At 33.9% G+C, this 72,089-nt stretch overlaps 1 protein-coding gene, 2 long non-coding RNA genes and 1 pseudogene across 7 annotated transcripts; 3 read left to right on the top strand and 1 right to left on the bottom strand.

Moving 5' to 3' along the window:
• Positions 1 to 15,870: 15,870 nt before the first annotated feature.
• Positions 15,871 to 19,132, bottom strand: LOC112421877 (uncharacterized; annotated as a pseudogene).
• A 3,167-nt stretch (positions 19,133 to 22,299) lies between these two features.
• LOC120580608 (uncharacterized) lies at positions 22,300 to 23,202 on the top strand. Its single transcript, XR_005646403.1, has 2 exons — positions 22,300 to 22,434; positions 22,548 to 23,202. It is a non-coding gene; the product is annotated as an uncharacterized lncRNA (long non-coding RNA).
• Positions 23,203 to 30,707: 7,505 nt separating this feature from the next.
• On the top strand, positions 30,708 to 35,577 carry LOC112421753 (uncharacterized). 5 transcript variants are annotated; one of them, XR_003011975.2, is made up of 9 exons: positions 30,708 to 31,055; positions 31,252 to 31,324; positions 31,526 to 31,599; positions 32,037 to 32,131; positions 32,227 to 33,133; positions 33,646 to 33,916; positions 34,130 to 34,212; positions 35,041 to 35,111; positions 35,315 to 35,577. It is a non-coding gene; the product is annotated as an uncharacterized lncRNA (long non-coding RNA). The 5 variants fall into 5 exon arrangements; XR_005646219.1 differs by having other exon boundaries at positions 33,006 to 33,133; positions 35,315 to 35,576; XR_005646216.1 differs by having other exon boundaries at positions 32,037 to 33,133.
• An 18,547-nt stretch (positions 35,578 to 54,124) lies between these two features.
• On the top strand, positions 54,125 to 56,689 carry LOC11431664 (transcription factor HHO3). The gene is made up of 5 exons (XM_003614427.4): positions 54,125 to 54,470; positions 54,602 to 54,846; positions 55,184 to 55,463; positions 55,556 to 55,632; positions 55,973 to 56,689. Exons 1-5 carry the CDS (start codon positions 54,329 to 54,331, stop codon positions 56,312 to 56,314), a joined length of 1,086 nt encoding a protein of 361 aa, XP_003614475.2. The 5' UTR covers positions 54,125 to 54,328; the 3' UTR covers positions 56,315 to 56,689.
• The last annotated feature ends 15,400 nt before the right edge of the window (positions 56,690 to 72,089 follow it).

A 72,089-nucleotide genomic window follows, 5' to 3' on the forward strand; every position in this document is an offset into this window, starting at 1 on the left:
TCATCATAACTCTTAAACCAAAAATCATTTTAGAGTCAAACCAAAGCCATTGGAAAGCTAACAAAATTATCTAAAACTTCCATGTTTACACCCAAGTCCAATTCAAAACAGAAACGTGTGAAAAAGACACAAGAACGCGAAATAAGGAATGCTTTCAAAAGGCATTTCGCTTAAGCGAACGGTGCTTCGCTTAAGCGAACTACTTACAGTAGCTGTTCGCTTACATCTCGCTTCCGGCTCGCTTAAGCGAACAGTCATCTTTTCTGCATAATTTTTCACGGGTTTAACCCATTTTTCACCCCAAAACTCCCAATTTTGATCTCCCAATGCCCAAACATGTTTCCAAAGATTGTTTATAAGTTCATTATACAATTAGGCATCTAAAGGAACATAAAACATGCATCAACAACAACAATTCATCTCATTCTCACAATCTTGCAATTTCCCCCAATTTTCCTCCAACAATCCTAACCTCTCCAAATTCGGATTACAGCAACATTATAATTCCTAAAATCAATCTGAATATGAATTCTAAGCATAATTAACATGAATTCTTACTCTTTTCTTCCAAAATCAGTATAGAACCCTAATTCCCAAATTCTTATTTTTCAAGAACAATTCTAATCAAAACAATTTTCAGAAACCATATATTATAATCATTGAAGGTTAGCCTCACCCTTACCTTAATTTAGAAGAAAACGCACGAACAATCTACAGCAAAAACGATCATCTCTTGCTCTAGCTCTCCCTTTGGCTTGGTTTTCTCTCCCAAAACTTGTTTCACGTAAAACTGCTTCTGACCTTTTCCTTTCCTAACTCCCAAAACTATAACTTCCCCTTTTTCATTAAACTCCCTTAATTTTTATTAGATCCTAATTAACTCCCACACTCCAAAATAATTCTATTTCTCCACTTATTCTATTAAATAATGAAAATAACCATTTAATAAAATACACCACACCACAAAATCAACATAAATCATTTAAAATCATATAAAAGACTTTAAATCAACTAAAAATAATTAAATAACAATTAGGGCGTTACAAACCCCTAACTAGTAATAAGACCTAATGATGACGTTTAATGCAGTATGTAGAGTTGTTTAAGTTATGTTGATACAATTGGACATGAACTAATGTATTGTATATTCATGCAAGATATGAAAGCTTGATAATGATGCAATTTATGTGCTATTGATATAATGATATCATCTCGTTTATGTGACCTGTTTATGCTGCTTCCGTTATTTAACTAAGTGCATAAGTATATGATGAAGTTAGCTCCAAATTATTTGATGCATGTTGATATGTTGATTACGATGTTTTGTTCATAAGTGCCCATGCATAGCATCTCATTGAGCATAGTCCTCACCACGAATATTAGGAGCTTTGTCCTCCGCACGTTTTATAGGAGCTTTGTCCTCCGCACGATTAAAGTATATTAATACTTATGATGACGATTGGTACCACATGCATATAAGGAGTCTAAGAGCATTGTCGCATTGTCATGATTAAGATGCCTTCTTGATAATGATTGATTATGTGATAAGTGTTTATCGAATACGTTATGTTGTTCATGATAATTGGATATATGATTATGTTATAGCTGTTTAGCAATTATGCAATGTTATTTAAGGAATGATTATGATGTTAATTTATGATTCGCAATTACATTGATTAATGTTATTTGATTATGAAATCTCACCCCTTCTGCTTGAAAATGTTGCCCTTCGTATGGGTAACTTGCAGGTGATCGTGCTTAGTGTGCAGTTGTCGTCGTGAGTGGCCTTGCCTTCTCTGTGTCGTCTAGGTCGCTCTGATACGTAACGGGATGGGGTTATATGTTATAACATGCTTCATTCTTTTACGTGAACTGCTATGATAATTTCTGTTTTGATTAACTCTTTTGAGATACTTTATTGGGGCCTGCGTGCCAAACTGATTTATGGTTTATGAACTAATATTCCGCTGCTATGTTAAGATATTATGTGGAAGTTAAATTATTATTTAACTGTTTTCGGATTACGTTCCTATGTGATATCCCGTTTATGGTTTTTACTCTGATAAATGTTTAAGAAATTTGTATATTGGGAAAACGGGGTGTTACAGGAGGTGTCATGAACTGCCCCATAACCTCCGGAGGATACCCTGCTTGCTGCTGCATCAGATACTGGGACTACTGGAAGTATGTATTTGCTCGGTTAGTGGCGGCCAGTGTAACACCCCGTTTTCTCAATATACAAATTTCTTAAATCATTTATCAGAGTAAGCATCATAATCAACGGGATATCACATATAACATAATCCAAAACAGTTAAATAATAATTTAACCATATATCTTAATCATTGCAGCGGAAACTATATCATAGTCATAAAACGTTTTGGCACGCAAGCCCCATCAAAGTAATCTCAAAAGAGTTAGTTCAATAACACAATAGCATATTATTCACGTAATAGAACGAAGCATGCATAACATATAGCCCCATCCCGTTACGTATCAGAGCGACCTAGACGACACAGTGAAGGCAAGGCCACTCACGACGGAAACTGCACACTAAACACGATCACCTGCAAGTTACTCATACGAAGGGCAACATTTTCAAGCAGAAGGGGTGAGATTTCATAACAAAATAATGTTAAGCAAAGTAATTCGAATCATAATTAACATTAACATCATAATCAATCTTAAGTAACTTTGCATATTTGATAAACAATTATCACGTAATCACATCATTAATCATAGACAACTTTGCATATTCAATAAACAAGTATCACGAATTCACATATTCAATCGTCATCAACAACATAGCATTATAGACATGACAATGTGACAATGCTCTTAGACTCCTTATATGCATGTGGTACCAATCATCATCATAAGTATTAATATACTTTAAAACGTGCGGAGGACAAAGCTCCTAATAAATCGTGCGGAGGACAAAGCTCCTAATAAATCGTGGTGAGGACTAAGCTCAATGAAATGCTATGCATGGACTCTTATGAACAAATCACCGTAATCAACATATCAACATGCATCTAATAATTTGGAGCTAAACGTCATCATTTCATCGTATGAATACAATATGCACTTAGTTAAATAACAGCAATAGCACAGTCAAGTCACACAACAACAGGGAGATATCAATATATCAATTGCAATTCAATAGCATCATAACATTTCATTATATCTTTCATAATGTTTAATACATTAACTCATGCTCAATTAATATCAACATATCTTAAACAGCTTTACAGACTGCATTAAACGTCATCATTGGTCTCAATTACCATAAGGGGGTTCTCTCTTGATCCAAACGTGCGACACAGATCGCACAAACACTCAAGACACTCCAACCTGGAAGTGCTCGCGATGCGAGAATTCTTACTCGCCATGGCGAGTTCAAGACAAGTTCCAAACTAATGTTGTTTTGGGTTTAATCTTGTCCTATATTCATCCCTATTCATTACTAGGTATGTTCAGGCACTCAAAGGCACTCAAGGTCCAACTAAAAAGTCGAAATTACAAAATCCAACATGCTCTCTGCCTTAGCTCGCTATGGCGAGTAAGGTTGCTCGTTATGGCGAGCAATACCAAAAGAACTCGCGAGGCGAAGGGAAAGGCTCGCGTGGCGAGCGATGAAGATCATCACTCGCGAGGCGAGGTTCATAGCTCGCCGTGGCGAGCGATGAATGTCGCTACGGCCAGGCTTCCTATTTTCACAAAAATCCGACGATTCATATGGTTCTACACCAATTTAATCAATTCCTACCGTTAAATCATCAATTTTAGGGATTTGACCTAGTTTTCGTTTTCTCCAATTCAATCCTAATTCTTGCCAACTAATCATCAGAATTACATTCAATTAACAATACAGAGTTATTAGTCTCACCCTTACCTTAATTTGCAGAAAATCGTAGCTCTCCCTCTTGGTTTCTCTCCTCTTGGCTTTTTCTCCCTTTTTCTCCAAAAACGTACGTACAACAATGTTTTCCTAAAACTAGGTCTAACTCTTTTATATCTCCTCTTAATTACTTATCTTATCTCACTTTCTCCCCCAAAACTATCTAAAATATCAAAACAGCCCTCAACTAAATATTTTATATTATTTTCAAATCTTTATTTTATTTAACAATAAAATAAATCCCTTAATCTTATCAAATCTTCCAAAACTCATAACTTATCACAATATCAACCAAACCATCAATATAGTCGTAAATCATTCAAATCATACCAAAATCATGCATATATTATATAAATATAATATAATCGCCTAAACTCGATTAAATAAACAATTAACAAAAGTGGGCGTTACAACTCTCCCCCACTTAAAAGATTTTCGTCCTCGAAAATTTACCTCAAGCAAACAACTCTGGATAAGACTCCAGCATTTTACTCTCAAGCTCCCACGTCAAGCTTTCACCAGCCGCTCCCGTCCAAACGACTCTCATGAGAGGTATCTCCTTGCCTCTCAACGTCTTCACTTTACGATCGTCAATCCTCACCGGTAAAGTCTCTACCGTAAGGTTGTCTCTAACTTGCACATCGTCACTTTGGATTACATGATATGTGTTATACCCTGATTTTGGACCTAAAAATACTCGTTCAAATTTCTTTTAACACTGATATTTGTCAATTCTCTGTTCTTTTACTCTGAATCTTTACTCTCTTTTTAAACGTATTTTACTGCCTCTGTCTTTTCTGGCATTACAAGTCATTTAAGAACTCTCTGAAACGTCGCATTACTTTTCTTGCATTTTATTTCAAAAATCATACAAAAGGGTATTTTGGTCATTTCCTGCAGTGGAACCCATTTTAGTCCCTGTGTTTGCCTCTGGGTCTTTTCAATTTGTCTGTACAAATAATTGTTGAGTCTTTGTTTAAAAATCATTTCAAAAATTGCATCTGAGTCAATTTGAGTCAGTTTAGTCCCTAGGGGCATTTTGGTCTTTTCCTGTCAAAATTTCGGCAGAGAGGTATTTTAAAATACCTCATTTTTGTAGCTGGTTCATTTTAGTCCTTTTGTTGATTTTATTTTTGGTTTCACTTTACGTTTTTTTCAAATTACCAATTTTAGTCCAATTTTATTTTTTAATTGCATTTCAGTCCCAAACAGTTTATAAATTGCATTTTAGTCCAAAAAATCTTAAAATTACTTTTTAGTCCTTTTTTTCATATTGCAGTTTAGTCCTCAATTTCACTTTTTTGCAGAAAGGTCCAAGTCCAGATGGCAGCGCCTCATTGGTCCAAAATTACACATGGCAGCCTATAAAAGGCGCATTCAATGCACAAGTCAGAGACCCATTCATTCCACGCCACTTCACCAAAAACAGAATCAATTTTTCTCTCTCCATTCAGTTAGATCAAAACAGAAAATCACAGAGAAATCACCAAGAACATTCATAGAACCCTAACTTTCCAAAACCGAAAATCAACACAGATTCAACCAAATTCATCACGGTTCTCAGTGATTCATCAAAGAATCATCATCATCGAACCAGATCCTCTGCAATTCAAGGTGCGAATTCGCCATTGGCAAACTCAAACACCGATCACAGAGAATCAGCGAAGAGGAAAAGGGAAAGAAAAATTCGAACCAGTGAAGAAGCAGAAAGAATCAAACCGGCCAGAACCGATTTATTTTCGGATTCACGCAGCAAAATCAACAAAGCAGAGCCAAGAATCAAGCTTTTTTTCTGAAGAATCTCGTATAATCTCCAAACAAAACTCAGGTAAAACTCAAATTTATTCTTTCTTTCTCAAGAACATCAACAAAGACGAATCAAGTGTAGATCTATGAAATTCTAAAAGATTCCATTCGAAAAAGTAAAAAAAAACTTGAAAAAATTTCTTTCAAAACCGCGAGCAAGAAGCGTAGATCTACGTTGATTCAGGCTTTGCATGCAAAAACCAGTGCCATATTCATGCTTAGAACGAAAAAGGATATCCAAAAATGTAAAAAATTTCGAAAACGGAGAAGTTTGTTCAACTCCGGCGGCGGCGCCGCCACCCTTGGGCGGCCGGCCACCACGTCGGAGGGACAAACCTCACCGGAGAAGATGAAGATCTTCCTCCATTTGCGGTTTCCGGCGAGAGAGAGGGAGGAGAGAAGTGAGAGCTTCTCTCACTAGAATGAGAGAAGAGAGAGAAAGGAAAGGAGGAAATGAAATAAACCGGTCCTAAAGCCTTTATATAAACCACTGAACCGATCCGGTTTATTCCTGGTTCTCTCCTTTCGTTCTCAACCCTTAGATCTAGGTCTTGGATTCCTGGATCAATCCAACGGTTCCTGTGCATTCAGATCCATGGGTTTTGGGCTTGGGTTTCTGTTTGTGGTTTCCTGTACGTTTTTGATTTTTTCTGCTATCTGCACCCTGCTTTTTTGCTAATTGAACCTCTGCATGCTCAATCTTTTCTCTAAAAAATTCCTAAAAAAATTGTTATATGTTTCTTAATACATTTTAACACTTTTGTGATATTTTCCAGTGGTTTAAAAAATGATAAAAATGTGTGTTATTTTTTTCTTGATTAATTTTGTGTTTGATCTAAGTTTGTGTATTTTTGTGGTATATTTTCTCATAAAATGTTGGCATGTAATGTGGATGATTGGAGTGTAATTTCATGGTGAATGTGTTGCTGATCATGTGTATATCTTGCTGATTGTGGATGTAGATTTTCATGTCTTTCTTGTTTTGCAAGCAATATGTGTTTTTATCAAGAAATAAAATGCAAAATATCTTTGAAAATGTGTCATGATTCTTGGCTTGAATATGTCCTATTTGTTCCCACATTATAGCTCAAAATCAAACCCCTTTAACATTGCTATAATGAGGGGATTATAGGTCATGTGCATGTCTAAGTGTCATAACCAATTTTAGGTATATTTTGCCATTTTATTTCATTACTTTTTTTCCTTTTTTTTTTTCTTTCTCTTGCTATTCTATTCAATTTTGCTTACCTTTCTACTATTTTTATGACTTATCATACTAACCATTTCATCTCACATTTCATTCATCCCATAGTTTTGGCATCATTTCTCTATTCATTTCTATATCAATTGGGTTTGTAATAATTTTAGATAGATTAGTTCTTTTTTTTAAAAATTCTTTGCAAGACCATAGCATGTATCTAGGACTCAATGTAAAGGACTATGGACATTATAAGGGATGTACACCGACACAAGCACCGACACGCACACACGTTGCATGATTACCGTTTAGATGTATGCTTAGGAAACGCGATCTTTAGACAAATGCCAATTTTCCAAAAAAATAATAAACCAATCCCATCACTCAAATTTTTTTCAAACAAACCTTGGAGTCAAAACTCCATTGAATTTTTTCTTTTATTTTCTTAAACAAATCCAAATGACTCCTAATTCCTACTTAGACTTTTTTAATAACAATTGAACCAACCATTCACCACTTTTCTCTCTTATGCCTTTAAGGCCTCTTTCTCTTCTTCAAAACCATTTTTCCAACAAAAACTAAAATCAACCAAACACACAAAAAACATTTTTTGAGAGAGAACTACATGGAGTTTGATCCCTTAAATGGGTATGTAGGCATGAGGTCAAAACCTCTCCAAGTCCACTAAAATAAAACCTCAAACACTTTCTCCCCCCCATTCTTCACTCAAATAAAACTTTTTTTAATAAGTAGGCAATAAAAATAAAGCGTAGAAATAAACTTAGGAGAACGGTTCTTATGGAATACCATAATCGTTCCGGGTGTCTAACACCTTCCCGTAGCGAAAGCGACCCCCGAACTTCGAATCTAAGGGTTTTTTCTCAATTTTGCCCTTCCCAAGAAAAAATAGAGAATATCAAAGATTGAAAGGTTCAAGCCTAATTTATGACTTGACACCCGAAAATCGCGATAACAATATGGATCCGGAACATACTTTCGAAGTTGCGACACATGGAAAACGTTGTGCAAATTCGAAAGATGCGGTGGTAAACCCACTCGGTAGGCCACCGTTCCAACTCTTTCCAATATCTGATACGGACCAATGAACTTCGGGGTCAACTTCTTTGACTTCAATGCACGTCCTACACCAGTCATAGGAGTGACTCTCAAAAATACGTGGTCTCCTTCCCGAAACTCAAGATTTTCTACGCTTATCGTGATAACTCTTTTGTCGATTCTGCGACGCTTTAATTTTCTCTTGAATCATCTGAACTTTCTCAGTAGTTTGCTGAACAATCTCTGGTCCTAAGACTACTCTTTCACCTGACTCAAACCAGCACAACGGAGTTCTGCACCTCCGACCATATAAAGCCTCGAAAGGTGCCATTCCAATACTAGAATGATAACTATTATTGTATGTGAACTCGATCAACGGAAGATGACTATCCCAAGTTCCTCCTTGCTCAAGAACACAAATCCCCAACAAATCATTGAGCGACTGAATTGTCCTCTCCGACTGACCATCTGTCTGTGGATGATAAGCCGAACTCAATCTCTGCTTCGAACCCAAAGCCTCTTGCAAACTTTTCCAAAATCTAGAAGTAAATCTTGGATCTCTATCTGATACGATGCTCGAAGGAACACCATGCAACTTCACAATCTCCTTGATATAAATCTCTGCCAACTGGGCAACAGGGAAACTAATATTAATCGGTAGAAAATGAGCCGACTTCGTCAACCTATCAACAATAACCCTAATTGCGTCGTTCCCTCTAGGAGTATTCGGCAAACTCGTCACAAAATCCATTGATATACTATCCCATTTCCATTCTGGCACATCTAAAGGTACCATCATTCCGGCAGGTTTCTGATGCTCAACTTTCGACTTCTGACAAACTAAACAGGAATACACAAACTGTGCCACATCTCGTTTCAAACCAGACCACCAGAAAATCTTCTTTAAATCATGATACATCTTCGTAGCTCCCGGATGAATACTCAAGCTACTCCCGTGACTCTCTTCAAGAATCATCTTCTTAATCTCTTCATTGTCTAGAATACAAATTCTTCCTCGGAAATGGTTTGAAGCATAAGCTACCACATTACCTTCTTGCATAAGCACACCTCCTAAACCCAACTTGGACGCATCACAATACACCACAAAAGGTTCATCTGACTTCGGTAAAATCAGCACTGGAGCAGTCGTCAGACGCTTCTTCAATTCACCGAAACTGATCTCACAATGGACGTCCCACACAAAAGTTTTACCTTTACAAGTCAACTGTGTTAGCGGAAGAGCTATCTTGGAAAACCCTTCAATAAACCTTCTATAGTAACCAGCTAAACCTAAGAAGCTTCTAATCTCTGTAACGGACTTAGGAGTCTCCCATTGCGATACCGCTTCAACTTTAGACGTATCCACAGCAATACCATCACCATAAATAACATGGCCAAGAAAACTCACTTCTTTCAACCAGAACTCACACTTAGACAATTTGGCATAAAGTTTCTTCTCTTTCAACACTTGCAAGACAATCTTCAGATGCTCAGCATGTTCTTCTTCAGTCTTGGAGTAAATCAAAATATCATCGATGAATACAACTACGAACCGATCCAAAAATGCATGGAAGATGTGATTCATATACTCCATAAACACTCCAGGTGCATTGGTAACACCAAAAGGCATAACTTTATATTCATAGTGACCATAACGCGTTCTGAAAGCCGTCTTCTGCATATCCTCATCTTTTACTTTAATCTGGTGATAACCTGACCTCAAATCAATCTTGCTGAAAACACGTGCACCCACTAACTGATCCATCAAATCATCAATTCTCGGAAATGGATACCTATTCTTGATAGTTACCTTGTTCAACTGTCGATAATCAATACATAGCCTCATACTACCATCTTTCTTCTTTACTAGCAAAACCGGCGCTCCCCAAGGTGAAACACTTGGTCTAACAAATTTCTTCTCAAGCAAATCTTCCAACTGTTTCTTCAACTCAGATAATTCGGAAGCAGACATACGATATGGTGCCATCGACACCGGCTTCGTTCCAGGAACAAGATCAATAGAAAACTCAACTTCTCTCTCTGGAGGCACATCAGGAATCTCATCTGGAAAAACTTCAGGAAATTCACACACCACCGGTAGCCTATCAATCACTGCTTGATTCTCAATAGATAAGGTAGCCATTAATGAAAACATCAAGATACCATCGCGTTCCAGTTGCTTCAGCTGCTTAGTAGATAAAAACTCTGCACCACTCTCCTCTTCGACGGAAGAGAAATGCACTGACTTGCTAAAAAAATTAATAAGAACGTGGTTGTACTCTAACCAGTTCATACCCAGAATCACATCCATACCGCTCAAAGGTAGACAAACTAAATCCATTTCAAAATCGCGACCAAACATAGACAAAGGACATTTCAAACATACGAGATAAGTAGTCACCGAACCCTTAGCTGGAGTTTCGACAACCATCTCTCCATTCATATCAGACAAATCAAGACCCAAAGTAGAAACACAATCGAAAGCAATAAAGCAATGCGTAGCACTAGTATCAATAATAGCAACTAAAGGAGTATTATTAATATAGCAAGTACCTCTGATCAAGCGATCATCGTTCTCCGTCTGAGTACCAGTCAAAGCAAAGACCCTACCAGTAGTCGGCGCCCTCTTAGGATGAGTACACTGTGAACTAATGTGACCCTCTCCATTGCAGTTAAAACACACAATGTTCGTACGCTTGCATTAAGCTACAATATGACCTTTCTTGCCACACCGGACACACTTCTTCATTTCTTCGGGGCAGACATTGCTTTTGTGGCCTTTCCCACCACAGTTGAAACACACAATCTCAGTAGCATCCTTCTTCTTAGGCCGCCTATCATCGACCATCTTCTGTTTCCCTTTATCAGCAGGGGCACTGTACGGCTTATGACGACTCTGCTGCCCCTTGCCCTTCCTCTCGTTCACTATCTTGTAGTGAGCCTTAGTATCCTCTTCATAGATCCTGCAGCTATTAACCAAATCTGGAAAAACTCTAAGCTGTTGGTATCCAATCGCCCTCTTGATGTCGGGCCTCAAACCATTCTCGAACATGATACATCTCGAGAACTCAGCATTCTCAGCAGTATAGTGCGGGTAGAACTTCGCCAACTCAACAAACTTGGCAGCATACTCTGTCACAGACATGTTTCCTTGCTTCAGCTCAAGGAATTCGATCTCCTTCTTCCCGCGAACATCTTCTGGAAAGTATCTCCTCAAGAACTCTCTCCTGAACACAGCCCAAGTCACAACGGCTCCTTCCTGCCCAAGGGTAGGCAGAAGACCAACCCACCAGTCATCAGCTTCCTCAGCTAGCTGATGAGTGCCGAACCGCACTTTCTGATCCTTAGTGCACTGCATAACCCGGAAAATCCTCTCAATCTCTTTAAGCCACGTCTGGGCTCCATCAGGGTCATATCGTCCTTTGAAAGTTAGAGGGTTCTTCTTCATGAAAGTCTCCAACATCCTAGTCTCAGCATTCGCACCAGCATTTGCGTTAGGTTGTTGTCCCACAGCTTGGGCAACAGCTTGTAGTGCAGCAGCTAACGCAGCATCGTTTCTTCCAGCCATTCCTGATATTCTACAAAAGTAGCAACAACAACATAAGATAGTAATATAAATATTACTAAGACTCGACACGACTCTTCTAATTGACCGGACGGACCGACCTGCTCTGATACCATTTGTAACACCCCGTTTTCGCAATATACAAATTTATTAAATCATTTATCAGAGTAAGCATCATAAACAACGGGATATCACATATAACATAATCCAAAACAGTTAAATAATAATTTAACCAAATATCTTAATCATTGCAGCGGAAATTATATCATAGTCATAAAACGTTTTGGCACGCAGGCCCCATCAAAATAATCTCAAAAGAGTTAGTTCAATAACACAATAGCATATTATTCATGTAATAGAATGAAGCATGCATAACATATAGCCCCATCCCGTTACGTATCAGAGCGACCTAGACAACACAGTGAAGGCAAGGCCACTCACGACGGAAACTGCACACTAAACACGATCACCTGCAAGTTACCCATACGAAGGGCAACATTTTCAAGCAGAAGGGGTGAGATTTCATAACAAAATAATGTTAATCAAAGTAATTCGAATCATAATTAACATTAACATCATAATCAATCTTAAGTAACTTTGCATATTTGATAAACAATTATCACGTAATCACATCATCAATCATAGACAACTTTGCATATTCAATCGTCATCAACAACATAGCATTATAGACATGACAATGTGACAATGCTCTTAGACTCCTTATATGCATGTGGTACCAATCGTCATCATAAGTATTAATATACTTTAAAACGTGCAGAGGACAAAGCTCCTAATAAATCGTGCGGAGGACAAAGCTCCTAATAAATCGTGGTGAAGACTAAGCTCAATGAAATGCTATGCATGGACTCTTATGAACAAATCACCGTAATCAACATATCAACATGCATCCAATAATTTGGAGCTAAACGTCATCATTTCATCGTATGAATACAATATGCACTTAGTTAAATAACAGCAGTAGCACAGTCAAGTCACACAACAACAGGGAGATATCAATATATTAATTGCAATTCAATAGCATCATAACATTTCATTATAATTTTCATAATGTTTAATACATTAACTCATGCTCAATTAATATCAACATATCTTAAACAGCTTTACAGACTGCATTAAACGTCATCATTGGTCTCAATTACCATAAGGGGGTTCTCTCTTGATCCAAACGTGCGACACAGATCGCACAAACACTCAAGACACTCCAACCTGGAAGTGCTCGCCATGGCGAGTACAAGACAAGTTCCAAACTAATGCTGTTCTGGGTTTAATCTTGTCCTACATTCATCCCTATTCATTACTAGGTATGTTCAGGCACTCAAGGTCCAACTAAAAAGTCGAAATTACAAAATCCAACATGCTCTCTGCCTTAGCTCGCTGTGGCGAGCAATACCAAAAGAACTCGCGAGGCGAAGGGAAAGGCTTGCGTGGCGAGCGATGAAGATCATCACTCGCGAGGCGAGGTTCATAGCTCGCCGTGGCGAGCGATGAATGTCGCTACGGCCAGGCTTCCTATTTTCACAAAAATCCGACGATTCATATGGTTCTAAGCCTAGTATTGATTCCAAAGTTTGTCCTAAACATTATCTAAGGTCCAGGAACACTTTCTACACCAATTTAATCAATTCCTACCGTTTAATCATCAATTTTAGGGATTTGACCTAGTTTTCGTTTTCTCCAATTCAATCCTAATTCTTGCTAACTAATCATCAGAATTACATTCAATTAACAATACAGAGTTATTAGTCTCACCCTTACCTTAATTTGCAGAAAATCGTAGCTCTCCCTCTTGGTTTCTCTCCTCTTGGCTTTTTCTCCCTTTTTCTTCAAAAACGTACGTACAACAATGTTTTCCTAAAACTAGGTCTAACTCTTTTATATCTCCTCTTAATTACTTATCTTATCTCACTTTCTCCCCCAAAACTATCTAAAATATCAAAACAGCCCTCAACTAAATATTTTATATTATTTTCAAATCTTTATTTTATTTAACAATAAAATAAATCCCTTAATCTTATCAAATCTTCCAAAACTCATAACTTATCACAATATCAACCAAACCATCAATATAGTCGTAAATCAGTCAAATCATACCAAAATCATGCATATATTATATAAATATAATATAATTGCCTAAACTCGATTAAATAAACAATTAACAAAAGTTGGCGTTACAGCCAGCATGTTCCAAGTGTGCATATTGCTTTGATGTTGCCACTGGGCATAGCTTGCAAAGTCGAAGGCAGCCGTGGATGGGGTCTGAAATGGTTCGGGCCCTGGGTGTGGGTGCGGTACCTGAGAAGATGAGGCTTGTTTGCCTTTACCCTTATCCTTTTTTGTTTCACCCAAAATATAGCGGGTGATGAAAGCATCATTGATTGGGTTTATGATCTTCTCATGGATGTTAGTGGGTAGTCGCATGCCGGTATCCTTGATGACACCCATGATTAAACCGGGAAAAGAGAGACGAGCCTCTCTTTCACCTCTTCCTTGTAGTGTGATCATTCGGAGTTCCCATGCAATGGTCCGGGCAATATCTACCTTGATGCCTTTGAGGATGTAGTAAATTAAAGGGCACACCTCGACAACACAGTCAGAAAGATGACTATTGGGCACGACATTATAGAGAATTAATTTTTGTATGATTTTGGCCTCATTTGTCATGAATTTGTACTGGGCCCGATATTCTCTCCCGGCCTCACTGATGTCATAGTTATAGCCTTCCAACAAGATAAATCGTTTGATTTCTTCATGGGGAACCGGGAGGATAAAGTGGCCACGGTTTTGCTTATCATGAAAGTCATCAATGTCATCTGGGTGGTTTAACTCAAAAGGGTTGCCAAGGTAGGTATTGATTGCCTCACGGTCAAACCGGATAGTACGACCCCTAACAAAAGTTTCAAAGGTGAATGGGTCAGTGTATGGGTTTTCAGGGAGGGCATTGGCATAAAACTCACGCACCAACTCAGCATTAATATCGGTTAGGGGTTTGAGGAGTCGTTCCCACCCTCGATCGAGTAAAAGTTTGGCGATTTCTTTAAAGGGTCCCTCAGGGTTAAGGTTAAAGACTCTCTCACACCACATGGACTGGTCAAGCAGTTCTATATATCGATCCTGATGATATCGAGACCTAAATCTCTCCCTCTCAAAGGCTTGGTTTCTAGGTGGGGGTCGAGGTGCGGATGTGTCACCTTTCTTCCTTTTTCCGGTATTCACGGGTTTCTTAGGAGCCATACCTGCAAACACAACCAGGAAATACCATACACAACAAAATAGATAATTAAACATCAGTATGGAAGCAATAAAGAGCAATTGGAGATTCAGAGGCTTGTTTCACAAAAATTGTTTCAGGTTCTGATGCAACTCGCCTCGCGAGCTATTTTACTCGCCATGGCGAGTAATGAGAAATTTCTGGGTTTCCAGATGAACCCTCGCTAGGCGAGTGATGGAGCTCGCCATGGCGAGTAGCCCAGAAAATGGCAAAAATCGATCCTTTTTCAAAAGTTGTTCCAGTTTCAAGATTTCTAACCCTATATTTGACATTTTCGACCCTGGTAATGACATAGAGATGAACTAAATCATGCTTTTGCTTTGGAATTCGAATTTGTTCCACAAAAACCCTATTTTCATTTGAAAAATTTACAAAAGGGTTAACAAAAATTGTGGATTGGAAGGAAAAACATTACGAAATTAAGCATGATTCTGTTTCATCTCAGTCATGTGGGTGTTAATTATAAAGAACAAGAGTTATCTGTCTACTACCCTAGGGTTTCCATGATAAATTGAAATGAATGGAAGCAAAGTGAATACAAACCTGAATCAGAATTAATCTAAGTGCAAAAATGATTATGCAAGGTGCTTGACTTGGATTGACTTGATGAAATGGAAAAGGATAGTGTTGATGTTTTAGGGTTTGAGAGACAAAATTTTTGGAATTTTAGGAAGTGAGAGAACTGAAACCGAAAATGATAAAGGAAAGTTGGTAATGGGTGGTTAAGTGAAGTAAATGAGAGGGTTAGTGACCTTGGAATTCGTAACTGTCAGAACCGTTGTTACTCGCCTCGCGAGCAGAGTTACTCGCAGTGGCGAGTTCTTTGGTGGTCAACGCAGTCAAATTCCAGTTTACTCGCCATGGCGAGGGGTTGTATTCGCCTCGCGAGCTTTGACAGTTCATGAGTTGCTTTCTTTTGGCTTCTGATTTTTGAATGGTTTTTGGTATGCACATGACTCCTATACCTACTATGCATTAAAAAGTAAATATATTACAAAGTTGGGTTGCCTCCCAACAAGCGCTTGTTTAACGTCGTTAGCTCGACGCCTTTCTCGTTAGGGTGGCCAAAATGAAACGGACAACACATCATGTTTTGTAATTCTACGTGTTGGGAGGAATTCCATGAATTTGAAGTATAATTGATGTGGAGTCCATATCCTCCCTAACCTGGGTTTGTTGAACAAGGCGCATATTTCGTCTATGACTCGACCAATCTTTGCCTCACTCATTGTCTTCCTCTTTTGTTCACTTGATTCTTTCTTGCTAAGTATCCGTTCCTGTTTCTATGTAACCATCATCACTGTAACGCCCTAATTGTTATTTAATTATTATTGGTTGATTTGAAATCCTTTTATATATGATTTTATATTATTATGTGGATTATGTGGTGTGTTATATTTTATTAAATGAGTTATTTTACTATTTAATAGAATAATTGGGAATTTAGAATATTTGGAGTTCAAGGGGCTGATTTAGAAATAAGGAGAATTGAGTAGGATTAAGTGGGAATAGAAGAAGTTGGATTAGGTTTAGAAAGGAAAGTGGAAAGGGAGAATTGGTCAGAAACATTTTCACGTGGAAGCAGTTTTTGGGAGAAAAACCAAGAGGGAGCCAAGAGTATCCAAGAGAAGATCGTGTAGAGCTTTGTTCATCAATCTAAGGTAAGGGTGAGGCTAACTCTCAATAATCATAGTGTATGTAAACTCTGAAATTGATTTAACATGTAGTTGTTTATGAATTTGGGAATTAGGGTTAGAATGTAGAATTGAATTGTGGAAAGAAGTAGATAATCTGATGGATTAGGGAGATAAAGGATGTTTAGATTGTAGATTAATCATAGACTAAGTTTCCAATCATTATTGGGGTTTGGGTTGATGGAAATTGGGATCTTCGTTTGAAAAATCGGTGTCTAAACGTTTTGCAAATAAGTGATTATGTGAGGTTCTGGAAATCGATTTTTGGGTGGTTGAAACTTGAATTTTTCTGTAGAATTGATAGAGTTAAGTGTCAGGAGCGTGTAGGCGAAAACGGCATCGAAAACGAGTTAACGGTTTGGATTTTACGCGCGAAAACGTGAAAATTAGAAAATCTGATGTTGTCTGTCGAGCAGAAATCGGGCTACGATTTTGACCAGGTTTTGGGGTGTTTCGCACGAAAAAAATCGTACTACGATGGGGAAAAATCGGGCTACGATTTGGCATGACCTGGAACTTTTAAAATGCATTTTTCTTCACTCCAAATGCCTCCAAACTTCTTCCTAAGTGTAGGGACTTTATCCTAACCATCTAGAGATGTTTTTAGGAAAGAAATAACGTTGTATAAAGGGTCTAATGAGTTCATGAGTTGGTCCTTGGGGTAGGAATGGAAGTTGTTTATAAAGGTATAGCTTTTCAGTGAATCTAAACTAATATAATTGATGTTGTTGGTTAATTTAAGCTATATATATTATGTGGAAAATGTATGATATAGAAAATGTTGTTGTTTATATCATTCAAGTTGTTGTTGATTATTAATATCATTAAATTGACCAAGTTATGGAGCAAGTCATAATTATTTATGCATAGTTGTTATTGTCGTTGTCGTTGTTGTTGTCTACGTTGTCGTCGATGTTTCTGAGTTGTATGTTGATATACACAAGTTGAGTCCATTGCATACTCATAAACCGTTGAGGGCTCATGCCCTGGAATGCTTTGTCATTCAAATTGTTGAGGGCTCATGCCCTGGAATGTTTATCATTCAAATTGTTGAGGGCTTATGCCCTGGAATGCTTTGTCATTCAACTGTTGAGGGCTCATGCCCTGGAATATTTTTATCATTCAAATTGTTGAGGTCTTATGCCCTAGAATGCTTAGTTATTCAACATGTTGAAAATGGTGCCACATGTATATTGTAGTTGTCGTTGTTGTTGATTAAGATGTTGTTGTTGTTGAGTGAGTATTTATTGATTAAGTTGTTGTTGTTGTTGTTGTTGTTGAGTGAATTGTTGTTGTTGCTGTTGTTGAGTGAGTTGTTGTTGTTGTTGTTGTCGTTGAGTGAGTTGTTGTTGATTAAGTTGTTGTTGTTGTTGTTGAGTGAGTTGTTGTTGTTGATTAAGTTGTTGTCGTTGTTGTTGTTGAGTGAGTTGTTGTCGTTGTTGGTGAGTGAGTTGTTGTTGTTGATTGAGTTGTTGTCGTTGTTGTTGAGTGAGTTGTTGTCGTTGTTGTAGAATCTTGTTGTTGTCGTCGTTGTTAATTGAATTAGTAAGTGTTACTAAAGTTAAAGAAGTAAGAACATTATTGTTGAATATATGTTGTTGTTTATATGATTATGAGATGATGATTATGTTGTGTTAACTATGTTATTATGAGATGATGATTATGTTGTATTGTCTATGTTATTATGAGGTGATGATTTTGTTGTTATACAATGATGTTTATGATATGATGAATTATGTTGTTATACGATGAATGTACATGATGTGATGAATATGATATTAATGTTGACTATAAGTTGATTGATGATTTAATGAAGTACTATACGAAGAATTATTATTATAAATTGATGAAATTTAAGTTGTTAAATGTAATTGATGAATTACATGCTTAATATTATTGTTTGTGAATCTCACCCCTTCTGATTGGAAATGTTGCCCTTCGTATGGGTAACTTGCAGGTGATGCAGAGTAGTAGCTGTTAGTTGCTGTTAGTTGTTGTACACACGAGTCTTAGGTGCTCTGATACGTAACGGGATGGGGATCTTTATTGTTTTCCATATGTTACGTGATTTATTATGACTTTTATGTTGAAGACTATTTAGACTGGATTTTTATTAAGTTGAGGCCGTTGTGCCAACATGATGTTTTATTAAGATATTTTCCGCTGCATTGAGATTTAATTTTGATATTATGAAATGATTGAAATAAATAGTAATTTTGCTATATTTACGTTCGAAAGAAGTGTAGCATTCCGTTTAAGGTGTTTTACTCTGATTTATGCTAAAAAAAATTCAAGTTGGGAAAACGGGGTGTTACAATCACTGCTCCATTATCAACAGTTTTGGCCTCTTCAGCATATGACCTTTCTTGAGGAAGTTATGTAGTGGCTCTAATTCTTCCATCATTTTCATTGTGCTACATTCGTCTAGTATTATGTCTTCCTCGGTATCATCAACACCTTCTTCAACAATCTTTCCGACTTCCTCAAATGTATTTGAATTATTTTCTTGTTTTCCGTGAGTGGATTGAATGTTGGCTTGAATATCCATGATTTGTTCTTGCATCATCTCCATCTGAAAGGATAGATTCTTCAATCTCTGATTGGTATCCTGCATGTTTATCATGGATTGCTGCATGAAGATATTCAAAGTATTTTCCACATTGGTTATCTGTTCATCTTCAGAAGGATATTGTTGATACTGTTGATATGATTCATATTCAAATTGATTGTAGAGGTTGAAACCATCAGGATCAGCCATGATTTCATTTATGTAGAGAATCTGAAACGGATATAACTAACAAGAAATTTTTCTTTGTATGCAAAGAGGGGTTAGTACCAATAACTATACAAAAGAAAATATATTTACAGAGTATATACTGATGCTTAAAATGATAAAATAGTCGCGATGTCTATGATATCTAAACGCCAGTCCCCGGCAGTGGCGCCATTTTGATGTAGTATTTTTGCATCAAACAATTGTAAGTATTTGTATCGTCTCCTCAGGGACTAGTGTGATATCGCGGACCGTTCGACACCAAATATTATTCTAAGTTAAACGATAATTTGTTGTTTGTTTGAATAACTAAGTTGCAAATGATAAAGTTGAGATTAATAGGGCGTAAAACTTGTTAGGATTAGAGTTCCTTGATCAAGCGTCACACGTAACCTAATGACCATACATGGATTCTAGCTTTTCTTTGATATTATCACGTATCCCTCGACAACACTATTCGTGTCCAAACAATATTGTGAAATCAATTGTATCATTCAATTGTCGATGTCTCAAACTATTGAATGATTCAAGAGTCGATCTTATCGTTCAATCGATGATTTCTCAATCTATTGAATGATAAGAAAGCTTTAGGTTTGGATACACAAGGTGATTATCAAAACATCGATTCCATGTCTAGAACCTATGTTTTGATAGATGGTTATTCTACACCTAGATTCAAAAGTATTTCTCAATCACAATTAAATCAAAGATAAACATTAAAGTGCAAGAATAACATCAATATCAAATCAAATGCTATAACCATATATTTATAGATCAAAAGATTACATGTTAAGTTAAGGTCAAGTACCTCTAATCCCAACAAAGGAGATTTAGCTACTCATTGTCATGGAAGCCTTGCAAGAATGAATTGAAGAAGCAAGATTCATTACAACTTGTGATTTCTCAACAAAAGATGAAGAATCCACTTTCTATCACTCTCACTCTATGAAGAACAAGCCCTATCTCTCTCTCTAAGAATGTTACAAGTGAAAACTATGAAAAACTAAGATAACAACTAACTATATCAATGAAATGGTTGAGTGAGCTATTTATAGAATTCTGATTCTGTATCAACTCGCCTCGCGAGCTCCTTCATTCGCCATGGCGAGTTGAGGTTCCTTCACCATTGGGTTTGTGCCACGTCATATGTGAAGAGTTAAACCGCCCTAACTCGCCTCGCGAGTAGACACATTCGCCATGGCGAGTTCTCTCGCCTTCCACTCGCCATTGCGAGTTGGTGGCGAAGGATCTTTGATGCTCACTGAAATTGCTCGCCTTTTCTGCTCGCCATGGCGAGTTGGAGGCGAGTAACATCATTTCTTGCCTCTTTGTACTTTTTCTTCATTTTTGCTCTTCGCCTGATGTCTTGAGTTCAAATCCTGCGCAAATGGGTGAAGTAAGATAAATAAAGCGTAAAAGGGCAATAATCATTTATCTCGGCTTTTTCCTCAATAACTTGCAAAACAAGTGTGCCTAAAATATATCATGAATTTAACACTTCCTAGCACTTATCACTGTTGCCCGCGATTATTTTTCATCTTATTTTGATGTTTGTTGATCTGTGCAACTGAAAGAAGCATTTACAAATTTATTATCAAAACAAAAAATGAATGATGGTAGAAGGAAAAATTATTAAAAAAGTACCGGCAGGGGAAAAAAAGGGAAAAATTATGAATGTGGACTATGTTCTAAAATAGTATGAAAATGTGATTGATATTTTTTATCACAAACTCGGTGATATTCTAAAAACACAACGTATTATTAAAGATGTAAACAAACAAACATAATGACATCTAAACAAAAGGAAAAAAAATACTTTGAATTAAGAAAAAAGGCAAGAAAAGAATTACATCCAGCGACACACTTTATAAGGACTTGACAGTTGACACACCCTATGTCAAGAACTTATATAGAATTGGAGTAAAAAGTTTTCCAAATACTGGAATTACATTTATCAAGTTACTGTTGGGAATTTGAATATTTAAGCAATTTTTTCACCAATTTTCTTGAATTTCTTTCAGCAATTTATTGGTATAGGATATTTGTTTCACATTCATGTATTTCTTTTTTAAAAAAATTTCAATGAACATGAAAATTGGTGCCCCATTTTTTTATGGTAACTGTCTTCCTCTTCTCTATCTCAAATGTTGTTGAATTTAATGAATGAAAACCAATAAAGGAGAAAAAAATGTTCATCTCCCATATCAAACTAATGAACAAATTATTAGAGAAAAAATAAATAACGTAAAAGTTTTTTTTTTTTTACTGAAAATAACAACATGTATATAATTTTACATTTAATTAATGATTAGCTTGTTCTTTTGTTGCAGTGAGTAGAATATATCAACACCTGTACCAAAAAAAAAAAAAAAATATCAACACCAACAAAAAACACTGTCATTGAAAAAATAAAGAAACACAAAACACCATTAAGCATACTTATTAACTTGCATCTATGAGATTGAAAAAAATACATATGATGATTTATAGAAATAACATGCAGAAACAGTAGATGAAAAGAGAAAATAACAGAGTCCCTCCCATCGTCCCATCTTCCATAAATTAAAAATAACATTTACTGTGGCCTTACCTTTTTTTATTTTATTTAGAAGAACTGCTTTTCTTTTTTGAAAGGGAAAGAAAATATTTGGTTTACATTTTACTTGCATGATATAAAACTGTCAAAAACAAAAAACTGCTGCCTTTTATATTTATTTAAAATAAATGTTGCTTTGGAATGCTTTTTTGAGTCATACACGGAAGTTACATAATGGTAGAAGTTAGAGGGTAATTTTGAAATGGAAAAAAGGCTACACCAAATCTATGTTTTGCCTTAATTCATACTAGCGTCCAGACGGGCACTCCCGTGCCCGTCTGTCCGCTTTTTCTACTGCGCTAACGTGTGTTACTTATAAACAATACACTCTTGTTTATTCCACTAATGATGATTAATCAGGATTAAAAATATTTGTGCTCACCAAAAAATATTATCAATGGAAAGCCCTTATTGTTATGGAAAAAGATACATAGACCACTCTTTCTATACACCATTTTGTACCACTAATGATGTGGTATGGGCATTTTCGTAATTTCACACATTTTATAATTTCATTCATCCCAGAACCATGCTTGCTTTCTCTCTCTCCTCAAACGTACTTAGTAAAGTTGACTTATATTCATTTCTTTAGTTGTGAAATTTTCCTAACAATCAAACAGGGTCCTTGAAATTGATTCTTAACATAAATTCTTTGATTTGTTTCTGCAGGATGTGTTCTTATAGATACAGCTACGCTTTTGCAGAATTCATAGTTTTTGTTCTTATTTTATTAAATTGCTTTCTTGGAGTTTGGCTGCAAGTTGTTAAAATGGCTAAGAGAATGGAACTGTGAGCACTTCTGGTAATCATTGATTTCGACAGCACGGCTCAACAAATTTACTTTGTTATAATTTTTTGTTGGAAGAACCAAGTTATGGTTATTTTGTTGTTCATAAGTACAATAGGGCCTATGATAAAGAAAATAGTTTATTTAAGAATTAAACAAGCTGGTAGAGGTTCATTCTTTGGTAGAGATCTGAACACTTGACATGGTTGTGGTGGTCGGAATTGCACTTGAAGCTTTGAAGGAGATAAGATGGAGGGCGGGTGGTGGTTCTCCGGATCCGGTGAGTAGAAAGAAGATGGCAGAGGTGAGGGAGAGGGGAAAGAAGAGAGAGAAAGGGGAGGAAAAGAAGGAGTGAAGGAGACTCTCACCGTTTTTTTATTTTATTGTTATGAACAATTAAAATTTACCATGTGTCAATTTTTTATGTGGAGGTCAAATGGTGTTTGCCACCTAAAGGGGTATGCCTATCACCACTCTATTGTTATTAATCAACACTTTCGCTATGTTGTAGTAAGATTAATCATATTTTTGGCACTATACGGTCTATACCAGATTGTGTAATAAGTTTCACATCTTCATCCCATCACTTCCAGGTCTTTATCCCTCACCATGCGCCCGTTTTATGTTATTTGCACATTCTCTTGAAATATCAGCTATCTAATGCCTCCTTTCTCAAGTTGCACCGATTCAAGAAAATTATAATTGTTTAGTTAATGAAATTAAAAACCTTTAAAATGTAAGCAAGAAGACAATCATAGAATTTAGTTAACACTATGGTAAAGAGTAGTATATAAAACTTATGACATAAGAAATAAAAAAACAGAAGACAATTAGAGAATTTAGTTAACACTATGTAAAAGAGTGATATATAAAACATACAAGGAAAGAAATAAAAACCTGATGATTAGAGATCTCACTGCGTTCTCCACAAATCGGTCCACTATTTTTTGTTTTCTTATTCTGCTGACATGTGTATTTGTGTGTGTGTGTTTATTTGTGTAATTATGGTTACAATTTATAAATTATTTAGATATTTAATATGTTTTCATACACTTGGATCATTTATGATAGAGCTCTCTATTTTTGTGTTTAAGTGAGACTCACATGTGCTCATACAAAATTACACACATAAAAACAACTTCAAAGAAAGCCATGAAATATCATAGGGGATAAATGATGATGGTCTTTGAATAATATAGAAATACATGAGAAATGTGTTTGTAATGATGGTATTCATTCCAAGCCATCCAAACAATTGAAACCTACAGTTTGAAGAAAGAAAAGAAAAGGAGTATGTCTTAGAGCTGAGATACAATTGCATGATCACTTAATAAAAATACGGACCCCATGCAAACTATTGCATGATCGGTTTATGTAATGGAGTGTTGTACATTGTAAATGATCTAATATTATCGTGGGGTGGAATTTTTTTCCTTCATAAGTTTGTTTAGATACACATAAGTTTCAAGATTTTCACAATTCAAACAAACTCTTAACTATGAATTAGAGGTTTGATAGATGGTTTCATTTCAATTATCATCATCATAAACATAAACTCTTACACAATGAAATGTATAGACCCAATACACAATGTTGGCAACAAATTTAATGAATAGACTCCAAATAATAATTTAATTTCAAACAATTGTGAGCAAAAGATTAACAATTTGTCATATATATTTGTCACTATAAATATATTTAAAAAGAATTCAAAATAAAATATTGCACAAAGAAGAGTCATTCCTCAAATTGATTAGTGTAACTACAAACACAATCCCTATCCCTATTCTAAACTTCCAAAACTGAAAATATCATGGTTTGGTCATAAAAAATGTGATATTTGAACTATGTCCAAAAATGTCGTTGAAAAAAATATAAAGGGATGGAAAATATGAACACAATGATATCTAAACCAAAGGGCAAAAAAACTTTGATAATGTCAATGGTCAAGAAAATAGTTTGATACTATAGACCATAGTATACTTTGAGAAATATCCAAAAAGGTGGAGCTCTCATTCTTAGTTCGTAAGGAAAAATTGTAAGAATGTAAAAGCCACACTAAAAAGAAAACGAAACACACACAATTGAAGCATGTCGCAAACTCAGCAACAAATGGAATTATGGATATGGTGCTTTTTATTGTTCCTTAAGTAAATTACTTTAATCTATGTAAATTTCAGTTTCAACTTCTCTATTATCTTGATTTTCTTTTCCTATTCATGAATTTTAGTTTTAGATCAAAAGTCCAAATTGGAACTAACATATAACTGTATAAATTTAAAAAATCTATAACGATGTTCAACAATTTTTCAATGAATTCAAATCGACAAACTGATGATCTGAACAAATCAAGAGAGAAGATAGAATGAAAATCATTTATGTTGTGTGGTAGTGAGTGCACACAAATCAAACCATTTTGATAGACACATATTATATGGTCCGCTCTTTCCGCCACATACCATGAAAGTGGTTCTGACAACCGCAAATTCCACCTATACCTCGGGCAGTTCTCCCCTCCCCTTGAGATTTCTGCTAATCATATATTTTATCGCTCATACTCATTTCAATTTCGCATCATCAGTAATCAAGTTTGCTGAATAATGACACAGGGCATCTGCATTAATTTTAAAATACATAGAAACACAAACAATACTTTGCATAGAAAACAAAAGCTTACTTTTAAAAATTCAATACAAACACGAACATTACGATCTGCCCAAGATTGCCGCCTTGTTCTAAAAAGGAAAAGGAAAACTGTAACAGCCCGATTTTTAGCTAGTTTTATTTAATTACTTTTACTGTGTGATTGTATGTGATTAATTGTGATTGTGTGTATTTTATTGTCATCGAGTGCATTTAAATGGATTACCGTATTAGAAAGGTATTTTGGTCATTTGGCGAGTAAGGGTAAAATGGTAATTTTGGTGAGAATTATTTTATTAATTGGTGAGAACCCTTATTTTTCTAAGTTACTAGTGTAGTGATTAGTTTTTACCGTTAGTGACCGTTGGTTATATTTTACCGTTGTTAGTAATTACCGTGGAGTGTATAGAAACTTTTGAATTGTGTTAGGATGGGTTAGGCCCATTAGAATTTTGAGTTAAGCCCATTAAGGGGGATAACACTAGGGTTGTCTTAGAATGGTTATTCATTTCACAAAACAATTTTCATATAGAGAAGGAGAGGTAGAGAGAGAAGAGGTGAAGAGAAGAGCAAGAGGGTTGAAGGGAAGCTTTAGCAATCAAGTGGGGTGACCTAGGAGTTGAATTGAAGCAAGGGTTAGAGATAATCAACTTCAAAGGTAAGGGGGTTAGTGATTATCATAATCATGTGTAATTTTGCATTTTCTCATGTTGTATGAAAATGGGTTGATGAGCAATTCATGCTAAATTCGTGCTCTTGCTGTGATGTTATGTTTGTATGCATGAATTGATGTTAGTTGTATAATTGTTGGTGAAATTACATGTTCATATATGCAAAAATGATAAGTTATGAAGATTGTGCTAAATTGGTGAATTTCTCCTAAGTTGTTGTTAATTTGAGTTGTGATGCTTGTTCAAATGATGTTATGAATGTTATTTGATATTATGATTGATGAATAATTGCTTGGGTATGCATATTCATGGATTGATGATGAGAATTTGAATTGTGTTGGTGTTTTGGTGAAAATGAAGAGTTAGCTCAAATGTCAAGTGTTTTCAAGTTTGATTGTGTCTTTGTAAGTCTTTTTAGGTATATTGACCTATAAACATGTTCTGGAAACACATTTGGACATTGAGGGATCAAAATTTGGGTTTTGGGGTGAAAAATGGTTCAAACCCGTGAAAAATTATGCAGAAATGATGACTGTTCGCTTAAGCGAACCGGAAGCGAGCTGTAAGCGAACAGCTACTGTAAGCAGTTCGCTTAAGCGAAGCATAGTTCGCTTAAGCGAAATGCCTTTTGACAGCATTTCTGATTTCGCGTTCTTGTGTCTTTTTCACACGTTTCTGTTTTGAATTGGACTTTGGTGTAAACATGAAAGTTGTAGATAATTTTGTTAGCTTTCTAATGGCTTTGGTTTGACGTCCAAATGATTTTTAAAACTTGAGATATGATTAAATTACTACACATGGGTCATGTGGATTTTTGTGAAAACTTATCATAACTTTTCCTTTGAGCCGTGGAACTTTTCCAAACTTGATATTGGATTTAATGAAGTACTTAGAGTGAATAATTGAGTATGCATTTATGTATTTGGGAATGTGAATGTGTTGATGGTTTAAGAAATATTTTGGGCGGAGTTGAATCAGTGAAAACGGGTTTTGAGTTAAATGTTGTTTTGTCTTGGAATTTCTCATACGAACTTAAGTTATCCTTTGAACTAATGTCTAATAGTTTGTAGGTGGCTTAAGTCCTTGACTACATGATTGATTAAGATTGAATTGTAGGATTTCACACTTGAATAAGTTGCCTAGCTTTGAAAATTATCAATGTTGGCCGTTTGCCACATGATTTGGATTTTTTTGTCAGAAATGTTTCTTTAGCAAATTGCCTGGTGAGTTATTGCGATTATTCTTGTATGACTAAGTGAAGTTGTATGAATGAGTGATTATATTTTGGATATGATGTTTATCACGAGATATGTATGTTATCTTACTTAGAATGTAAGGAATGTTTAGATGGTGAAACTATATGTGATAGTTGATGTTGAATGGTTATATGTTGGATATGATATTTGTCATGAGCTGTTGTATGTTCTCTTACTTGGAATATGAGAATTGTTTGGAATGGTGAAACTATATGATATAGTTGATGTTGAATGACATTGTTGATTATTGATAATCATGTTGATGTGTGATGGTGAATACTATGATTTATTTGTGTGGGCATGTTTTCTTGATAATGCAATGTTGTGGAGATAATCAATATAATTGGGTGTTGTCCTATATATTGAGGTTGAGATTGTGAATTGTTGTCGCATTATCGAGTCCTTATACATGTCCATGCATCATAGTCGTTGTTGCTGTAAAAGGGTTGAGCTCTTTTACTTCGAGATTATTGTAAGGCAGGGGTGAGCCTTACATACGATGTTGACTTGTCCATCGGAGGTGACGACCTTGTTGAGATTTGGTACCACATGCATTTATGTGTCAATAAGTGCATATCATAACATGAGTCTTATGTGAAATATGTGATTGGTGATTGTTCATGAAATATGATTAATGATTGTTCATGGCTTAGGATTGGTGAGTGTTCATGATGTATATGATTGGTGATTGTGTATGAATAACTGTTAATTGATATTTGTTCAGGATACATGTAATTGGTGATTGTTCATGAAATGTGATTAATGATTATTCAGGATACATGTAATTGGTGATTGTTCATGAAATGTCATTAATGATTATTCATGATAAATGTGATTGGTGATTGTGAATGAATATTTGTAAATTGATAATTGTTCATATGATTGATGGATATCGATGTGAGATATCGGGGTGTGATGTAAGTATTAACGTGTGATTATTATTGATCAAGTGCATGATGTTTTAATTGAAATATTAATGTTAACTGTTATTTGGATTATGATAATGTAATGCTTACCCCCAGTGGTTTTAACCGCCTACTTGCCTGTATGGGTGAGTAGACGTTGTGCAGGAGTAGTCTCGGTGAGTCTTTGCTTGGGATATCGGGAGCTTCCTCCGATATCGGTGTCGTGTCGGCTCTGATCTAGGCTTGTCGTGTCGGTCTAGATTAGGTTGTTTATATTTCCGTTTGAATTATTGTTTTGTTGATGACTACCCGTATGTTTGGGTTTTGAGATTTATCTTTGAGATATGATTTATTTGCTCATGGCATGTAGATATTTGATTACTCTGATTTATATTCCGCTGCGACCGTTGAGGTTTACATACATGTCTATCGTTTTTTGAATTATGAATAAGACGTAATCTCTATTTCTTGAATAAATGTATTATTCGCATGTTTAATTGCTTTAATAGAAGTAGGGCGTTACAAAAACAAATAATAATAATAGTAACATAGGAAACACAGTAAGAGAATTAGAAAGCAAATTGGAGAACGAACTGAGACATATGACCAAAAAAAAAACAACAAAAATCAGACTGAAACAAACATAAACTTGCAGATTTTAAAAAATTCAATAATCAGAAACTACAATTTTTTTTTTAAAGTGTGCAAAAGATGTGTGCGCTTACTTCACATAATAGAAAGCAATTAACTAATAACTGTAAAAAAAGTAAAAATGAGAAAGAAAAAAAAAATGGAGTACTAACCGATATCTTTGACTATATTGAAAATGATATGAAGGATATCTAAAAAAACCTATGCTACATACTATAATCACAAATGAAACACGATGAGTATTAATTCATAGGGAGGGAAAAAATTATTGAATATACATATATACATTATTTTCCTTTTTTTTTTTTTTAACGGATTGTTTTCTTCTACTTGTGGAAATGAAAGTGAAGTGAATTGTTTCATTTGTTTGTACCCTTTTGCCTTGTACCTCTTTTGCACTTTAAGTAAGGGTGAAGTCTAGGGTGGGAGAGCTTGATAGGTCTCTCACCATAGGCAAGGAAGAATATTGTTTTTCAGCCACTAGATAGTGAAGCTCTATGGTTGTTAACATGTACTCACAATACCAAAAAAAATTTACTTTCTTTTTGCTTTCCCTATTCCCTCAACTCTTCCGGATCCACCATTGTAGCTACGGAAAAATTATGGGGAAATTTTTGAATTTTTATCCTATGATTTTCTTAAATAGAAATTGATATTGTTAATATCTGCAAATTATGTTCAAGAATAGGAATGTTTATCTTATGGATTTCCTCTACAGACCCAGATTTGCACCGTCATAGCCGAACACTCGCATCACCATCTCCGACAACAATCTTAATGTTGACCTCTTCCTTCGTTCGTCTGACCCATCAATGCCGACCACGAACTCGGAGCGTCGCCAAGATCTTGACCCACCATCACAATTCTGTGTCTTTCTTTTTGAGTTTTCTACAATTTTTTTTTTTTATGAGATTCATGGAAAAATTGTATCAATTTACTAGATGTGGCTCTCTTTATCCTCTAATTTTATGAGTTTGTTCGATTATTTTCTTTTTTATCTTTTCTCTCAGAATCCTTTTTTTACATGTTCTTTTACCCTTTTTCAAGTTTATGCCAAATCTGTGTATTATTGTCTTGTAAAGAAATTTGTGAAGAAAAAATATGGTTACAAAAAAATAAGAAGAGAGAGAACAAAACATTAGAAATCTTGAACCAGATGAACCTTGTTATTTAATCAACAATTCCATTGATTATTTTGGACTAAATCCAATTTTACGTTTTTTGTTCTTTTGAAGAGAATGTTAATCTATTACTATTAATTTGTTATTAAGAGAAAGAGAGAAACAGAATGAAAAAATAAATTAGTGTAAAATGTTAAATTTTGTTAACAAACAAACAAAGATGAGTATATGTGCCATTTGTTGTCTTTCATTGAAGATCTTTGGGTTGCTGGGATTTTGCAGAAAGTAGGAGGAGAGAGGTTGAGGGAAGAATGAGTTACAGACACTACAACATTTTGACCCTACGACAACGCCTAAATTTTGAAAGGTAAAAAAACCGTTTTGGTAGAGTCCCATGAACAACGATTTTCTGATTATGTTGTAATAGGGTATAATATTTTTTTCAATTTATTCGTAACAACTCGAAAGCGTTGTGGTATAAGAAACGAGAACGGATTTTTGTTTGTTATTTTCGTCAACACGTATTAACCATTCTAGTATAATTTTTAATTATTTTTAATAAAAGTATGAGTAACTACTTTGTTAAATACCGTTCTTAAAAATTATAACAAAAAATCTTAATATAACAAAAAAAATTACTATTTTAAAAAACTAATAATTAGCGCTATTTTTGATGAAAGATAATTTTCCTCAAAAAATACCCAACAACTCTCTAGTCAAAAAAAAAAAAAAACAAACAATTTCCTCTTAAAAGAAAAAAACACTTTTGTCAAAAAAAAAAAAAAAAAACTCAATCAATCAAGAAAAACTAAAACCAAATGCATAAGCTATTCTCAGAAGCTCACTTTCCGTTCAAACGCTCAACCCATTCGAACCTCATAAGCCAAACGAAAATCTCAAAAGATTCAATCCGTTGGAACCCTTAATCTTCTGCAAACTTTCGAAACTCCGAAATCTTCAACCCACTTGAAAAATCATAATTCTTCAACCCATTCGAAAATCTCAAAAGCTTCAACCAATTCGAACCAATTCGAATCTCAGAACCCCTTTGAAACTCATGCAGAAACCATTCGAATCCTCAACCCATTTGAAACCCTTTTGATTGCTCGCACATGTTTCTGTATTCTTCCCGACCTTATGAAGGTAAGTCTTCTTTGATTCAAAACCCTTTTGCTGGCTCGGTGTGTTATCGACAATTGTACTGATTTTCGACAATTGTTGTATTTATGTTCTAAAACCCCCAAAAACAACAATATGTATACATCACATATGTAAAAACCACAAAATCTCTATTATTTCGTTCTAAAAAAACTCATACTTAGTTTTTTATTTTTGTTAGGTTTTGGTTTTTCTCCTGTTCATTAAATCTTAAATTTATTGTGACTTTGAGGAGATTCTTGAAGAAATTTCAGGTATTGGGTATTTTTTTTATAGTATGCTTTGTTTTTCTTGGTTTAAAATTTGCTTGTTGTGTTAGATATGATGAGGGATATATACATGTATGGTTATTCTTGTAGAGTTACATAATGATCCAATTTATTTCATCCAATTTGTGTTGTTTCAGTTGATTTACTGTTTTAGTTTCATAACTTTTGGGGGTTTTGATTTTACAGAGTGAGATAGCTAAGCAGATGCATTTTGAGTTCATCACACCAATGAAAAGCATGTTGTTCAAGTACTCTTGTAGGTACTACTTGAAAAAATTTTACTTACTTGTTTTATGGTGAAACAGATAGACTACTAGAAAAGAAAAGAGGTCTTAGATCTCTTAACAATAGACAAATCAATAGAAACTTGTGTAAATTGCATGATAACTATTTTTTGTATAAGTTGCGTGATAACTATTTTTTGATTCATTTATTTTATTTTTGTTGGGATTTTATGCTGAAAATTTGAGAATGTTATGTTTTTCATTGTTAGATATTGATTTGTGAGAATGTTAGATTTGGTGCTTTTGATTTCAATGAAAAATTGGGATTAAGAATAGTGAAAACAATTATGTACAACTTAGTGATGATTCTAGTGTTAGATCTATGGCTATATTTGATATCCACATACAAATCTTGATCTTCTTCTTCTCTTCTTCCTTTATGGTCTCTTCTTCCTCTCTCGCCTCTTTTGAAGTTGCCGAAAAACGTATTTATGACATAGAAGGACACGACCTCGACGGTGATGGAGCGCCATTACCAACACCAATATCACTACTAAAAGAGCCCTTTGTGAGTTATTCTGAGCTTGTTTCCTTTTCAATTTTTTTGTTTCTTACGAAGTTTTTTTTTTGTCAAATCCCTAACTTTGTGATGGTTTATTTCAGTGTTTTTTCAACTCTCAGTAGGTGAAGATGTTTTTGATTTTTGAAAAGAAGAATCGGTTTCTACAAGCAGCTAATGCTGATTTGAAATGGAAATTTTGGATCAGTTCCTTTTCGTTCATTCTTGATTTTCATTGATTGTATAACTGTAATAGGTTGTTTTTGAGGCAATTGGAAACTGGCTTGAATTATAAAATGATGATGATTTTTGTTATTTTAAGTTTTCACTTTTAAATGCTTTGGGATAGATTTATGTAACCAATGACACTAAGACTTAGCTCCTATCAACCTTGGAATGGTCATAGATAGAATTCTAGTTCTAGATTTTAGATAATTGCATTTCCCTGATATACATATTTTTATGCATTTATCAGTCACTAGTCATTATGATGGAAATCCACTTTATAATAGGACCAAGGAACAACAATAAGAAGAAATTGACTTCTAGTAGTGGGAAGAATTCTTGATAAATTGCAGAGAAAGAAGTTTCCAAAATTGCAAATAAAGGAACGACAACTTGTGTTGGAAGCTGGTGTAGCAGTAATACTGTCTGCTAGGGAAATATGTTATCTTATTTCAATCTTATTTGTTGACTGTTTTAGCACACTCTTGATTAGTAGAGTAAATGGTGGGTGCCAAGCTTATTTCAAGCTTATTTGAATATTGTCTGCAAAGTTTTTGTTGATTTCAATTTCTTTGGTGTTCGTTCATATTTTCTAAGACATTGGTTATAGATTTTATTTCTTTATTTAAACATCTCATTTACTTCTGTCTTGTTGCAGTAAAAAATGGAGTATACATAATGCTTGTAAAGGATGCTGGAGATGCTTTTGGACGAAGTCGTTTTGTGAAGATTGACTGCAAGGGATTAGATCCTGGTGATTACAAGAAATTAGGTTCCAAACATAAGGTACTACATAACCAGCTTTCATTTTTTTCTTGTAGATTGCTTATTTTATGTTCTTCCTCTTTTTTCCTGGCCCAAATAAGTTTGATATTTGTACCATATATAAGTCAATAGAATTAATTCAAAGTAGATGGAGTCTACACGTTGCTGAAAAGAATTAAAAAAGATATACTTGCTTATGCTTAGGAGTTGAAAATAGTATCCTTCCGTTTCCTTTGCTGTCATGTGAGAGAGCCACCGTCATCTCCTTCTTCCTTGTAGTCGTTTTTCCTCTTCACATATCGGGAGAGATTTTGTAGAAACCCAAAATCCCCATTTTTGAAAACCTTAATATTCACATCAGTCTTCTAATATGAGATGTAATGCCTTTTTTTTTTTTTTTAAGAATGATTTTGCTTGTGTTAAAGTTCTGATTTGGGTATTTTATGGTTATTGGTTTGCTAAAATTTGTGTTATTCATGGTGTTTTCTGATATTTGATTCTGGCATATTCATTTTTTAATTGCTTCTTCATAGGTATGTGCTTGTTGGTTGAGGAAATGTCACATGAGAGCATCCAACAAGTATTTGTTTCTACGAGCTTTGTTTTTATCTTCATCAGGAACATTAATAAAAAGTTGCTGTTAATACGTCTCATAATATTTTTCCTGCCAAGAAAGAACATGTAATTTTGAAGTTTGAAAAGAGTGGAATACATATTCATGGACTACTCATATACACTCAATGTCTTATAAGCTTTTGTCAGTATTTGACAAGCTTTGATGTTAAACCAACATGTGGCATGCAGGTAAAAATCTTAACTATGTAATCATTATTTAGTATTCACCCCTTGTACAAATTGTGTATTTTACTTCAAAGGCCTGCAACTAAAATTAAATCAAATTAAGTTTAGTGAATTTTATAATATATTATACACATATTTGCTAGTATTCTTCATGGATGAAAATTTTGATCAGCTTAAATACAAAGTTATTGGTGTTAATTTTTTATGATGTCACAGGAACTTCATTTCATTGTTGATGTGTGCAATTTACCAAGAAGTATATGGATATTCAGAGTTGAGTTTGTGGTGTGTCTTGCCAGGTGTGACGTGTCTCTATCACAACTAGTTTATGACTATGTTTGAAACAATGGAGCAATCTCTAATTGATACTAGTTTGAAAAGTTTATGGTGCTGTTATTATGTAACAAACATGTGATAGTTAGAGTGAATTTAAGTACCTTGCGAACATGCCATATAATTGAAGCACTAACATGTTCTTGTTCCATAACTAAATTTTGGAGGTTGTGACTTTTCTCATTTGCTTACTTGGTTTTTAATAATATTTTATAATTTGGTTAATTGGAAACTATAGAATTGTAATATATATATATTTTTTTAAACTGTATGTGAGATGTTTCTTTTTCAGTGGCAAATTCTTTTTGAATTGCAGCTATAAGGTGGAATGAATATGTTAATTGAGCTACTTCTTTTTATCATATACTATGTTGCTGTGATACTGGTTTTATATTTTTCTGACTTTGACATATAAGATATATTCTTTTGATTGTGATGGGCTGAGTTGAATTGATATGTTGTGTGTGAACAAACATGGGTGTTGGGTGATTTTGAGTGTTGGATAGTCACTTGTTTAAAAATTGTTTACGTGCTTTCAAATCTATTCTCAAACTGCATAAGTTCCTTTCAAACCTCATAAAAATAAACATATAACTTGTTTCTTTGGTTTTTAGATGAAAAGGGAAAAGGAGTGACACCTGAACGTCAAGAGATTTACATTGAAAATCTAACTCGTTGTCCTGTATATCTCCATTGGTTTCCTATATTGTTGTATTTGTGTTATCTCACCGATATTGCCTTAATTATTTTGTTGCATTTGTGTTTTCTCACTGATTTATTATTATTATTGGCAGGTTAATCATCAATTTTGTAGCCTTCAATGAGGCTCGGCAAGTTGATACATCTAAAGCAAAAAATAAATAAGGTTTTCATCTCTTTCTCTTTGTTTTGATCTGTTTAAGTTTCTTATGATATAGAAAAGTAATAATCTTATGTGCTCAAATATAACATTTTTGTTTACCCGTGTATGGTTCTTTGCCTCTATTTGCTATTACCATGTTTGGAATTTGTATTGTCCAAGGGAATTTTTGTACACATAACTTATTGAACATTTTCATTTTATTCTAGAAGAATATTGATGATATGGACGAAGAATTTCAAGATTTGGAAGAACAAGATGAAGATATATAAATTTGGTGCTTGTTTTTTTGTTTTCCTGATGGATATTGGTGGTCACTTTGAAGATGTTATATTGAATGTGATTAATGATAATTGTCATTATCTCTAAGGGTATTCATTAGAAATCCAAAAATATTATTACGTATGTAATTGTGTAAATGTTACTTTCATTGTGATCAATGATGATCGACAACTATTTCATTTTCTGTAATATATTTATTTAGTATCAGATTACAATTTTATATTAATAAAGTTCTTTTTTTTTATCTATGTTATTGCTTTTTTCAGACTTTATTTTCTTTTTTAATTTATATACGAGATATTTTTTTTTTTGAAAAAAAAGTGTTTTGCAACACTTTTTGACTGTTGGGGGTACTTATATAAAGGCAATTAGATAAAGGTCTTCCAGAACGGTTTCCGCAATAGCAACGGTGAGAGGCGTAGCGACATCCCCTAGAAAAGCGTTTCCAAAGGATACCTATTGCTACGCTTTTGTTCTTCATAACGGAAAAATAACGTTGTTGTTTTTACCTTTGAAAACCGTTTTCTTTTAAACACTAAAACTACGGTTAATCCCACATCGTTGCCCTTTGTAATGAAAACCGTTCTGGAAAGATAAGACAACGCCTCAGTTTGCCACAGATAGAAAAGCGTTCTGGTAGACAACAGCAACAGTTTTTTCACATTTTGCTACGCTTTTTTGGCGTTTCCGTAAGATGAAAATGTTGTAGTGAGAGGAGAGAGAAAATAAATTGATTTGGTGTATGCAAGTGTACAGTACACCTGCAGATTTTTCACTTGCCTACCGTGGGAGACCTATTAAGGTCTCTCACCCTAGAAGGCGCCTTAAGTAAGACATGTATCTCCCCGATCAAATTTGATACCATTTCACTACAAAAGTTTGAATAAATTTCCCATGGCTCATGAAATGTTTTCTACTTATTTTTTATTTGGAAAACTATAAACCCCAAATTAAAATTTACTATGAAATAAGAAAAGTTGTCGGCAAAGAGTAAAGGAGAGATTTTTGTAGAAGAAGACACGGTGATTAATGAATCAAAATCTTAAACAAAAAATATAATGTACCTTCACATTGATTTCTTTTGCAGCCGTCTCGTTTCCCCTTGTAGTAACGTTAATTTTATTTTAAGTGTTGTTAGCCCCCAATGCACACCGGAACCAACCTCTTTTTTATTGTCGCTTCACAACAACATAGTTCACAACCCTCCCCTTTTTCTTTTCATGTTAAATGCCTCTCTACTCGAAGGTGTTACACTGTATAATATTCTTTCGCGCGGTTCTGTTAGTGTCTTGCGTACCATCATAGCCTATCTACTCTCTTTTTCCACACAATTCCCCATTTCCCATTCAACTTTATAATTTTTTAATTGCGGTGGGTTTAATTAGATTGTAATCCAATAATTTCGTAAGAGGATATTTGGAACAAAGGAAAGGTATGGTTGCACTGATCTCAAATACACTCATATGCATAAACAAAAAAATTGGGAACCAATTACACGTTCTTGAGGATGATGAAAAAAGACATCATAAAAGGATAGTGGTTGTTCAATGGATTTGGTTCCTTTAATTTCGTTTGATTTTTGTTTTAGAATAAATGATAGTTTTGTTTTTTGTTGAGGAAGGAACAAAGGATGGTTGTAAGTTGCAATTATTTCAAGGTTTAAACGTACCTGCAGTTTTCTTTTTCTTGCGGTTAACAAATTTTTTCCTTACACCAGTTACATGAAGTTACTTCTGAAGTTATTCTTTTTTGTTTTTTTTGTTTTTTTTTTTAAATAAAAATGAAGTTAAAAGTGAGTAAATTAGAGTAACCGTTGAGGGTAATTATGGAAGTAAATTATGCTACACCAAAACAAAAGTATTGACTTTATTAATAGAAGATATAGATAATTATTTTTTTATTTATTTATGTGAAATTTGAAAAGAATTATAGGAATGATCCATTTCATGATGAAAAAGATTCTAATGTGTTATGCCCTTCTAACTTTTTAAATTTTTGTCTTTTGAATGAGAGGTGTTAAGAAAAATTAAAAGAAAGATTTTTGTTAGAAAAGAATTCTTGATTTGACGTGTTTAAGAAATTTTTTATTTTCATTTATTTAAATGTTGTTAGAATTTCTCTCGTAATACTGAAACTTTAATTGTTTATTATTTCCAAAATAATCATTTTCTCATTTTCTTTTCCTATTATCACAATAGACGTCGTTCGTTAGGCGCATAATGCCGCAGTTAAACAAACACCCTCGTGTACAACTCCAATCTGTGCGTAGTGATCATGAAGAGCATCATAGATCTCATGTTCATGTAGGTGATCGCCAGGTGTCTTCTTCGACGAGATCCGCTTTCAATGCCGCTGATTTCAACATACCAGATGGTGATTTTTTTTTTAAGAAACTATAGTAATTTTAATGCTTCACAATAAAATCTCCAAAACATGGGTAGAGGAGGAAGTGGATCATCAGGTGGGAGATCGGGATCAAATTTGCCCCAATACTATGATGATTAGTTTGGACTATTCTTGTGATGTGGTGGTTTTGGAAAATAGACGGTCTTGGGAAATAGGCATTGGTTTTTCTTGTTTTGTAGACTGGTTGGTCGGTTTTTATTTTGCTGCTGTTAGAACTTTTAGCTTTAGCTTCCTATGTTATTCAGTTTTTTGTCTCAGCAGTGCAGAAATAGGGCGAACCAAAGGACTGTTTGTGTGTGCTTCCCTTCTTATTTTGCATTAGTTTTTTGGTGCTCTAACTTGCTGCTGCTGTTAGAACTTTGTATTTCTTTACTTTGCTAGAGTTGGTAGTTCTTATACCTTCCTATGATGATGAAGATTTGTTGATCTAACAAAAAAAAAAATTATTTCTTTAATTTATTTGTCTAATTAATTTTATTTCATTAAGAAATGCTCTAAAAAAACGGTGGAAATTTAATTTATCTTTTTAATTAATTAATTAAATCGTTTTTAAAATAAAAAAAGAAAAAGAGTATTACTGGCGGATTTTTATGCCATCATTGTTTGTGATTTACTAGCGGATTTTGTAACACCCTGTTACCCAAAGTAATTTAATAATAATTAAATACACAACATCAGAGTGCAACCCAACGGGCATGTCACACTACTATTTCAAAATTTTCAAAATAGAATATATAAAATCTATTTATAAAACATCCAATAAAATCATCATTTAATTGGCAGCGGAATTATTAACATCGAACATCAACAACTGATCAAAACTTCAAAATAATATCTTGGCATATAGCCTTAACAACATAATTCAACCAACATAGGGCCACAACATCAAGTTCTAAAAATCAGATACATAAGGAATGAAATGCAAATATAGAAAACCCATCCCGAATATATCAGAGCCCTAGACACGACACTTGAGCCACCACCGACTACTCAGGATCACCTGCAAGTTACCCATAGGAAGGACAACATTTTCAAGCAGAAAGGGTGAAATTCACAACAATAAAATATAGATATTAAAATCATCAATTGAATCTAACACCCTATAACATCAATACATCATCTTGCGGATATAGGTATATATTTCACAAGCAGCAACATCACCAACAAAGCAATCCATCATAATATAAGTATAAAAATATACTCAACAATCAACATCATCGATATAGCAACTACAACCAACGACAGAGACTAATGCATGACATGACAACACCACTAAGACCCCTCAATAAATGCAGATATGCATGTGGTACCAAACAGGACCAAAGCCCTCACCGCTGTGAACAACTAGTGCTCCAGGACATGAGTCCTCCCGCTGTTTATGCATATGCAATGGACCCACTCGTGTATATCTACATACAACTTGACCATGCTAACATTCTTCATATGACTCCAATTTATACAACATGTATGATTCAATAAATATAGCATACATTACAGCCATCAGCAACATCATCAAACAGTGATCCAACAATCCAGAATAATGCACAATTAAACATAACTATGCTCAAAACATCAACATCAATCACTACCACCCATATAAATACAATCAGCACACAAAACTGGGTAGCTCGCCTCACGAGCACATCTGCTCGCTACGGCGAACTCACAAAACAGGTTGCTCGCCATGGCGAGTTCAAGGCGAACTCGAGGCGAGTGAAAATATGGTGCTCTCGGGAGTTTTGACATTTTTCTCACTAAATCTTCATTTTTAAGTTCCCTATTCATCTTTTTAATCTAAAACTTGTTCCAGTCCTTTTTTAAATCATTTAGGCACATTAAACCATCCCAAAAACATCCTATAACAACAATTTGAAAATCAAGTTTTGAACTGGGTTACTCGCCACGGCGAGTTGGTCTGCTCGCGAGGCGAGCTATGAAGTTGCTCACTCGCCTTGGCGAGCAAGGCTACTCGCGAGGCGAGCGATGAACTTATGTACGGGCAGAAAACAGGATTTTTCCCAAAATCCCATTTTTCTCCAATTCACTCCCCAAATCAGTTTACAGATATGAATTAACTTACTGTATACACTCAAAACCTATTTCTAACACCAGAACAACAATCTCTACCCCAAAATCATCATTTCATCACAAAACCCATAAATCCCAATTTTCACCAAAAACTCTGTTAAACTCAAAATCAGAAATCAATGTCTATACTACTGAAGCAACCTCACCCTTACCTTAGAAATTGCAGAAGAAATGCACGGCAAAATGGTTCTTGGCTCTACTTGCTCTTCTCTCCCTTTTCTCCCAAAACTGACAGTTTCACGTAAAAAGCTTCTGACCTCTATTTTCCTAACTTCCCATTTACTTAACTCCCCTTATTTTCATATAACTCCCCCTTAATTCCATTAAATATTAATTAACTCCCCAAACTCCAAAATAATATTAATTTCTCACTTAGTCTAATTATTATAAAATAAACTATATAATAAAATACAACACATCACATAAATCACCAAAATTAATTAAAATCATATAATAGACTCTAAATAAATTAAAATAAATGAAACAACGACTAGAGTGTTACAACTCTCCCCAAATTATAGAATTTTGTCCTCGAAATCTTACCTCAAACAAACAACTCCGGGTACGACTCCCGCATCTTACTTTCCAGCTCCCAAGTCAAACTTTCACTAGTCGCTCCACCCCAAACGACTCTCACAAGAGGTATCTCTTTACCTCTCAAGGACTTCACCTTCCGATCATCACTCCTCAACGGTAAGGTCTCAACAGTCAGGTTGTCTCTAACCTGCACATCATCTCTTGGAATCACATGTGACGGATCTGCTACATACTTCCGAAGCTGCGACACATGAAACACATCATGCAAGTTCGAAAGATGTGGTGGCAAACCAACTCTATAAGCCACCGTTCCAACCCTCTCTGAAATCTGATACGGACCAATGAACTTTGGAGTCAACTTCCTCGACTTCAATGCACGTCCTACACCCGTCATCGGAGTGACCCTCAGAAAAACATGATCACCCTCCTGAAACTCAAGAGCCTTTCTTCGCTTGTCATGGTAACTCTTCTGTCGACTCTGCGAAGCTTTCATCTTTTCCCTTATCATTTTGACCTTCTCAGTAGTCTCATGAACCAAATCCGGTCCCAACACAACACTCTCACCTGACTCAAACCAGCATAAAGGAGTCCTACACCTCCGACCATACAAAGCTTCGAATAGTGCCATACCTATACTCGAGTGATAGCTGTTGTTATATGTGAACTCAATCAACGGTAGGTGACTATCCCAAGCTCCACCTTGCTCAAGCACACACACCCTCAACAAATCTTCCAATGATTGGATCGTCCTCTCCGACTGACCATCTGCCTAAGGATGATAAGCCGAACTCAACCTCAACTTCGAACCCAAAGCATCCTGCAAACTCTTCCAGAACCTAGAGGTGAACCTCGGATCCCTATCCGACACAATACTCGAAGGAACTCCATGTAGCTTCACAATGTTTTGAACATAAATCTCAGCCAACTGAGCTACCGGATAACTGATGTTAATAGGAATGAAGTGTGCCGACTTCGTCAACCTATCAACCAGAACCCAAATGGCATCATGCCCTCTCGGAGTGTTTGGTAAACTCGTCACGAAATCCATAGAAATATTGTATGCTCTTCGATGATCTTGAATTCCAATTATGTTGGATAGGATCTTCCTCTCCTTCTTTCTCAAACTTTGATAGGTAAGCATGTGATAATATGGAATTATCTTTTGCATATGCCCCAAGACATATTTATAGAGAAAATGGAGAGGGGACCTACCCTTTCATGTAGGGTTACAATGGTTCTACCAATTCTTTCATGAATAGTCATAAGGTATCAAACTATACCCTTTCATAAAGAGTTGAATGGTTCAACCCATCATGGATTCATTTAACTATAGGCTACATTATTCAAGTACACCTACCATGTGATGTCTAATATCTATTGATCACAATATAGATATTCCAAGACCTATCAAGATACCATTCAACCAATGTTTAATTTTATAAATCAATGGAAGATCAAAAATTTCTAACAATGCCTACACAACACTTCCATCAATCAAATGAAGTATATGCCTACAGTATTAAAAGCATCCAGAAAATTTGAGAACAAACCAAATCACCTCAAGTCTAAGAACAGATATTGTATCACTTGCACATCAATGTATAGAAACCTTATGTTGGCACTAGGCGACAATCATCATCGGAAGTGTAGAAAAGCATAGCTAATACTGCAATGAACAAAATTGCACAGAGAAACAAAAATGCTTTTTTCTTCCCCAAAAGCACAAGCACTTGAGGTTGTAATCGCGTCTGAATTCCCTCCTTTGGCAGAGCATTGCGTTTGAGATCGTGCAAAATGTCCTCAACCATCTCATCCCTAAGCTTCTTATACCGAGGATCAGCATTGTCCAAAGTCAGGATTTCAGTCAAACAATCCTCCACATAAGTGAATTTGTCAAATTCACACACATCAAAGCAATTACTGGAACTATTTTTCCTTGTCTCGGTTTTCTTTTCAGGCTGAAGCGAAGTTACAGAAGAAGGTTCTTCCAACACGAAAGTCTGAAACAAACATTTCAATCAGTTGAAAACCCTTATTTATTTATGGAAATTCAAACGGTACAAAATGCCTAATAATTCCAAGTGCTTGGAAGTTGCAAACACAATTGCATTGAAAAATCACACACATATCATGATATATCAACAGATCAAAAACTAATTACAGTTCCTGATGTATAACTATTAACTAATACAGTGCTTGGAAGAGGCATATCTCTTAGGATTACCTTCAAAATAGCAGAACGATAGATCATATGAATTTTGTAGGAACTAGTGAGAAGACATTTGAATATAGAACCTTGAATATACGATAGACCCTTTTTGAACTTGTAGGTTTTCTTATACCAAAATTATACACTGTTACCATTCCAAATCCTTTTCTAAATAATTCCAATTCATAAGAATATGAGAAGCAATTCTCTTTCTGGAAAATTGAATTGAAATTTGGCGAAAAGTCGTGACTGTTCGCGAAGGGTTGCAGTGAACCCGAAACAATTTTGGTTTCATGAGTTTGAATCCATTCTTCTCCTTCCTGTTTGTTTTAGGGCCTAAATATCATACATATTTAATCCTTAAATTACATATTATAAAATTGGTTCATAATTGTTATTAGTTTTTTACATGTTTTATCAATCTAAGAATGCTTCCTGTTATGAACTTATTCGATAGTCACTGTCCATACTTACTACAATAGCATAAGTCACTCTCCATGTGTAGTGCTTGAAATAAAAATGGTTAATATAAGTGATTAATTTTTGAGCAAATGTTATCCAATTTGGAATTGTAATTAGTTGAAATGAGTGTATACCACCACAGCGGCTCACTCATGAATATTGATAAAATTTCATGTGATCTTTTGGATTGTTTGTTTCTTGAATGATTTACAATTTAATTTACCCACAGGAGCTTAAATTGTAATTAATTCTTAAAACATGAATTATTGGGAATGTGTAACGGTTAAAAATTCTTTCTACCCACAGGTGTTTGAATTTTTTGTCACCGTTGTTTGTATAATACTAGTGTAACTTCCCGTGCCAAGCACGGGATTCATTTTATTTAAAAAAAATTAACGGGGTTTACACATAATTAAGTTTTTAGATATTATTTGATTTCTTTACTTTAATTTCATTTTAAAATTTTGACATTATGCGGTACTCTATCCTCATATTTAAAATTGAAAAAATAAATCACCGTTTATTACGACAAAAAAAGTTAAATTTTAAAAAGATATAACTATTTTTGTGAGAGTCGCCGCCTTCCTTCTCCTCCACCCTCCTTCTTTGCTCATCCTATCAAATTCAAACATTCCCTTCAGAATGTAACCTCACGCATCAAGGAGGTTGTGGTGTGATTTTTTGACCACCTCCTAGAACCCCTTTTTTAGGATCGATTCCATCAAACCAGTCAGCACCTGCTATGGATTGTTACTCTCAAATCTGGTTTCTATACAGTGATAATCTAATGTAGTTGTCTCATGTTTTGCGGATCATGTTTTTCTTCTTTGTTTCTTAAAACCGCCGTAAATCTCCTCTGTTTTGCGGTGGTTGGGTTAGCGAGCACTGTGGTTGTGTTTCAACGACGGTGGTTGGGTTTTTCACCGCCATTGTCATCGGGTTTTGTGTTATCCTACAAATCGTGGTTGAATTTTCCCTTCACGATCTGATTCTGATTATGAGCTCGACATTGCTTCGAAGTTGCGTTTTTTCATATATGGTCTCACCGAAAATGGGGGCGTTATCGTCTTTGTCAATAGTGATCTGTATGGCTAGAAATGGCCTTTGAAGTTGGTTGTTCTCATGTTAGATGCAGTGGGTTGGTGGCGTGTGGATTTGTTTTCATGTTGGCCCCTTACCGACTTCAAAATTGGGATTCGAGACTTGTCAGTTCACACAACACATTTCTTTTGCACATTGATTTTGTGCCCGTAATGCAGGTTCGCTGGATTGTGCAACATGATGTGTGAGTCTAGTTATGAATTCGAATTTGTTTATTTACACATTGGATTATCATGTATTGTATTATCATATGGCTGGTTAGCTTTTTGGTTTAAATGAGTTACTATGTCTTCCAGTCTTCTTTCTTACAAACAAAAATATTTTAATATAATTAGGGTGTCGCAGATCTATCTGCATCCCATTTGCTTAAAAGAAATATTTTTATGAGTCATAAAATAGTGGGCAAAAGTAAAACTATGCTTAAAATATAAAAACACTATAAATAATTAATATATTCTTAAAAATATATCAACTTAATAAGAGTTCAAATTAACTTTGGTTTCTCAGTCATTCAATATATTAAACAGGTATGATTACCTCCGTTTTAATCTACCAGTATGAATAAAATTATTACTTTTTTATTTAATCACAATACTCTCGGATTTCAATTATAAAAAAATATCTAACTTCAAAATTTCACTTATATGCAATTAGTTTTCTTGATTTGATAAAAAAAATATATAAAATTAAGAAAAGTACCATATATTGGAACGTGTTTCATGAGAATAAAAAAATATTAAAATGAAACTTACATAGATTAAAATGTATATTAGGACAAATAACATTAAATAGAGTCAAAGTAAGTTATTATATTTGTTTTAATTTAAGATAAAAAAATTATTTATTTTTTATATTTAAGATTGGAGAGAGTATTTCTCTCGGAAGTAAATTATCTCCGGTGCGAAAAAATTGACAGAAAACAACTTTCTTTAATCTCCTCCCATCATTTTTTTTAATTAGTGATCATGAGTTACAAATTAAAACACTCTAACCTTATTTTGATATACTTTATTGTAATTTTGATTTCGAATTCATTGTTCCCCTTTTTCCAAACAAACACTTCCTCCTTCTTAAAGTTCCTAACCGAATCCCACAAACTAAAACCTCCACCAAATGTGGGTTAGAAAAAAGTAGGAGATATATGTCAACCCACTCAATTACATGCAAGTCCTTCAACACATTAATGGTGATCCTAATAGTAAGCTTAAAAAAACTCTTCTAGTATGCTAATGCGAGATAGACCAGGCAACTAAAAATAAAGGTAAAATACAAATGTCATAAATATTGATAAACTTTGATTCCCTTTGTTGCATATGTGTTGTTGCTACATGTTCATGATGACTCTGCTTTAGAACTATGTTAGGATCATGGAAGAATGTTATTTGAGCTAATATTTCATTTTGTGTCACTTTACAACATGCTAATTTGTGATCTATGAGATAACAAAGATTAAAACACTATACTTTAAACAAAAAATACAAAAACAAAAAAAAACAATATGAAAAAAGTATCTTTCGATCCATTAGAACCAACTCCATGTAAAATGATAGTTTTTTTATTTTTGTATTCTTGAACAAACCAAGCATGAACAACCCTCACAACCAATGTCCATGATTGTTTTCTTCGCGAAACATCAGAGATGAAGTTGTGTTTCGAAGACCTTTTTCTTTGCAATAAAAAGTTACAGAAATAACTTAGAATATAGATATCAAAGAACCAGAGAATAGAAAAAGAAAGAAAAAAACTATATTTTGTGATTGTTGTGTACTCATACCCAAAAGTGCTTCTATTTATATAGAAAATAGTACCATAACGATTAATATATATATTAATTGTTAATTTTACCGTTTTAAAATTAATATTATCAACGTCTTTAATATATATTTCATGTAACCTACAAAAAATTAACTTCATAAGATTTGAAATTTAATAATATCTTATTAATATTAAGTAATATAATTTTGTATCGAATAAAAATTAATTATATAACCTTAAAAACTAATTACTACAATTAAATTTTTTAATTAGTAGGTTCCTGTCATAGTGTAACGGACCAAAATTCAAAATATAATTTATTCAAGTTATTTATTATAATTTTGTAACCTATCAAAATTTTAATGTACCGTATAAATATTAATCGAATACTAATTATATTAATAATTATTTGATTGTAACGTACAAATTTTTAATGTAACATATAAATTTTAATCGAAACAATAGTTATATTAATAATTATTTGATTGTAACCAACTATGCATTTTATGTACAATATAATGTTAAATAAAAAACGGATTTTAATAATAATTATAATTATTAAGCTTGCATTCACAATTAGGAGAAATTTTTGAAACAAATGCCAAGTAGGATTAGGATAATGTGGATGTCTTTAGAGGAGAGGATTTTGGAATAAGCTATTTCTAAAAACTCTAAATTGTTAGTATAAAGATAAAGATATGCTCCACCCACAGGGGAGTTTGTATTGTATGTGCTTAGATTCCCTGCTATTGATTATTTGTTCACGATATTAATCATTTTTTATTTTACCTTTCAGCCCCCATCTCCTTTTCCTTAAATATTTCTGCAAAGCAAATAGAGATTCTAACGGGGAATAACTATAAGAAATGGAAGGCTGATATTGAGTTAGCATTGAATTTATTGGACATTGACATTGCAATTCGAGAGGATAAACCTTCTGCCTTGACTGCAACTAGCACACCTGAACAAAAGACATATCATAAGGAATGGACAAGGGCTAATAGCAAGGCCTTGATGCTTATTAAGAGAGCCATTGATGATACATTGGTTAAAGCCATTCCAAATTCTGATGATGCTAAAACCTTTATGGCTTCTGTTGGTGAAAGATATGCCATTTACGTAAAGGCTGAGGCAGGGCAATTGATGGAAAGAAAGAATGAATCATTTGAGTAGTGGAAGTGTGAATTTGCTTTCGCAACCTAACCATAAGAGTGGAAAGAATGGTTACTTTAAGAATAAGGGAAAGAAACCAATTTTTAAGAAAAAGGGGCTGAAATGTTGGTTTTGCAACGGTATAGGACACAAGAAGTCAAACTGTCATGCCTTTAAGAATTCAATCCAAAGTGAAACCCAAGGTAAGCCTTATGCTTTAGTTTGTTTTGAGTCTAATATGGTAGATATTCCTTTAAACTCATGGTGGTTAGATTCGGGGGCATCAATTCATGTTTCTAATTCTTTACAGGGGTTCAAGACAAAGAAAAAACCAAGTGAAGTTAAAGGGAACCTGTTTGTAGGAAATGGAAATAGGGTTAATGTGCAATTTATAGGAATAGTAGAATTAAGATTAGAATCTGGTTTCATTTTGCAATTAAGAGATACTCTGTATGTTCCCTCTATGAGGCGTAATTTAATTTCTGTGTCAAAACTTGATGATTGTGGATTTTCTTTTAGTTTTCATAAAGGATTATGTTTGTTATCTTATAATTCCAAACCTGTCGGAAAAGCCCATAAACATGATGGTTTATATAGTTTGGAATTGGATTCAAATATTTATAATAGTCTACATGTTCAAAATATTGGATATAAGAGACCTTTATTAAAGGACACTTCACTCGCTTTGTGGCATGGGCGCCTAGGGCATATCTCTAAGGATAGGATTAATAGATTGATTAAAGATGAACTCTTACCACCCCTTGATATTAGTAACTTTGATGAATGTGTGGATTGCATAAGAGAGAAATTTACAAGAAAAAATAGGAAGGGTTCTAATAGAAGTAGAGAGCTTTTAGAGATAATTCACACTGATATATGTGGTCCTTTAAGAACAACCTTGTGTGGAAATAAGTACTTTATAACATTCATAGATGATTATTCTCGTTTTGGTTATGTCTACTTGATTAATGAGAAGTCTTTGTCCCTTGAAAAGTTTAAAATTTTTAAGACAGGTCGAAAATCAATGTGGCACAAAGATTAAGATAGTTAGATCGGATAGAGGTGGTGAATATTATGGTAGACACGGTGAGACTGGACAATATATGGGACCTTTTGCCAAATACCTTGAGGAATGTGGAATCATATGTCAATATACTATGCCCAGTACTCCTGAACAAAATGGTGTGGCTGAGAGGCGTAACCGTACATTGATGGATATGGTAAGATCCATGATGAGTCATTCTAAATTACCAGATTTCCTTTGGGGAGAAGCCCTTAAGGCGGCTATGTATATATTAAATAGGGTACCATCTAAGGCTGTACCTAAGACACCTTTTGAGTTGCTTAAAAGGATGGAAACCTAGTCTAAATCATCTTCGTACATGGGGGTGTGCAGCTGAGGTTAAAATTTATGATCCGACTGCATCAAAGTTTAAGCCCTAAGACGACTAGGTGTTATTTTATTGGTTATCCTAATAATGCTAAGGGGTATAGATTTTATTGTCCTACTCGAGGAACAAAAATAATAGAAGCCATTAATGCAAAGTTTCTTGAGAATGATGTTGGTGATTCAATTGGTCATGAAACTGGAGAATCAAGTTCTAAAGGAGAAAAGGTTCTAATACATATACCTATTATACAAGAAAGAGTTGAGATACCTTTAGTTGAGCAAACAACCGAGGAACCACAACCAACCATCTTAGATAATCCACACCCTCCTGCACCCGCTCCTGAGCATCATGTTGAAGCTTTACCCATTAGACGTTCTCAAAGAGAACGAAGGCCTGTCAATCGTGATGATTACTATACTTTTCTAGGGGAGAAGGATTCAAACATAGGATGTTTTCCAGATCCAGAAAATTATAGTGAGGCAATTTGTAGTGATTTGTCCGATAAATGGATTGAGACTATGAATGATGAAATAATTTCGATGAATCACAATAATGTGTGGGAGCTTGTGGAACTTCCCAATGGTTATAAACCTATAGGATGCAAGTGGGTTTTTAAAACTAAGAAAGATGCTAAGGGAATTGTAGAACGCTTTAAGGTAAGATTAGTGGCTAAAGGGTTCACACAAAAGGAAGGGATTGATTACAAAGAAACATTCTCTCCTGTATCATCAAAGGATTCTTTTAGAATTATAATGGCTCTTGTGGCACATTATGATTTGGAACTTCATCAAATGGATGTTAAGACGGCTTTCCTGAATGGTGATCTCTATGAGGATGTGTACATGCTCAACCTGAGGGTTTCATAGAGAATAATAAAGAACACTTGGTGTGTAAATTGAAGAAGTCTATATATGGTTTAAAACAAGCATCAAGGCAGTGGTATATTAAGTTTGATGAAGTTGTTGCTTCCATGGGTTTTGAGGAGAATAAGGTGGATCAATGTATATATCTCAAGGTCCGTGGGAGTAAATTCATTTTCCTTATTTTGTATGTAGATGACATTCTACTTGCTAGTAATAACCTAGATTTACTTTTAGTGACCAAGAAAACCTTGTCCACTTCTTTTGATATGAAGGATCTAGGTGAAGCCTCTTTTTTTGATTTGGGTATTGAGATTCATAGAGATAGAAACCAAAAATTATTAGGTTTATCTCAAAAGGCATATATTGATAGAGTTCTGAAAAGATTTAATATGGAGACTTGCAAGCCTGGAGATGCTCCAATAGTTAAAGGAGATGAACTTAGTAAGGATCAATGTCCCAAGAGCAACATTGAAATGAATGCAATGTCAAATGTTCCATATGCTAGCGCAGTAGGTAGCCTGATGTATGCTCAAGTATGTACAAGACCTGATTTATCTTTTGTTGTGAGCGTATTGGGTAGATATTTGTCTATTCCTGGATATGCTCATTGGGTTGCTGCTAAGAAGGTAATGCGATACCTCCAGAAGACAAAGGACTATATGCTTGTTTTTAGGGAAGTTGATGATTTAAATGTCATTGGATATTCTGATGCTGATTTCGCTGGATGTCCTGATGACGAGAAGTCAACTTCTGGATATATCTTCAAGATGGCTGGCGGTGCTATATCCTGGAAGAGCGTTAAGCAAACTCTAACTGCCTCATCCACAATGCAAGCAGAGTTTGTTGCATTGTATGGTGCTGCAACCCATTCAATGTGGTTAAAGAATTTTATCTCAGCTCTTGGTATAGTTGATTCCATTTCTCGGCCATTGAAGATATTTTGTGATAATAGCTCGGCTGTCTTCTAAACTCGTAAGGATTAAATTCTTAGTTGTTAGAGAAATGGTGGAGGATAATGAAATTGAGGTTGAGCACATATCCACCGAAGAAATGACTGCAGATCCATTAACTAAAGGGCTTAGGCCGATTATATTTACAAAACATGTTGAAAATATGGGAATTGTAAAGTCCTTTGATATTTTTAATTAGTGGGAGCAGACATTAATTGTATGTGTTCATTTTTAAATTAATGAATTTATTCTCATTTTCTTTTGATTATTTCTATCATGCTTAAATGCTTTTTTTTATTTTTTATTTTTTATTTCTAATGGAAATTTTATTTGAGATTTGTCTCTGATTTCTCTAGTGGAAATGATGTTTCATATGAAATGTGATTTTAATCTCTTTGGGGAGATTGTCATTTCTTTTACGAGAAAGAAGTTGTGTTCCGTAATGGAATAGTGTTGCATTTGAAACATGAATCTCTTTTAAGGGATTTGATTGTACTTTCTTTGAAAGGTACAATGAGGACTTGTACACAATAGTATACAATGATCACAATATATATACTATGATGTGTGTTGCATTAGTACGCTTATTTGGTGATTATGACAACAAGAAATGTTAGTTATGTGGTTGTAGGTGATATAAACTCTTAATAGTCTAATTTTCACCTATAGCTCTAGCTGATAGGTTTTTTGCTTGTCGGCATTGATCATGGTTAATGGTGTCCTAATTCATGCAAACTATGATCAAGGTTTATTGTTCATTATGAGTAAATTATATTTCATGATCTGTAACTCATTAACCATTTAAAAAATAATAATCTTGATTTGCTTAATTGATTTAACTCTAGCACATAAATATCTTAACAATTACAACATGTGAATAGGTTGTATTTAAGAAAATTTCTACCGTCCTTGTTAACCTAACACTGAACCATAACCATAGAATTTTATTTTTCGAGAAATAATCATATTGATCCTTAAATGTGTAACGAATAGTCATAATAGTCTTTCAATATATCAAAATTTTAAAATGATCCTTGATTGTGCATTTTGTTACTCAAATTAATCTTTATCGTTAAAATAGTTTTTCAATGCTGACATTAACTCTTTTTATAGGATGACTGATATGACAGTAAGTAAATACTTGTAGAGGCTGATATGACAATTAAAGACTAATTTTTTTGGACTAATTTGACAATATTAAGAAGCATTTTAACTTAAAAGACTATTTTGACTTACTCAGTGCACAATCAGAAACTATTATTGAATTTTTATACATTGATGGAATATTGCGACTACGTGTTATACATTCACAAACTAAAATGACTATTACCCTTTATTTTTATGAAGTAATAACCAGATATATTTATTATTTTAACTTTTTCAAAGAATATTATTTTTTAAATCACTTTTAAATATTATTTTTATTAATGTATTGTTAATATTGTAATAAAATGTATAAAAATTAAGTGAAAATTGACTTTTTTTTTTGAGGGAAGGTGAAAATTGACTAAAATTTCGTATTTAGCATCTTAAATACATTTCAATTAAATATGTAATTTTTGAAGAAGATTCACTACAAACAGATCCAGCAATAAAACCATCAAACCAGTCCCAAAACAACCAAAAATCTTTGCTTAAGCCTTTGTGATGGACAATGAGTTGTTATGAAGACTAGATAAAATTTGAATTTATATCGTAAAATTTGAATGTATGTTTCCAACATGATCAAAATAATGCTTGAAATCAAAGTTTAGTGATAAATGATGGATGATGTAGGAAAAATGTATCCTGACACCAGTTTCAAAGCTTTTCTTCTTTTATCTTTTTTCTTCAACATGATTTTAAGTAGCAGCAATGTAATCAGCAGCTAATTCACCTTCGATCAACTTAATTCAAAAGCCTTTCTTTTAAACCAGAGCCTTTAAGCATCCTGCCATGGAATAGTCTTAACAACTCTAAACCCATTTGGGGTTGGCCTAGTGGTTGGCTTGGGATCTTGGAGTTTGCTCCTCCAGAGGTCTCAGGTTCGATTCCCTCTGCCAATTTCGGTGGGCTAAGTCTTGCTCTGGCTTTAAACGGGGCCCCCGCAAGTGGGCGGTGGAATTGGTCCCCTCAGATTAGTCGATTTTTGGATCGGATACCGAGTTTTCAAAAAAAAGTCTTAACAACTCTAATAATAATTTGATTACAAACGCAGACATGAAAAAAAATAACAACAAAGAAAGAAATCTCAACAACACTAAACCCAGCCAACACAACACCAAAATGTTAAGGGAGGAACTTAATTTGCATGTAAATGTAGCATGGTGGTCAAATCGGGATAAATTAACCAAAAAATAGAACTTAAAATATCATATATAAATTCCAAAATACTTCAAATATCATATATAAACTTCAAGATATTTCAAAACTCAAGTCATAAACAAAAGTAAATAACATAAAACATCCTTAATTCAATCAAAATCAAACATAACTCAAAATTTTAAGAATACTTCAAAACTCAAGTCTAGCCTAGAATACTTCAAATTTCAAACGATTGTCAATTATTTTCCATACTCAAGTGTAATATCTAATGAGTCACACAAACCTGACCCGATATTTGATGGGTCACTTCAAAAAAAAGGGTAAATTTAGGGTTTTCTGGTCCGCCAAACAAAAAATCATCAAAAAAAGTTGTTTTTTCCCCCTAAAAAACAAAGTTTTTTGATGATTTTTCTTACAACTTAATTGTTACAAAAAAAAAAAAACTATGTTGCTTTTATCATTTTTTTTTAAAATATATGTTGCTTTTATCATAAAAAAATAACAAAAAAAATATGCAACAAATAAATTTGTCGTAAAAACAAGATAATTAATAAGTTGTCGAACTCAACATCATACTTAATAACAAAATAATGAAAATATACCAACATAAAAACAAATACAACAACCAAAATAAATCCAAAAGAAAAAATAAGTCTAAAACAAAAAAGAAAAACAAGTTAAACGGGTCGGTCCACCTCGTCACGAGTCGGCCCGTTTTTTTAACGAGAGTTAAGCGGGGCGAACCAACTTTGAAAAGCGAGTTCAAAACTTCGACTCAGCCCGCCAAAAATAGCGGGCTAAACGGGCCGGCCCGACGAGTTGGATCCGTTTTGCCACCCCTAGTTGGTAGGAACAATGCATTATATATGCAAAGTCGGGGTTCAAACCCCATCTATCACCAAAAAAAAAACATGCAAATTTACACCTGATGGAAAAACCTAAAAAAAAAACAAAACAATGTTTTCCTTTAACTAAACAAAGCAACCTTGTTCACGTGAGCTTAGCTCAGTTGATATGGACAATGCATAATATATGTAAGATCCGAGGTTCAAACTCCTGCCACCAAAAATAAAAAAACTAAGGCTTAAATATGAAAATTGTCCCTGCAAATATCTGACATTTTGGTTTTAGTCCCTGTAAAAATATTTTTTTGGTTTTAGTCCCTGCAAATATAAAAAATTTGGTTTTGGTCCCTGATATTTTGTTTTAGTCCTTGTAAAAGTAATTCATATTGGATTTGGTCCTTGTAATATGTAGAATATTTGATTTTAGTCCCTCAAAATGAGGACTAAAATGAATATTATAGGGATCAAGTTCAATATGAAATGATTTTACAAGGATTAAAACAAAATACCAAGGACCAAAACCAAATATTCTATATTTGCATGGACTAAAACCAAAAAAATATTTTTATAGGAACTAAATCCAAAACGCTAGATATTTACCGGGACTATTTTCATATTTAAGCCAAAAACTAAACAAAGCAAGAATATAAAAGGCATCAAAGATTCGTCTTAGTATGCGACGACCCGAACTCAATGTTTATAAGCCATTCTCTCTCTTCAAAGTTTATTCCAAAATTTGATTCTATTCAGATCCCATATTCTTCATTGGTGGATCCGTTTTTCTGTATTTGGACAAAACCTCATTCATTCCCTATATATTCATCCTTACCCTCTTCCTCAAACTGTTTTCCCTCAACAACACATTCATATAAATTTTTATGGTTTCAATGCAATTCCACCACAAAATGCACTCTCATAAAATGGAATTTCGTGACTATATCCTAGCATTGGAAGAAGAAAAGAAGAAAATTCAGGTTTTCCCTAGAGACCTTCCTCTTTCTCTTGAGCTTGTTACACAAGGTAAACAAAACAAACCAGAAGAAAAAAAAGAATATACCATTTTTTTATACCATGTTAAAGTTTCTTTCATTGGTTTTTTGGTTTGTGTTTTTCTACTTTTTTCTTATATGTTATGTTTTGTGAATATGCAGCCATTGAAACTTGTAAGCAACAGTTGTTTGGAACACAATCGGAGTGTTCGGAACAGACATCGACAGATGAAGGTCTTGTTTTTGAGGAGTTTATTCCTATCAAGAAAAGGGCATTGTCCCCCGATTGCGATGAAAATGATGAGGAAGATGACGACGATGAGGAGCAACATTCATCACATAAGATGAAATCTGATTGGCTAAGATCTGTTCAGTTGTGGAATCCCAACCCTTCATCTGCTAAAGAGGTATAAAATTGCAAAACCAAAGTCGAATTTTTTTTGTAGGATTTAATCATGGAAAATTACACTGGACTGAAAGGCAAACAGACAACAAGTTGTACCACTAACTGTTTCTGGATGGCAAAACCGAAGTTGATTTTAATAAATGAATTTTTATTTTATAAGCAAACGTTGGTAAATTAGCGATTTTGAACTGTGAAACTTTTGATCAGGACTTCTTCCGCGTCACTCAATTCATCAAGCCTATTGTCTGCTTGATACATTGAATGGAATTGTTCCTTTAGAACTTTTTGTCTGTTTCATAATTGAAAAGAAATTAAGAGAATGTGAAATGTTTGTTCAGGATGTACCTAGGAAAACAAATGTCGTAGAAGTGAAGAGAAATGGTGGAGCATTTCAACCATTCCACAAAGAGGAAATCGCTGCTGAAAAAGATAATGCATTAGAAAGTGATAAAGCACCAACCAGTTCGCCTCAAGTACCAGCTACAAGTTCTACCGAACCAGTTCCTGAAAGCGGCAGCAAAAAAGACGATAAAGGTCAGAGAAAGCAGCGCCGTTGCTGGTCACAGGAATTGCACAAACGCTTCTTGCATGCCCTTCAACAACTTGGCGGTTCAAATTGTGAGTGAATATATTACTCATCAGCATAATTAGTACATTCTTCTAATTAATTGTTCCAAATGTAATTGTGAATTGTGCGTGACATGTTGCAGCTGCGACGCCAAAACAGATCAGGGAACTAATGAAAGTCGATGGCCTCACCAACGATGAAGTCAAAAGTCATTTACAGGTTAGTTATTTTTTGTTCCATTTCTATAATTTGTATAATTTTCTGTCTCAGACCTGGATTATATGTGGCTAGTAAACCCTGCAATCCACGGATTTTTACCGTGGATGAAGATTAGACATCTCGTATTCTGATTATACCAAATCAAGCTTAAATTATAACTCGAATACGAGCTGTCTAACCTTTAATCTAACGGTCAAGATCCTTGACTATCAGAATTGCGACTGCATAGAACTCGAATTCATATTAGCACATATCACTATACGATCTTCTTGATTGTTAATTTTTCTTGTCTATGATCAAAATTATGGTCTAACTTTTTTTAATTTTCGGACATGGACAGAAATTTCGTCTGCACACAAGAAGAAGCCCAATAATTCACAACAATTCTAATTCACATACAGCTCCTATGTTCTTGGTAGGGAACATTTATGTCCAACCACAAGAATATGCTGCAGTAGCCACCAAAACAACAGTGTCAGGAGAATTAACCACAGTTACTACTCCAACAGGAATTTATGCACCTGTGGCTACACATCCTTCATCTACAACCACAGTTATAAAACCAAAGTCTAAGAAATTTGAGTTGAGTGAGAATTCACATTCTGTAGAAAGAGTTGTTGCTCATTCTAACTCCCCTGCCTCATCATGTTCCACTCATACACCTACAACTTCAAGATGCTGAAAAATAATTCATTTTTGTAGCTATGTTTTAGTAGAGTTGTTTTGTTTGGGACTTAAATTATACAAGTGAAAATACAGTGAAAGGAAAGTGACATTTTTGTATGTTAAGTAAATAAATCGCCCTTCCTAGGCAACATGTTCAACTTTATCACATTGGTGGTCAATTTGTGCGGTTTCTATTTTCTTTGGTTAAAAAAATTGTTCGGTTTTTTTTTTATCAAGTAGCCTAGTGCTAGAATTCACCCTTTTCAAGATGAATAAGTGGGGTGTCCGGGGTTCGAACCCCTGTTCTTGTATATAATAATGCATGTCAATGTCAATTGAGCTATAGGGATAAATTGTTCGGTTTCTAATCGATTAAATTACCATTTTAACATTGAAATTGTACTGGTTGAATAATTTGATACTTAAATTTATGAAATGATAAATTAGTTTATGTTACTCTTTTTTTTTTTTTTTTTTTTATACAGAAATCAATATTAGTCTTCGATGTTTATCAATTTTATCTAATCCTTAATAATTGAAAAATGCTAATTTTAATATTGAATATGTGAACAAACTCACAACATCATCCATATTAATGGCATAAAACAGCAAAAAATCAAAGTTTACACATATGACTATATTTAAGTCTCCGGAATATCAATGTCTCCAGATCTGCAAGACGACTCCAAAGTCATTGATTTGATCTGCACTAGATCGAAGCTGATCTGACAATCTGAATCGAACAAATACCTGAACGAAATAAGAAAGACAAACAATGTCGCACAAAGACGACGAACAAAACAACGTCGCACTAAGACGACGAAATCACAAAAGAAAAACCGAAATAGATGTGAAAATTACTTATTTTAATAAAGGAAAATAGAAAAAACGAGTTAGATTGATGATTTTCGATCAAATATTGACCCTAAATCATCTATTCTTTGTGGATGAAGGAGAAGAAATTAGAGTTTTGGTGACGGCTCACAAAAGAGAAGGGGAAGATAGAGCCCGTCTATGTTATGGTTCCTAATTGATCAGATTTGTAACTTTGGAGATGGATTATCCAATTTTTTATTTGGCATGATAATGATGTGATGGGGTTAATACTTAATAGGATTCTAACGTCTCATTAATGATTCCAAAGGGAAGAATCTGAGAATATCCTACAGAATATTTGCAATGACCACAATGTCGATATTCATTTTATCGTTTGACGTTGTGTTGCATAGGACAAAGAAGTTGGAGATATATTGCTAGCCAGTGGCCACCGGGAGTTAAAAATGCCAAAAGATTCTTGATCAATAGTACTCTCTTTGGTCACGTTTACAGCTAAAAAATAACTTTTTAGATTTATTGAATAATTATTGTATATAGTCTATAAATATGACCAAATACATTAATTATTCAATGAATCTAAAAAGTTGTATTTTATTTATAAATATGATCGAAAGAAGTACATCTTCTGTCCCAAAATAACTGAGTCATTTGTATAAAAAATGTTTTAACATAATTGCTTTTTTTTCAATATTAATTACTTTTTTCAATTAAAACTATAATTGGTACTACTTCATCATTCTCAATTCAATATATTCTGCTTTACATTTATGATAATGGAAAATGCTCTGATACTTGACAGGATACTAAAAAAAAAAATTACGGGTCAGGTTTTGTTGAGTCGTTCGTTGATGGTCCTTCTCCACCAAAGAGGGGTAGTTTACTTGCATGTGCTTTGACGCCAAAGTCAATAAAGGTTCAAAAGTTATGCGGCTATAATATGGGTAAGAAGCATACCTGTCCCAGGGATAAAGCATAGGAATAAGTAGTGGTCAAGTAGGGCTTGGATGTCAAGCCTTATCCATACTTGGTAGTGAGCAACTCTCGACCTGTGCGTGCATGAGCAACCCCAGATCAATGAGCAACTCTCAGCCCGCACTATGAAGGAATAATGTGCCCCTAAAAAACATTGAATAATGTGAAAAGTTTTTCGTTTATGAAATCACACTATTGAAACATTGAATAAGAAAAAAGGTTTAATGGGCAAAAGCTTCAATTTTTTTTGGTGTCGGAGTTTAAACCCCAAACCTTACATATATATGAATGCATTATCCTTAACAGCTGAGCTAAAGTTAGGGTGACAGCAAAAACTTCATTGATTCTATGGAAGCAAAGCCTTAAGAAGAAAATAAGTAAAAAAAACACAACCAAATTGACGGTCAAATCATTCAATAGGCCAAAATATCTAGTTATTTATATTTTTCGTAGGGTTATTTGTTTAGATATTAAATTGCTTAAATCCACAAAATTAATCCATGCGCTTGTACGTTATATATCTTGCTTGATACTCCAAAGAAAATATTCATTCTTATCACATGGATAAACTCGAATCTTCTTTAGCTAATGTTAATGTCAATTTCTTATATTTATATTTACATATCTTGACTTTAACCAACTATTCCACCCTGCATGATCTACATGCCTACCAATTCCATTAACAAAGAAATATATTCATAGCACTTTTTTTTTTTTTAAAGAATATATTGTTAATACTTGAATATAAATTACTTTTGACATTTGCCTTTACACAGTTTTTAGAAACAATTTTTTTGGGTAGTATAATATATCAATAGTTGACATTTTGATCACATGGACTACACTTATCACAAACAATTTTTAGTTATTTATATGAGAAATGTTTTTCTATTGATATTGAAAATGAGAAAATCATTTAAAGTTTCCATAATATGAATAATTCTATAGGACAATTACTAATGCTACAAATTTTTATATATAGTGCGCCCACTATTCAAAAATCCTGGATCCGTCACTGAATGTGACCATATCCAAATTTGTTTCCATCATTACATCAATAAGTTTTACCATTGAATCAAAATGTAAAATAGTATATTTGTAAAATAAAAAAGTGATATTAATAATTTATTGATTCAATAGTAGAAAACAAACTTATACATTATAGATATGCAGAACTTAATTGTTTGTGCATAATAGAGAAAAGGAATGCTAGCAACACACATTCTAATACTCACTTTTCAACACACTCTTTTTGATTGGATAAAATTCACATGAGACCCACCAAATTCATATGAGACCCAGATGATTTAGTAGGACTCATGTGAATTTTAACCAATCAAAGAGAGTGTATTGGAGAAAGCAAGGTGAAATACATTTTCGGGTTAATTTACCTAGACTTTGAACGGAATAAACTAATATACTTTTACCAAAAATTAACTGGAAGTAATTTTGCAAAGTCATTAAGTGTCATTGTTGAAAAGATTTTCATGACCCTTGTAGCTTCAAGGGGTTCCTAAATTAATGGATTCAACTTTGAAAATTTTACTTGATCAATAGGTTGCTGAGTAGATTCAGATATTGTTTGGTAACAATTAGTCACCATCTCTTCCTATGCATAACTTTCTTCTTCCTTTCTAAATAAGTATATCAAATGTTGAATTTCGATTTTATTTGTAAAATTTGTACCGTCAATTTTTTATGTTTAAAAGTGTTTTCCTAATGAAAAATTATAGTGTTTGGTTGGGTTATTTTAGTGGCAGCATTTGTTTTATTAAAATAACAATGGAGCATCAATATTCTACCTAACAAAGAATATTAATCCTCTCAATTATGCAAGTGCCAAGGCATGTTACAATTATTATGGAAGATGTGAAATAATGGTCACATTTTCAATAACTTGAATCTGAATCTTTTGCTCTTGCTAGCACTTATACTAGCTAGCTATTAATTACAACTTGAGAACATAACTTTAATATTCAATCCTTTTCAATTTTAATTTCTTAATCTTCAATAATTTAATCTATATAGTGTTTAGGAAATACAATTTAAGAGTTAGTTGGTGATCATATAATAATTTACTGTATTATAGGGAATTTGCAATGTTGCATAGGGCTTTTATATCATACTAAGCATGCCACTAATTCTTGAGTATTATGGATTTTTATTAAGCACCAATTTAATTTTAGCATCTAATGGTCTTGTGAGGTAATCCACATACATTTTCATAGCAAAATACTTTTATTTTTTGTATTTTTTGGTATGATGTGATAGTAATTTGGTATATTTTTGTCAAAAAAAAAATGTAATTTGGTATATTATTTCCAAAAATTTCAATAGTTTGAAATCAACCAACCGACATGGATCAACCAAATATTAATTAATTTAATACTCACTCCGTCCTTTTTTTTAAGAACACTTTAAAAAATCATGGTTATCAAGAAAAGTTTTTGGATAATATATTTTTCTAAAATATACGTGACTATTACTAAATTATTTTTTATATATAAATGCATTTAATATTACAATTCATATTTTAAGATGTATTGATAATATTAATAAAATATATATTTAAAATAGAATAATAAAATACATTTAATTATTTTTATTGAATCTCATTTAAGAATAACTATTATTTTTTTAAATGATCTTATAATTAGAGACGAAAAAGCTATATAACATGTATCATATGGAATGAGAAAAAGAGAGGACAGAAGCTGCAATTAGAGCCTTCTTTGAATAGTTTATTGTCTACTATATCTAGTGAAGAAAACAAAGCAATATAATGAATATTGCCATCTAACTCACCAATGTGTTATGGTCCACATTGGAATATTCGAGAGGACAAAGGAAGCATATTAATAATTTTTTAAAATCATGAGTTAACTATAATGAATGTACTGGTATATTCTCTCTTGTTTATATTATCTTCTTATAGCAGGCAGCATCTAAAACTATTTGGTCAGATTTCCCCAAACTAATACCTTTCATCCAAGATTCCATATATCGATCAATAGATTTGGCGTGATTAGAACAATTTTGAAGAGTCGAATAAATTTGGTGTGTATGAGGTAACTAGTGGGCCTGAATATTAAAGGATATTCTTAAGTTTTACATTACACAATTATGTTCAATTATATAAAATAAAAATAAAAAAAATGTGAAGATGCTTTAGAAACTAACAATTGTATGTGAGTTTCTTCGTCGTTTACAAAGTGTTAACTCAGTCGTAAAAGTTTTAGGAGATATCGTCTTAATTTCCTTCCCATTTCTTCTTATAGAAAATGTGTTTTTTCTTTATAGAAAAATTATTTGTAATTGATTTGAAATACTACTATTCCATTTATCCCGAAGTATAAGATACTTTCAAAATTTCATCCAATATAATAATTGTTTTACAACAAGATTCAGGAGCGCTTAGATGAGATGAACAAGTCTCTTCTAGCTTAATCAAATGTTATGGGTTCAAATTCAGCCTTACACTTGCAACAATGTTAAAACTTGCAGGAAGGGTTTGCCGCCTATTTAAGTCACACAATGCTCGAGGGATTAATCTCCGCAGTTGCGCATGGAGATACACCGTTTACACCAAGAACTTTTCTACTAAATTAATTACTACAACCACCATTTTAAAATCTCGTTACGTTTGTTGAGCATCATATAATAAAAGTTTGATGGAGTATATATCAAAATTAAAATTGTTTCATTAATATAGTCCACCCTCGTGCATGTTGGGAAACATCGTGCTTGATAAGGTCGTGATATTATAGTATAAAAAATACATGAATGGATGCTTTCAACATGGACGGTTTTGGGGTAGTATAGAATTAGAAAGGATCATTAAAGTTGTCCCTTCGGTTAATATAAGGTCAGGTGAATGTTTAAGGTCGCATAGTTAAAGGAGAAATGATGTTTATACAACTATATGATAATTTTTAGACAATTATATCTTTCATATTTATATTATGATGAGTACTAATTTAATATTTGTACAATCATTTGTGATAATTTTTGGAACAATCTTATTTTTTTCTCATTTTATTTGTCAAAAACAATAGAGAAAAAAGAAGAAGAGATATAATAAAATCATAATATGAGTATGAGAGAAAATGTTGTTCAAAAGTTGTCACAAAATAAATGTTCAAATATCATTTCTCTATTATGATTTTTCTCTCTCCCCCTCACTCTTTTTTTCACTATTGTTTTGACCAATAAAAAAAGAAAAATATAAAATTGTCACAAAAGTTGTCATCAAATAATTATACAAATATCATTACTCAAATTAAAGATAGCAAAAATAATCTAAACAAGAATGATAGAGTGGGTCACTGAGCTTGTTTAGGGTGTGCTTCCCTCTAAATAAGATTGGGTGCACCCCGTGTGTGACCATCGATTTCATATTTTTTTGAAATATTTTAAAAAGCTACTATAATTTTTTTGTTTCATCGACTATTTTATATTTAGTAATAAATACCATTTTATTTGTCAACGTGGGTTTAATATGGTTGGTAGGGATATTGTGTTATATATGAAGAGGTTGGAGTTCGAAACCTAAGTTTCTCACATATTCATCTTAAGAGGTAAACTTTTAATCACTAAACTATTTAACCCAAAACCAGAAACCTAAAACCAATTTTTTTTAAAGTGATTGTTGATCTTATCAATGTTGGCTTGTGTCAGGCATCAACTGTTGTGATATGAGTTGAAGGGTACTTGCAAGCACTTTGAGACTTAAGTCAGTATGAGAGCAACAAGTGAGAGGTAAAAATGGAATAGATAGTTTGTACCTAGAGTTGTGATCCAAGGACCTATTTATACCTATGACGACATAGATGTTATGGTAGCCATTGGGAGGTAGCAAGTATCATTGATAAAATCGTCAATCGTACAAAACTTCTAAACCGTAGCGGGAGTAGGCAGTCAACATACGACTGAATGTGTAGTTTTTGATGTGTGTGGACTTTCACATAGATTGGGATTATGCTCGGTATGTCATGCTCAATCTAGTGTAGTGTATTTTGTGCTAGCTTATTATGGACCAATTATATGGTCTTAGGCCAATCCAGATTAAGTCGTATTCAATTTTTTGCGTGAATTGAGTATTCTTTGTGTGCAACTTATAAGATTAATCTTTTGAGTTAGATAAAATGACAATGTGAGACAGTCATATTCTATTTTGAATGTAATATTAGTTTTTATTTTTCATTAATGTATGTTGGAATAAAATGTGTGTAACATTACCCTTTGAGTTTTGATGATAACAAGATATTAAAAAATGTCAATTAAATATGCTAATATTTGTTCAAGTGTGGAGGACCATAGACAAAAATTTAGTGTCTTTAATTCAAGCATATGTTATGGAAGAACAAATGAGAGCAATGGAATCTACAAAAAAAGCTTGAGTTGCAAGGAAGCGTCTGAAGAAAAGAGGTTCTGAAGACAAGAGGTTCTGAAGATCATCAGAAGCACCTGTTGGGTATTTGTATTGGCTGCATTGTTGCTAAAACAAATATCCTTGTTCTGTAAGTTGGAACCAAAGTTCCAACATGTGTTTAGGCGTCTCTGGAAGATGTTGGATACAATGTTCCAACATCCTGGCATGGTTCAGTATGTCTGATTTCTCGCATGTTTGTACGTGCGCCCGTTATTGTTTAAGGAAACAATATTTCCTTAGCTTATTGATCAAGCAAAGCGCATATCTTCTAAGAATCAACTGTGAAATATTTCTAAAGTGTATTTTATATTTTAGGAAATATTTATTATTGTTTGGAACGATCCTATAAAATGTTTCGACATTTTAGGACTTTATAGATTTGTTTATGATTCTTGTTTTGCAGATTAAGCTGAACCGATCTGCATTTTACTGAAGCCCAACGAATTATTTAGCCCAAGCTGCTTCAGTATATAAGGAAGACTTCAAGACCTAATTGATTATTCAAGCCGTCATTCTAAAATTTTAGATTTTTAGGGTTTGAGTCTTCATTTATTATGCTCTTGTATCATTTGTGATGCAAGTTTAGAATCTACTATGTGTTCTTTCTTGTATCGTTTGTGATACTTGTTAGGACTGTGTGTGATTATTGACTACTCTTTGTACTAAACCAAAGTTGTGAAACACGGTGCTAGTTTTTTGTGTTGGAAGGTAACTTCTATCTTTGTTTTGGTTTAGGTCTGATAGGTCACAGGGGCTGTGACTGACCATTAGGATAGTGAGATGGGATCTCAGATCTAGGAGTTCCTAGGTTGAAGTCTATACGGGTAGGTCCTAGGTCATATAGTGTAAACGAGGAGTTTGCTGAGAGCTATTGAATAAGGACTATACTAGTGGATTTCCTTCCTGGCTTGGTAGCCCCTAGAGCAGGTGTGTTTGTCACCGAACTGGGTCAACAAACTCATTGTGTTATTTACTTTCCTTTCATTTATTTTCTTGTTTTTGTTTCTGTTTATCGCATGATGTTGAAACATTAATCGTAACATTGCAAATGCTGAAACATCATACATAACCTATTAAAACAAGTGTGCTAGAATTTCAATTGGCATCAAATCAGACACCCTGCCTGTTTTAGGGTGAGCTCCAGGGAAGTTTCATTCTAGCGTTATGGAGAAGGAAGGTGGATTTGTAAACATACCCCCTCTGTTGGATGGATCGAACTATGACTATTGAAAATCTCGCATGAGTGCTTTCCTTAAGTCAATTGACTGCAGAACATGGAAAGCAGTTCTGAAAGGTTGGGAACATCCTGTGGCAATTGATGAAGATGGTAGCAGGACAAATATCTTGAAACTAGAGGAAGAATGGACTGCTGCTGAAGATGAACTGACTCTTGGAAATTCCAAAGCATTAAATACTCTATTCAATGGTGTAGACAAGAACATGTTCAGATTAATCAAGCAATACACTATGGCTAAGGATACTTGGGAGATTCTCAAGACTCTACATGAAGGCATTACTAAGGTAAAAAGTGCTAAATTTCAACTTCTTACTACGAAATTTGAGAACTTGAGAATGTTGGAAGATGAAAGCATTCAAGATTATCATTTAAATATTCTTGATATTGCAAATTCCTTTGAGTCTCTTGGAGAGAAATTTTCTGATGAAAATCTAGTTAGAAAAATTATCAGATCTCTAACTAAGAGGTTTGACATGAAAATTACTGCTATTGAAGATGCTCAGGGCATCTCAAGTTTAAAGGTTAATGAATTGATAGGATCCTTGAAATTTTTTGAAATAACTATCAATAGTAAGAATGATAAGAAGGGCAAAGGGATTGCTTTTGCATTTAGTGTAGAGCTTGATGAGTTACAAGTAAATCAAGAAGATGATGAAGACATGATAGAGTCTCTGGCTCTACTTGAAAGGCAGTTCAAGAAAATCTTCAAATAGTTTGATAGAAGGTCCAGACCCAATGGTCAGAACATCAGACTCAACATTGACAATCAACCCAGTAAAGAGAAGATGGTAAGATCTGATGAGAAGAACTCACGATTCAAAGGTGTTCAATGTCATGAATGTGAAGGATATGGTCATATCAGAACAGAATGTGCTACTTTTTTGAAGAAACAAAAGAAAAGTATAGTTGTCTCATGGTCAAATGGGCATGACTCAGATGATGAAGTGAAAGCTGAATCTGCAAATCATGTCTCTGCCTCAACTGGTAGAATTATGTCAGACACTGAGTCTCGTGAAGAGGAGATGACTTATGATGAGCTTGCCTTATCCTACTATGACCTGATTACAAAGAATACTGAGTTAACTCAAAAGGTTGAAGAATAGGTAAAAGAAATTGCTCAATTGCAGGATGAAAGATTTGACAATCTATCTCATATCTCAGAACTCAATGATGAAGTGTCAAGACTTAACTCTCAACTTAAGTATATGGAAGAACAAATTGGTTTGATGACTACAGATTCAACCAGGAGCGAGTAGATGTTCAAACATTCAAAGGAACATCAGACAAAGAAGAAATCAGATTCTTGGGTACGAAGAGATTAGTTTAGCTAATCTGTGATATGTTTTATTTTATTACATGTTTTACGTTCTTGAATTGTGTCTATGATGTATTGGAAATTGTTATAGTTAATGTACAACACTAAAATTAAATTCATTGTGTTAAAACTCTTCATCACATATTTCAGTTTGTGTAATTTATTTGTGTTCATTTATTACAGAAGAAGATCAAGGTATACACTGAAGGAACACATAGAAAAGATACGAAGAGAAAAGATCAAACACCTTACCCAAAATCTCCCAGACTGTGTGGGCGCTGATGTTTCACCTAAACAGACCAACCTCATACCCTGCGTTAAAACTCTTGGTTTGTAGGGTGCAAGTCAGGTTCAAATTATATAATCCAAACCAGTTCCGCACAAATTTTTTGTGTGGTCCACATTGCACCGATAGTTTCTGTGGTCCACAACGCACAATTTTTTTTTTATAAATTAGTGTGTTCGGTTCAAACTCTGACAAAATCTTCTCAAAGATATGAACACCAAGAGGTTTCTATGAGCTATATCTTGTTGCCTTGACAATATAAATATGTCAGTTGGCAAGGCAAAATGATCTAACTCAAAACAATCCGCTTGAAAGACCTTACTTTTCATCATTATGTTGCAAATTTAATTACAAAGAGGTTGTTGTGAACTTGATCCACTTGACCTGCCGATCGAAATATGTCAGTTGGCAGGCCAATTGGATCAATTACAAAACACCTCTTCAAACACCTTCCATATATTTCAACACTTATGTTAGTACGTTGTTTTAAGCTGTCTAATTGTGTTTTGTACCTTTTTTTTTTTTTTTTTCCCTATGTTATTCACCATGAAAACCTGTTAAAAATCAAACTTAAACACAATTTGGAGTTGTTCGGATTATACAATCCGAAATTGTTCTGAAAGTTTCAAATTATATAATCTAAAACCTCCCAGACTGTGTGGACTGTCGCGTTTCACCCAAGATTTAGACAGTTTGTGGTGTGTTTAATGTATTTTTGGTCGGTTACAGTCTAGGATAGATTAACGACTATAAATAGTCTTGCATGCTTCAACAAATTCATCCATTCTCCATTTTTCATCATTTCTTACTTTTTCCTTCTTTTTTTAGTTATATAGGAGTGTTTATGATATCATGGTCACTGCTGACCGCTCATACAATCTCTGCAATTGGTTTGCAGTTTATTTGGAAATTGTATGGCGGTGCTTTGCAGTTTATGTGGGGATTGTACGACAGTCAGCAGAGACCTTTGATATCAAATATGACACAATTTCTTTATATTTTGCTTCTTTTTTTTTTTTTCAAATTCTAAAATCCGAATATACCTATCAATCTGTTTTGTATTATATAATCCAAACATAAGATATTTTCAAAGAAAAAAAATAGGGTATATGAGAATAGGATAGAATAGGAAAAATAATAGTCTTAAAAAACACTAATTTGGCTATCTGACTTGGGATAACTAAACATAATGCGTGAGGCATTTCCTGTATTTTTTAAGGATATGAAAACTTCCTTATGTGATTTTTTGGGGTTAGGATCCTCTCTATTTATTAGTCTCTTCATTTCTACTATTTAAAAAGATAAAGATACGGAAGTTTGAAAATAATTAATAGTTGTGTGATCCACTTAATGGTAGGATCCACTATATACTTTTTTGTATCTTTGCTCGTGCTAAAACGTCGTCAACACAATAATACGATCGAAATAGAATTGATTGATGAAGTGTTAAATTATGCAATGTAAATAAATGGCCAGCAAATTCACATGAATAAATTCAATAAAATTTGGATAAAAAATAACCCATTAAAAGGATAATACAATCAAATATGTCCTCACTCAAAATCATTCCACTAATGAATATCCTCAATCATAGAAATAGAAAACGGCTCAGACATGAGAGTAATAACCCATAAAAAGTAGGTTAAGAACATTCAAACCATAATATTAGAGAAGGAGAAGGAAGAAGAAATTGATTCTATCCTCTATGTCCTTAGAACAAAATAAAATACAATCCAGTCCAACCCATTAAGTACTGTCTCTTTTGCAGTTTTGGCCCCCAAATTAATTTTGACAAAGTCAATGCTGACGTGGATGCCACATGTGTAATTTTTTTTAATTAAAAAAATAATATTTTTTTATTATTTTTTAATAATTAAAAAAAAAATTACACACATGTCGTCCACGTTAGCATTGACTTGGTCAAAATTGGTCTGGGGGCCAAAACTGCAAAAGGGACAGTACTAAGGGGACTGGATTGTATTTTATTTTGTTAGGGGGTCAAAATCGCAACTTCCTGACAGGCAGGGGACCAAAACTGCTTTTAAGCCTAAAAATTAATAAACTAAGAAATACTCTTGATTATATGCTACGTTAATCATATACTCTAAGTTTCCAGATAAACCTTACTTAGAGTGTATATTCAATCTAGTGTGCTTTGTGCTTATTATGGACCAATTATATGGTCTTAGGCCAATTCAGAATAAGTGTTATATTCAAAAAAAAAAAAATTGCGTGAATTGAATATTCTTTGTGTGCAACTGTAAAGATTAATCTTTTGAGTTAGATAAAATAATAATGTGAGACTGTCATATTCCATTTTGAATGTATTATCTAATTAATGAGATAGACTTGGTTCAAAGATGCACCTTACTTATTTGAGTAAATTTTAATAAAATAATTTTTGAGAAATAATGTAACACCCCGTTTTCCCAACATAAAAATTTCATTTAATTAATCAGAGTATTCATATAAACGGAATATCACATTCTTTTCTTAAAATCATAAACTGAATAAATAACTATTTATCCTTTAAAATTCAATAACAAGATCTTTAATACTTCGCAGCGGAATTTATTCAATAACTAAAACAGTCTTTGACACGAAGGCCTCTTCATAAATGTCTCATAAAAATTCAATCTAAAACATAGTCATAAATGTAACGCCCACTTTCGTTTAATCGTTGATTTAATTGAGTTTAGGCAATTATATTATAATTATATAGTATATGCATGATTTTGGTATGTTTTGATGACTTGATTGATGACGTGATAAGTTATGAGTTTTGGAGGATTTGATTATGATATGAGATTTATTTTATTGTTAAATAAAATAAAGATTTGAAAATAATATAAAATATTTAGTTGAGGGCTGTTTTGATATTTTAGATAGTTTTGGGGGTGAAAGTGAGATAAGGTAAGTAATTAGGAAGAGATATAAATAGGAGAGGACCTAATATTTTAGAAACTCATTGTACGTGAAAACTTTTGGAAAAGGGAGAAAAAGCTTAGAGAGGAGCAAGAGACCAAGAGGGCTGCGATTTTCTTCATAACCAGGTAAGGGTGGGACTAATAACTCAGTAACATTAATCTCTGTAATTCTGATGATTAGTTGAGAAAGTTAGGATTGATTTAGAGAAGTTTTGGAATTAGGTCAAAACCTTAAAATTTGAGAATAAACGGTAAAACTTGTTTAGATTGATGAAAGAACCGTCCTTTAACCTTAGAATATGTTTAGGAAGAATTCTGGAATCAAAACCAAGCTTAGAACCATGTGAATCGACGGATTTTGGTGTTTTTAGGAAGCCTGGCCGTAGCGACATTCATCGCTCGCCACGCGAGCCTTTTCCCTTCGCCTCGCGAGTTGTTTGGTGCAACTCGCCATGGCGAGCAAACCTTCCTCGCCTCGCGAGCTTAGGCAGAGTGCATGTCATATTTTGTAGTTTCGACTTTTTAGTTGGACCTTGAGTGCCTTTAAGTGCCTAAACATACCTAGAGATGATTAGGAATGATTTTAGGACAGGATTGAACCCAAAACAACATTAGTTGGGAATCTGAGTGGTACTCGCCATGGCGAGTAAGAACTCTCGCCTCGCGAGCAAGTCCAGAATGTAGCTTTTTGAGTGGTTGTGCGATCTGTGTCGCACCTTTTGATCAAGAGTGAACCCGTAATTGGTAATGAGACCTTATGATAACGTTTAATGCAGTCTGTAAAAGCTATTAAGATATGTTGATATTAATTGAGCATGATTAATGTATTATGCAATATGTGAGATATAATGAAACGATTATGATTCTATTGAATTGCTGTTGATATATTGATATCTCCCTGCTGATATGTGACTTGACTATGCTGCTGCTGTTATTTAACTGAGTATGCAATGTTTATTTATGAATATAATGAAAATGATGACGTTTCGCTTCAAGTTATTGAATGCACATGATTACGATGTTTTGTTGTTAAGAGTCCATGCATAGCATATCATTGAGCTTAGTCCTCACCACGAATATTAGGAGCTTTGTCCTCCGCACGTTTTATAGGAGCTTTGTCCTCCGCACGATTAAAGTATATTTATACTTATGATGACGATTGGTACCACATGCATATACGGAGTCTAGGAGCATTGTCACATTGTCATGTCTATTATGCTATGTTGATGATGATTGATTATGTGATTACGTGATAACGTTATATTGTTGAAGATGATTAATTATGTGATTACTTGATAAATGCTTATTAAGGATACAATGATGATTATGTTTTAAATTGATTATGATCAAGATTAATTAGGATGTTAATTCATGATTCTTTATTGCATTGATTAATGTTATTCTGTTATGAAATCTCACCCCTTCTGTTTGAATGTTACCTCGACCGTGGGTAACGTGCAGGTGATCGTGCTTAGTGTGCAGTTGTCGTCGTGAGTGGCCTTGCCTTCTCTGTGTCACCTAGGTCGCTCTGATACGTAACGGGATGGGGTTATATGCTATAACATGCTTCGTTCTTTTACGTGAACTATTATGATAATTTCTGTTTTGATTAACTCTTTTGAGATACTTTGTTGGGGCCTGCGTGCCAAACTGATTTATGATTTCTGAACTAATACTCCGCTGCTATGTTAAGATATTATGTGGAAGTTAAATTATTATTTAACTGTTTTTGGATTACGTTTCTATGTGATATCCCGTTTATGGTTTTTACTCTGATAAATGTTTAAGAAATTTGTATATTGGGAAAACGGGGTGTTACAATAAATCTTCAAAAACAATACGTAAGAAATAGAAAAGCAATAACAAAGTTCTCATCCCGTTACGTATCAGAGCACCTAAGACACACGAGAGAGAAAGCTCACACGACATCAACTATTCTTGGTTACCTGCAAGTTACTCATACGAAGAGCAACATTTGCAAGCAGAAGGGGTGAGATTTCACAAAACAATAATATTAAGCATATAATTCAACAATTATATTTAACAACCTAAAATCATCATAATATTCATCATAGATAATAATATATCATATATCACATCTTTAATAGTTCATATAAAGAATCACAACTTCAACAACTTGGCAACTTAAACATCTTTGACTCGACAAATGCGACTCCAACTCAACTATACAACTTAGACCTCTTATATGCATGTGGTACCAATCCAGGGCATCAAGCCCCAACGTATTTGAGCGTAAATAGGCTCCCAGGGCATCAAGCCCTCAACTTATTTTAGCGTAAATAGGCTCCCAGGGCATCAAGCCCTCAACTTAATTGAGCAAAGGCTCCAGGGCATCAAGCCCCCAACAATGAAATGCTAATGCATGGACTCGACCTCTTAAACATCTTAAATCGACAACCTCTTATATAATCCAATAATTTGGAACTTCATCATCTTAATCAACTTAGACCGACTCATGTAGCTTAGTTAAATAACGATAACAACATAGGCAGTATACAAAACAGCATGACATAATAATATCAAATGCAAGTCAACAACATCTCAAATATACATTCATAATTCAAGTAATAAGTATGACATCATAATCAACATCAACACATCTTAAACAGCTTCACAGATTATAATTAATATTATATTCAACCTCCATTCCTACCCCAAGATCAACTCACAACATAGGTTAAACACTCTTAAACACCTTAATTGAACTCATAGTACTTCTAGTTTTGAGGTTTGGAATTATTCCATAAGTTTTGGATTAACTTAGA

The sequence above is a fragment of the Medicago truncatula genome, chromosome 5 (assembly GCF_003473485.1).
Source record: "Medicago truncatula cultivar Jemalong A17 chromosome 5, MtrunA17r5.0-ANR, whole genome shotgun sequence".
In the NCBI taxonomy this organism is placed as follows: domain Eukaryota; kingdom Viridiplantae; phylum Streptophyta; class Magnoliopsida; order Fabales; family Fabaceae; genus Medicago; species Medicago truncatula.

Coding starts and splice junctions, on each gene's coding strand:
- LOC11431664 (XM_003614427.4), top strand. CDS start 54,329: ATGGTTTCAATGCAATTCCACCACAAAATGCACTCTCATAAAATGGAA. Junction 54,471..54,601: donor TCTTGAGCTTGTTACACAAG/GTAAACAAAACA, acceptor GTGAATATGCAG/CCATTGAAACTTGTAAGCAA. Junction 54,847..55,183: donor ACCCTTCATCTGCTAAAGAG/GTATAAAATTGC, acceptor ATGTTTGTTCAG/GATGTACCTAGGAAAACAAA.